Below are 72,089 nucleotides of genomic sequence, written 5' to 3' on the forward strand. Positions count from 1 at the left end.
TGAGACCCTGTCTCAAAAAAAAAAAAAAAAAAAAAAAAAAAAGGATTACAACTTGTGTTGTCAGTGAGCATACCCAGAGTTCGGGGAATTCGCTACAAGAAGATTAGGGTCTTCCACTCAAAACAGGCTTTACAGTACAGCAATAAAGACTTTTTAACCTAGTTCTTTAATATGACCAATAGAATTAATTTCAGTGGAATTATCAAGCTCCAGTTAAGAAACGTGCTACAAAATCTGAGGCAATTACACTGGGAGGAAGAGACCTGTGTTTCTAAAAAAAAATTTTTTTTTTTTTTTTTTTGAGACGGAGTCTCGCTCTGTCGCCCAGACTGGAGTGCAGTGGTGCAATCTCTGCTCACTGCAAGCTCCACCTCCCGGATTCACGCCATTCTCCTGCCTCAGCCTCCCCAATAGCTGGGACTACAGGTGACCGCCACCACGCCCGGCTAATTTTTTATGTTTTTAGTAGAAACAAGGTTTCACCATGTTCGCCAGGATGGTCTCGATCTCCTGACCTCATGATCCGCCTGCCTCAGCCTCCCAAAAGTGCTGGGATTACAGGCGTGAGCCACTGCGCCCAGCTGAAATTTCTTATTGAAGTCAGGTAAAAGTTCTATGTGCTGGGCCCAGTTATACGTTGGATCCTGAGCCTCACACAAGATTTCCTGATAATCTCAATTCCTTATTACATGTGATAAGCTACATTTCCTAGTACGTAGCTTAATTTTTAAGTTGGTAAATTGAGTAGTTATGAGTTCTACAAGACATTAAGTTTTCTCCAGCAACTCCACCCTGCACATCCTCCTTCTCAGGGATTTTTATTAAACCAAGAGCTAGAGAGACAAAGTTTATATTTATTCAAGAATGGAACAGGTGTCAGTCTGTCAATAACCTGCTGGTAAGCAGCAGCACTGTCAGAAACTATGCCAGTTATCAGTTTGAGTTATACATATATTGGAGGTAGCATTTCAACACTCTGGTTTTGTTTCCTTGGCTTTTTTTCCAAAAAATGTACTAGGAGATTTAAGACTTACTTCAGATTAAACTTGTTACATTAAGAAAACATTTAATGTTTTCTTACAGGCTCACGCCTGTAATCCCAGCACTTTGGGAGGCCGAGGCAGGGAGATCATGAGATCAGGAGTTAGAGACCAGCCTGGCCAACATGGTGAAACCCCGTCTCTACTAAAAATACAAAAATTAGCTGGGTGTGGTGGTGGGCGCCTGTAATCCCAGCTACTCGGGAGGCTGAGGCAGGCGAATCACTTGAACCTGGGAGGTGGAGGTTGCAGTGAGCCAAGATCATGCTATTGCCCTCCAGCCTGAGCGACAAGAGCAAGACTCTCTCTCTCTCAAAAAAAAGAAACTCCTCTGGACTACTTTTTTCTGTTGCACTGTATTACTTGCCTTTGTGGTTTTGTCGAGAATCAGTGTTTACATGATAGACCATAAATTACTGTGCCTTTTAATAAATTTGTACAATAATCTATGAAAGTTCTAGATGTTTAGCTCTGATGTCACTGCTTTTGTAGGAAAAATTTGACCTGTAAATCTGCTGAATCATTCTGATTAGGCAGTTGTAAAAATTAATACATATTTTAACTTGCAGATCCTATGCCAGGCTTCATTGAAAAGCTTCCAGGAACAGACCTTAGGTTCCCACCTTTTTGCATATAGTATCTGAAAGGAATGCTGAACCTATTAGCCTCAGGCAGTTAGTTTGTTCTCTCTTACACACACACACACACACCCTCCCCACTCGCACCCCCTGTTCACTTGCTATCTTCCACCCTGTATACCCCAAACAATGTGGTGTTGTAAGTAAGATATTTCATAACCACATAAACTAGCAAAGATCCCTAAGAGGAAAGAAGCAAAGATTTATGGTCATTTTTGTAAAAATAAGGTTTAATAAAACATCAGCAATCTGCATGAGAAGGTAAATTACAATGAGAAACTTAAAAAGCTTACGGTCTAAGTCAACCAATGTAGAAGGTAGTGGTTGAAGAAAACAAGCTTTGACTTTTAAAATGTCCTAACCAGGGGATTTATTTAAAAATTCTGGCATTCAAATGTACATGTAAAATCCAATTTAACAGATCAAAATTGTTACACTAAGTTTCACTTAGTATCTAAGTATCCAATCACAATTGTATCTAAGTTTCACTTTTGCTTAAGAAACATTATAAAGGTAATTAAAACTCTAGGTGTATACTTATATGGAACTAGTTTATTTCCTATTTAACTACTGTTCATTGCGTAAAGTATGTTGTCCCAATTTTCAGCTGTTTTAAGGAATTATAAAACATTAAGATCTACTAGGAAGAAGCAAAGCCTACTTCTAAGTGATGCCACTAGTACAATCAGGCTTGGATTAAGTCTCTTCTCAGGGGCAGCTTTGATTTAGCCATGGACTCACAAGGAAAACGAGAGGTGGAATTTGGTTAGGGAGCAACAGCAAATTCAGCCTGACCATATTCCTACTCTAAACACATTTTCAGCATAAAGATGTAAAAACAATTTTTTTTGGTTCAAAAGTTATGGTTGCCATGACAAAAAGAATATACCTGAATTTATAAACTGAGATATATTTCAGCTCCTTGGCTTAAAATAATACATCTTTATATTCTTAAGAGACGTATCTCAAGATGTTCCTTGCTTTGCCTTGAATAAAAATTTTTTTGAAAAGCGTATGTTTCTCGTGAACACACTCATACTTCAAATTTACCACCTATTTTAAGCTTTAAAATTCTTCTTGCCAGCATTTTTCAGCTAAAAAAAATCATTTCACAAATGTTTAGGTACTTTTTACAATGAAGGGATATGGCAGCATGGATACTGGGTAGCTGGCTAGGCTCTAAATACCTGATGACTCAACGCTTTGCACAAACCAGTCTTGCTGATTATTAAAATTTGTCCCTGGGCAAAATTAAAGCAACGCATGTTAAGGCTTCAAATGCAAAGGATTCACTGTAGTTGATTCTTTCAAGAATAGAAATCGACCATAACTTTGCTTTATAATCCATGTGATACACCACATTATAACAGATATCTACTGTGTTTTATGATTTCTGAATGTCATAACATTTGGATTAAATTGTATACAAAAAAATCACTAACCTGAAAAAAATCAGAGGAAAGAACAATATAAATTAGTGACACTGGAATTACAGAATAATTTTCTCCTAAGAAACAAAGTTTTATTTATTTCAAGTCGTGTTGCCAAGCAAATATTTGTAAAGAACACATTTTTATGACTGGAGGCTGTTTAAGTGGTTTTAAGAGTGCTTGAATAATTTTTAAACATGATAAATTTCCATCCTTTAAATTTAATGACCCATATTAATTAGCTTAAGTAGTGATTATTTTTCACATTTAGTCTTAAAAAAAAAAAAAAAAGGATTTTTATTAACCAATATACTTAGTCCTGACCTGGATGAATTTACAAAAGCCAGACAATGGGATACAGATTAATGTGGTTTAATACTGAGATTAATCAACATTGCCCTTTTTCCCTGCCAAAGGCTTATTTTCTAGACCTGCTTCACTATGACTACTAAAAGAGTACAACTAAAATTTTATTAGAAATCGCTCAGCTTACACACTCCAATCAGGAAGTTATTTAAATCACCTCAGATAAAAGCTTTGTGACCTAACCTAATACATCATATGCAGATCATGAATACTTTCAGAAAAGAATCATTTCAATATGTCAAGGACATAGTATCTATGTGAATAAAATGTGTGCTTAAATGTCTCACTGTAAGGAAAAAAAATCAGTCAGGCTTCATATCAATTAGACAACTTTTACTAAATGAGAAAACTACATTTAAAATGTGCTTTAAAACAAAACGGAATTAGAAAAAAAGACATATGCATTTTGAAGAACTTTTGCACTGTGCTGAAAAGGAAATATCTCTTGCAGTAAGTAATACAATGTGCCAATTCATAAAATGTAAGTTAACAGGTTTCTCAATTTAACATTTTCAAAGACGATATTAATGTCAAAAATGTCACATCTATGGTAGCACATATAGAAGGGCATTATAGATATGATGTCCATCCCTATGAAGCTTACAAATTTGACAATGCTCAATAAAAGCTTTTAGAATCACATCCAATAGTGTCACAGTCAAAGAATCACAAATCTGTGTCGTGTAAGTTCTCTCCTTCTAAAATCTTCATGTTAACTTTTCTACTCATTGCCATTTGTTAATACTAACCCTTAAAAAAAAAAGAAAGAATAGGAAAAGAAAGGCTGCAATAAACTCTTGATAAGATACAGAAATTATTGCTACTATAGTTCACTACAAAGCATGTCTATACAATATCATATGACCTTTGATTATGAAAAAATCAGAATAAAAATCTTCAGTGACATAAGCCTTACAATCGTATACAACATTCACATGGCAATATTAGACAGTTAAGCACCCAATACCCATAGTTGACAAAATGTCCCACTGACCAGCATTCATTTAAATACATCCTTCGTATAGAGGGAGGAAAAAGAGATAGTGTCAGCTTTCCAAGGCTTGTCAAAAAAGGATTCTCATGTACTGTGGATCTAAAAACAAACAACAACAACAACAACAACTCAAAAAAAAAAAGAAAAAGAAAAGAAAAAAAAAAAAAAGAAACAAGAAAAAGAAAACCAATGCAGGTGAAGGTGTTACCAGGAAGTTAAGCATGCCAAAAGGTGTTCCGTGCGAATGAAAACCTAAAGCCAAGGTACCACATAATCACATTACCAACTAGTTGGGTAATACTATATGAGCCTTATCTTAAAGTTAAATGAAATGCTACTGCACAATAGAGCATCAATAAGTTAAAAATTAGAGTGCACAAATCCAAATCAGTGTCAATTCCTGTATAAAGCAAAATATTCACTATCAGCTGTAAAGTTTGCCCAGTCAAACTGTATGATTAAAATCACTGGATTGGACAATGTGCGTATTTTTTTTTTTTAAAACAATCAATCTCTAAAATTCCTTTTTAATGTAATGAGCCGTAAGTTTTCTTAGTAGGATTAAACAGATATCTAAGTAGATAAACAAGGGAAAATAATAGTTGGTGAATGTCTGTAAAGCTCTTCCCATATTTCACTTTTAAAAATGTCTAGGGAAAAAAATTAGAAGTATTTGCCATTATTCTAGCGAAAACAAACAAAAACAAAACAAGCTCAAAATAATTAAACAACCAAGCAACACTAAAACCACATTACACAGATGGATCATCATGCTTTCATCTGGTTTAACTATCACATCTAGTTTAACTGGGATGCTTTTCAACTTTAAAAATTGTGATACATGAAGATGTAACTTTAATGGATAATTTTGAATTTGGATTTAACTTTGTTGACTATAACAGAGTATACTTATTACAATACAGTGTAGCACATCTTTCTATTAGAAAAAAATTTAAGATCCTTTACCCGTCTCCTTAAGTTAAAGGTGTGACATCATAAAGGGTGTCAAATGGCTGGATGGTTTTACAGTGCACACTTATATATTATGAAGTATGTCCTTAACAAATCTGATGGTTTCTTTACAGAATTCCTTTCTTCACCTTTTCTTCGGTGGATTAGCTGTTCGAGGTGGAGTGACAGGACGTCCAGAATTCAGTCCACCATACTGGTACTTAGCTTTCTTTTCAGATGGTTTCAATATCTTAAAGTAAATTATTAACAAATAATGTTATTCTTTCATGTACAATAAGTTAAGAAAATTGTTACAATTGTGATTTTCAATAAATGGCATAAACTGCAAAAATGCAATAAAAATGCAGAATAGCAAAGTTCCATAAACATTTCTTAAAGTGTGCAAATGTCTGAACGTTGTCATTCCACTCATATTTTAATAACAAAAGTACACTAACTCCATCAACTATCCAATCCTTAGATTTAAGTAAAAAACTTTTTAAACTTAGTGTATCTCTGTTGTGAGGAAAAGAACACTGGTTTAAGAGTCAGAAGATCTATGTTGTCATCATAATTCTGATATATTAACTTAGGAGGGTAACTAACCTACAAGTCACAAACCCTTCAGACCTTATTTATTTACGTATAAATATATCTTTTTACTTAAAAAACAGTTTTATCGATATAAATCTAATTTTAGAACATTTGTCACCCCAAAAAGAAAGCCTGTTCCCATCAGCAGTCACTCCCCATTCCTGCTCTCCACATCCTCTAACTCTAACCAACTACTAATCTACTATCTGTCTCTACAGAATTGCCTATTCTGAACATTTCATATAACTGGCATCATATAATATGTGGTCTTTTGTGACTGGCTTCTTTCACTCAGGTTTTTCAAAACCAGTTTTGAAGTATCAGTCCTTCATTCCTTTTTATTGCTGAGTTGTACATTGTACAGTCCATTGTATGGATGTGCCACAGTTTATTTATCTATTCAGTAGCTGATGGACATCTGAATTGTGTGAATTTTTCGCCTATAAGGAATAATGCACATTTATGTAACAGTTTTTGTGTGAACATGTTTTCATATATCTTCGGTATATACCTAGAGGTAAAACTGCTGCATCATATGAGAACTCTATTCCCACCATTAATGTATGAAGATTCTAATGCCTCCAAATCCTTGCCAAAACTTGATACAGTCTGGCTTTTTTTACTATACTCATTCTGGTGGATGTAAATAGAGCTTTAACCTACATTATACATAAAAAAGTCATGATTTTCCAAAAATAAAACAGTATAGAAAGACTTACAAAGTATTTTTTAAAAAGTATTTAGAACATAATAGTGCCTTAGTGAAGAGAATATATTAATCCAACACCACTACGACAACTGCTGGAAGGATAAGGTATGGTTACTATATTTAATTTGTAAATTAGCAATCAACCATTTACCATTCAATTGTACTAATTGATGGGAACAGTATATTATGATAAAGAGAAAGAGGAATGGGAAAGCCCCAATGCATTTTAAGAGAAATACAGTGTGTGTACATCAAAGATATGGAATAGCCTTTGGAAAAGCAAAGTACTGAAGCTGTTTTACTCAGTGAACAAGAATGATTTGTAGGAGCACACTAAAGCTAAAACTGGCCTCTTTTAAAAATGTAAATGTTGAAACCAAAAGTTGGTTCTTCAAAAGAATAAACAAGATGGACTGCTAGCTAGATTAAGAAAAGATCCAAATAAGCACAATCTGAAATGAGAAAGGTGACATTACAACCAACCCCACAGACATACAAAATATCTAGAGATTATAAACACCTGTGCACACAAACTAGAAAACCTAGAATAAATGAATAAATTCACAGAAACACACACGTGCTCCCAAGAAATGAATTCATAGAAACACACATGACCTCCTAAGAAATGAATAAATTCATAGAAACACACACAACCTCCCAAGAAATGAATAAATTCATGGAAACACACATAAACTCCCAAGACTGAACCAGGAGGAAATTAAAATCTTGAACAGAACAATAACAAGTTCCAAAATTGAATCAGTAATAAAAAAACCTATAAACCAAAAAAAGCCCTGGCCCAGAAAGATTCACAGCTGAATTACATCAGATGTACAAAGAGCTAGTACTAATCCTACTGAAACTATTCCAGACAATCCAGGAAGAGGACCTCCTCCCTAACTCAGTCTACAAAGCCAGCATCATTGTAATACCAAAACCTAGCAGAGGCACAATGAAAAAAGAAAACCTCAGGCCAATATCCCTGATGAACACAGATGCAAAATCGTCAACAAAATACTAAAACTGGATCCAGCAACACATCAAAAAGTTAACTCACCAGTCAAGAAGAGTTTATTCCTGGGGTGCAAGGTTTCAACATATGCAAATCAATAAATGTGATTCACCTCATAAAATTAAAAACAAACACCACATGATCATCTTAATAGATGCAGAAAAGGCTTTCAATACAATTCAACATCCTTTCATGTTAAAAACCCTCAACAAATTAGGCATCGAAAAATTAGGAACATACACAAAATAGTAAGAGCCATCTGACAAACCCACAGCCAACATCGTACTGAAAAGGGAAATGCTGGAAGCATTCCCCTTGAGAACTGGAACAAGAGACTAGGATGACCATTCTCACCACCCCTATTCAACAGAGTACTGAAAGTCCCTGCCAGAGTAATCAGGCAAGGTAAAGAAATAAAAGGCATCCAAATAAGAAGAGAAGAAGATAAACTATCTTTACTGACGATAATGATTCTATACATAGAAAACCCCACAGACTCTGCCAAAACGTGCCTGGAACTGATTAACAACTTTGTTAATCAGTTTCAGGATACAAAATCAATGTATAAAAACCAGTAGCATTTCTATACATCAAAAACATCCAAGCTGAGAGCCAAATCAAGAACTGCATTTACAATAGCCACAAAAAGAATACCAAGGAATACAGCTAACCAAGGATGTGAAAGATCTCTACAACTATAAAGCACTGCTGAAAGAAGTCAGAGATGATGCAAACAAATGGAAAAACATTCCATGCTCATGGATAGAAGAATCAATATTGTTAAAATGTCCATACTGCCCAAAGTAGTTTACAGATCCAATGCTCTTCCTATCAAACTACCAATGTCATTTTTCACAGCATTAGAAAAAAACTTTTCTAAAATTCGTATGAAATTGAAAAAGAGCCTGAATAGCCAAAGCATCCTAAGCAAAAAGAACAAAGCCAGAAGCATCACACTACCCAACTTCAAGGTACATTATAAGGGTACAGTAACCAAAACAGCATTGTACTGGTACCAAAACAGACATATAAACCAATGGAACAGGATGGAGGAGCCAGAAATAAAGCTGTACTCCTGCAACCACCTGATCTTGAACAAAGTCAACAATAACAAGCAACGGAGAAGAGACTGCCTATTTGATAAACGGTGCTAGGATAACTGGCTAGCCATATGCAGAAGACTGAAACTGGACCCCTTTCACCATATACAAAAATTAACTCAAGATGGATTAAAGATTTAAATATAAGACCTCACACTATAAAAACCCTAGAAGAAAACCTAGGAAATACCATTCTCGACACTGGCCTTGGGAAATAATTTATGACCAAGTCCCCAAAAGCAACTGCAACCAAAACAATGATTGACAAGTGGGACCAAAATAAACTAAAGAGCTTCTGCACAGCAAAATAAACTATCAACAGAAGAAACAGACAACCTATAGAATGAGAGAAAATACAAACTATGCATCCAACAAAGGTCTAATATCCAGACTCTATAAGGCACTTAATTCAACAAGCAAAAAACAACCCCATTAAAAATGGGCAAAGGACATGAACAGACACTTCTCAAAAGACAAACATGCAGCCAACAAATATATGAAAAAATGCTCATCATCACTAATTATTAATGTAAATCAAACCACAAGATACTGTCTCACACCAGTCAGAATGGCCATTAATAAAAAGTTAAAAGATAATAGATGTCAGCAAGGTTGTGGAGAAAAAGAATGTTCAAACATTGCTGGTGGGAGTGTAAATTAGTTCAGCCACTGTGGAAAGCAGTGTGTAGATTTCTCAAAGAACTTAAAACCACCACCATTCGACCCAGCAATCCTACTACTTGGGTATGTACAAAAAAAGACAAGCACTTGTATGTTAATCACAGCACTATTCACAATAGCAAAGACATGTAATCAACCTAGATGTCCATCAACAGTGAACTGGATAAAGAAAATGTGGTACATATAAACCATGGAATACTATGCGACCATAAAATTAAGGAAGGAAATCAGGTCCTTTGCAGCAACATGGATGCAGCTGGAGGCCTTTATCCTAAGCCAATTAACACAGGAAGAGAAAATCAAGTACCACATATTCTCACTCATAAGCAGGAGCTAAACACTGGGTAAGCATGGACATAAAGATGGCAACAATAGACACTGGGGACTACTAGAGTGGAAAGGGTGAGGGGGGATGTGAAATGAAAACCTCTATGCTCACTACCTGGGAGATAAGATCATTCATACACCAAACCTCAGCAATATGTAATTTACACATGGAACAAACCTGTACATGTACCCCCTGAACCTAGTACATACATAAATTATAATAACAAAAATATTATAATAAAAGTGAGCAAACAACCCCCCATACATGGTATACAATGTGCTTCCTCAAAATAAATAAATAAATAAATAAATGTTCCTATGACATAAATGGGTAGTTTAATATTACTTTGAAAGTTTTTTTCCTTAGGAAACTATTTTCTTTTTTTGAGGCCAAGTCTCGCTCTGTCACCCAGGCTAGAGTGCAGTGACGCAATCTCAGCTCACTGCAACCTCTGCCTCCCGGGTTCACGTCATTCTCCTGCCTCAGCCTCCCAAGTAGCTGGGACTACAGGTGCATGCCACCACGCCCGGCTAATTTTTTGGTATTTTTAGTACAGATGGGGTTTCACAGTGTTAGCCAGGACGCTCGATCTCCTGACCTCATGATCCGCCCACCTCGGCCTCCCAAAGTGCTGGGATTACAGGAGTGAGCCACCGTGCCCAGCCAGGGAACTATTTTACTTTATTTTCATCTGAGTTTGTAATTCTTTTCCCAGTGTCTGTTCCACCCATTTACTTTGCAAAAGAAAACAAAAGCCTAAACTATTCATTACATTCACATTCTTTTAGTAAGCCACTATTCAAAAGGTCATAGAGGAATTTTAACAATTTAAACATCTGAATCAAGACTGACTGACGTAACTTAGGTTCCCTAAAACGGTCATATTTGATATATACCACAAATGCTGGAAACTTTGTGACTGAAAATAGAAATATCTAATGAGTTTGAGTGGTAATCACTTCTGAATTAAATAGACTTTCAACACTTGCTCAAGGAAACTTCACAAATCTAAAACGAATTCTGATAATAGTTTTTATCAGATTTCTAGTTCTTATATATTTATGTTTACATCATACCTGAAATGAACACATCAAAGTTTCATCCACACTCATCATTCCACCAGCATTATCAAACTCGCCACAGTAATTTGGGGCTGAAAATAAGGTTACCAACTGTCGTTTAGCAAAAAATTCATATCCATCTTCCACCACCTGTCAAAGGAAATGTCAGAAGAAAAAACATTTATTGGTGGGTAATTCTGAACCATCTATACTAACTAAGGTTAAGGTGGCAAAGACTGTGCCCCACCTCACCCCCAAACCACCCTGTTTTGTTTTGGAAGTTGTGATTTTTATTCTTAAACTTTGCTTAGAGCATTAAAATTGGTGTGCCTTTTCTATAATGGCAACAATTTAGCTTAATTGGAATAATAAATTCATCACTTCTGAAAGCTTAAAAATCATGCCATTTGCAAGGCTCCCTTGAAACAAAATATACTAATAGGCATCATGACTACAGGAAGCTGGGACACTAAGTACTTTTTTTGTTTTTAAGTTTTAAATTTAATTTTATTTTAATTAATCTACATGTTTTTCAGAGGGACATCAATTATTACTTTGATGAGGGCATTATAATCCAACTACAGAATCCTTAATTAAATGAGCAACAACCAGACAATGAACCACTTTGCGAAGAGCTTACTTCTTGCTTTGCTTTTAAGATATCTATTATTATTATATGGCTACACACTGAAAACATTACTAAGTTGCGTTTAATTTACACGGATCATGCTCCTTAAATTAACTGCCAACAGACTGTATTTTTATTTTTAATTTTTTGAGATGGAATCTTGCTCTGTCAACCCAGGCTGGAGTGCAGTGGCATGATCTTGGCTCACTGCAACCTCTGCCTCCTAGATCAAGCCATTCTCCTACCTCAGCCTCCCAAATAGCTGGGATCACACGCACCCACCACCAAGCCCAATGAAGTTTTGTATTTTTTAGTAGAGATGAGGTTTCGTCATGTTGGCCAGGCTGGTCTCAAACTCCTGACCTCAGGTGATCTGCCTGCCTTGGCCTCCCAAAGTGCTGGGATTACAGGCATGAGCCACTGTGCCTGGCCTTGATGAGTTAACATTTCTAGAACCAGTTGTCAATTTCTGAGTAATTTAAACAATTTTTCTCTCAGTCTACAAATTTGAGGTACACAATAATACGTAAATATTTTATATTTATTTACGGCGGGCAAGATTACTTTTAAATTTATTTTAGATATCTTTTAATTAGCAAAATTATCCTACACCACTTGCTAATATAAAAAAGCAATTACAAAGGCATTTACTTATTAAAATAACTCCTACCTCAGTACTAGGAACATGCTTCTGTTGAAATTACCTTATGGTACAATTCAGATGAACCTTTTCTCCTAAGACCACAGCCACCTTATCTAATCCCTGTGACCCCTGCTCCACATAGCAAATGGCACTCATGTTTTTAGTTGTTTCTGTGTGTATGTGCTTGTGTGGAGACAGGGTCTCGCTCTGCTGCCTAGGCTGGAGTGTAGTGGTGCAATCTTGGCTTACTGCAGTCATGACTTCCTGGGGCTCAAGAGATCTTCCCACCTCAGCCTCTTGAGTAGCTGAGACCACAGGTGTGTGCCACCATGCCTGGCTAATTTTTTTGTATTTCTTTTCTTTTTTTTTTTTGGAAACAGAGTTTTGCTCTTGTTGCCCAGGCTGGAGTGCAACAGCACCATCTCGGCTCACGGCAACCTCTGCCTCCCAGGTTCAAGCGATTCTCCTGCCTCAGCCTCCCAAGTAGCTGGGATTACAGGCATGTGCCACCATGCCCGGCTAATTTTATATTTTTAGTAGAGACGGGGTTTCTCCATGTTTTTCAGGCTGGCCTCGAACTCCTGACCTCAGGTGATCCACCCGCCTCAGCCTCCCAAAATGCTGGGACTTCAGGCGTGAGCCACGGTGCCCAGCCAATTTTTTGTATTTTTTTGTAGAGACAGGGTTTCGTGTTTCACTGTGTTGCCCAGGCTGGTCATGGACTCCATGTTTCTAGTTCTTGGTTTTTTAGTTTGCTTACTTGTTCATTCTTTCAAATTTTCTTTTTTAAAGGGAATATTTCTAGAATTTTAGAGACAATATTTGAAAATAAGCACAATAGGAGGATTTTGGCAGTTTCTGGAAAACAAAAGACCATGCAAACTAGTGTAGTTCAGAAACTTGATTTTTAAAAATCATCATTTACTTTCGAAAAGACCAGTGAATGAAGATCTATGGCTAAAAAAACTGATTATCAGGGGTCATTTTAGTTAGGAAACTTAGCAATTCTGCCTTGTTATCTAATAGAAGGCATATTTATCAAAATCACAAACACAGTTTTACTGATTTAAAAAACTATTTGTCAGGCCGGGTGTGGTGGCTCATGCCTATAATCCCAGCACTTTGGGAGGCCGAGGTGGGCGGATCACGAGGTCAGGAGTTCGAGACCAGCCTGGACAACATAGTGAAACCCCATCTCTACTAAAAATACAAAAACTAGCCAGGCTAGTGGCGTAAACCTGTAGTCCCAGCTACTCCAGAGGCTGAGGCAGGAGAATAGCTTGAACCTGGGAGGCGGAGGTTGTAGCGAGCCGAGATGCCACCACTGCACACCAGCCCAGGCAACAGTGTGAGACTCTGTCTCACAAAAAAAAAAAAAAAAAAGAAAACTACTTTGCCAAAAGCAAAGGATGTGGGAACATGACCTCATTTCAATGGAACCACCAAGAAATCCTGCTAAATAAAAGTGGCACGTAATATACAATATGCAAAGAATGAAAAGCCAGTCATCACTTAGGATCAAAGAAAGAGGCAGCAGTAGTAAGTGTCATGGGGAGTAAAGCTCCAGAAAGAAAGGGAAGTACTGTGGGACAGCATATACTTAATTAAATATGCTTTTATTAATTTATTCAACACTATGTGTGCATGATACAATATGCTACAATGTCAGCAACTATACAAAGCAACAGAGATTCAAAAACAAGTCGTAATCCCTTCCTTAGAGTACACAATCTAGTGGTGGTGGACATAAAAGACAACCAAAAACCCTAAACTGTATAAATGTTCTTATAATGAAAAATTTCAAATATACACAAAAGTAGATCAAGACGACTTGAATTAACTCCCATTAACTCATCAGCCTAATTCAATACTTTTCATGATTTTGCTACATTTCTTTCATTTATCTTCCCCCTCTCCTTTTCTCTTTGCTGATATTATTTTAAAGCAAATCCCAGGCATGTCATTTTACCTCTACACACTCAAGTATGCATTCCTGGAAAAACACAGACATTATTCTTACATAACAATTAATGATTATGACACAGCTAAAATAATTGATACCGGCCAGGAGCAGTGGCTCACACCTGTAATCCCAGCACTTTGGGAGGCTGAGGTGGGCAGATCACCTGAGGTCAGGAGTTTGAGATCAGCCTGGTCAGTATAGCGAAACCCCGTCTCTACTAAAAATACAAAAATTAGCCAGGCGTGGTGGCAGGCGCCTGTAGTCCCAGCTACTCCGGAGGCTGAAGCAGGAGAATCACTTGAACCTGGGAGGCGGAAGTTGCAGTGAGCCGAGATCACGCCACTGCACTCCAGCCTAGGTGACAGAGTGAGACTGGGCCTCAAACAAAAACAAAAAATTAAAAGATTAAATAATTCATACCTATTACCAAGTCTACAATCAAATGTTCTTTTTTGAGACTGAGTTTCACACCCATTGCACAGGCTGGAGTGAAATGGTAGGACCTACAGTCACTGCAACCTCTGTCTCCCGAGCTCAAGCGATTCTCCTGCCACAGCCTCCCAAGTAAGCTGGGAATACAGGTGCACACCACCACACCTGGCTGTTTTGTATCTTCTGTGGAGACGGGGTTTTGTCATGTTGCCCAGACTGGTCTCCAACTCCTGGGGCTCAAAGGATCCGCCCGCCTCAGCCTCCCAAAGTGCTGGAATTACAGACATGAGCCACTGCACCGAGCCACAATCAAATTCTTCACTGGTCTCAAAAATACTTTTTTAAAGTGTGGTTTGTTCTTATCAAAATCGCCATTATGCATAAAGATCATACAAAAATGAGGCTGGGCCAGTGGTTCACGCTCATGCCTGTCATCTCAGCACTTTGGGAGGCCAAGGCGGGCAGATCGCTTCAGCTCAGGAGTTGAAGGGCAGCCTGGCCAACATGGTGAAACCCTGTCTCTACTAAAAATACAAAAATGAGCCAGGCGTGGTGGTGTGTGCCTGTAATCCCAGCTGCTCCCGAGGCTGAGGCAGGAGAATCGCTTCAGCCTGGGAGGCGGAGGTTACAGTGAGCAGAGATCGTGCCACTGGGTGACAGAGTGAGACTCCATCTCAAAAAAAAAAAAAAATCTAAATCATATCTACAAAGCTTCAAAGCAGCACTGAAAATTTTGTTAGGTTTGCTGTATACTACAAAAATATTCTTTTTTTTGAGACTGGGTCTGGCTCTTTCACAAGGGCTGGAGAGCAGTGACATAAACATGGCTCACTGCAGCCTTGATCTCCTAGGCTCAAGTGATCCTCCCATCTCAGCCTCCCACATAGCTGGGACCACAGGTACGCACCACCACACCCAGCTAAATTTTTGATTTTTTTGTAGAGATGGGATCTCATTTTGTTGCCCAGGCTGGTCTCAAACTCCTGTGCTTAAGCAATCCACCCACCTCAGCTTGCCAAAGTGCTGGGATTATATATGTGAGCCACCACGCCCAGCCCCAAAATATTTCTAAACATTTCCTCTTTTAGGGTGATAAAAGGTTAACAAATCATTAGATTGTTAAGTGTGAGATCCAGGAACTGGCTCTGCCACCTCTCCTACTGCTTTCCTTGTACAACTCATTTAGCTTTCTTGGATATGTTTCCTCAAAACGAGAGGGCTTATGTGAAGTTAACAAATAATAAATGTTTAAGAGTCCAGGTGTGGTGGCACAAGCCTACAGTCCCAGCTACTCAGGAGGCTGAGGCACGAGAACTGCTTGAACCCGGGAGGCACAGGTTGCAGTGAGCAGAGATTGCGCCATTGCACTCCAGCCTGGGTGACAGAACACGACTCTGTCTGCCCCTCCGTCTGCCCCCCAAAAAAAGAAAGAAAAAAGAAAAAGCTTAAGAGTTTTATATTTCATACCTGATGAGCTCGACAAATCAAATCTAAATCATGACGATTCAGAAATTTACTGACTACATCAGCTCCAAAAGTAAAGGAAACACCACGATCATTTTCTCCCCAGCCTTGCACATCCTTATCTGGATCAGACCATAGCAAATCACAGAGCAAACCTTTAAAGGACAGAAATACAGCAATTAAGAACAAAATTTACAGATTTATAGAATATAGCACATCTACATCAAATTTCAGTTCCTCTCTTGCCCTCTTACCTTTTACTAAACAATGACCATCACTTGCCTAAGTATTCCAGTCTATGTAACTTATACTTTTGTTAAAGCAACCATACAAACCATACAAATATAATCTTCCATGGCCTCTTAAGGTAGTACTTTCCAACCCTTTCCACATATAGGAAATATGTGTATGGCACTTACAGCACACAATACATGGAAAAGGCTGTTCATCTTTTGGGTAGTTTCTCCATATGAATAACCAAAGAACCCAGTGGTATTTCCTCAATAGTTCATCCTTTCCTTATGGTTCCACTGTTTCTGAGCACCACAGTCTATTCTGTTAGTCTATTTTATTTATCCCTGAGCCAATAACCGACTAGAGCTTTTTAATATGTCTTTATATTTGGTAGGGCTAGTATCCTCCATTTTTTTTTCAAGATTGTCTTGGTTACTTCTTGATCTTTTGTTCTTCCACATAAACATTAAAAACAATTGCCTAATTCCATAAAAAACTCAATTGTGATTTCACTGGAATTGTATTTGATCTACAGATCACTTGAGCGAAAAAAAACATTTTCTACTGAGACCCTGAGGATTTTTTTTTAAATGTGGAAGAACAAAATCAGATTAGATCCTTGACTTTGGTAATGTTTGGAGCCTTGGAAAAGAGGTCAGGGTTAAAAACATTTACCTGAGTATTGTCATCATATTAATGGTAGTGGAAATTTTAAGAGGGACTCAGACCACCTTGGGAATACAAAGTGAGAAGGCCAGCAAATGAATTCTGAGGAATTCAAACATTTAATAGGCAGGTAGATGAGGGAGAATGAGCATTAGGTATTGAGAAGGAATGATCAAGACAAAGGGCTTAGTACAGTAAACGTATCCTGAAAAGGGAAACCATCGTCCTAAAGTAGGAAATGTGCCATGAATAAGGGCAGCAGGACAAGACCAAAAATGTGCCACTTACAATTAAATCATCAGACCTCAATGCAAGTTTCTTGGTGATTGAGGGTAACAGAGTGGGTAAAAGTCCAACTGTAGTGATAATAAAAGAAGGGTGGATGTTGAGATGGTGATAGTGATTTTCTAAGAATTGTAATGGCTAAGAGAAGATATATGTATATTTTTTTGAGACGGAGTCTCGCTCTGTTGCCCAGGCTGGGGTGCAATCTCGGCTCACTGCAAACTCTGCCTCCCGGGTTCACGCCATTCTCCTGCCTCAGCCTCCCGAGTAGCTGGGACTACAGGCGCCCGCCACCATGCCTGGCTAATTTTTTGTATTTTTAGTAGAGATGGGGTTTCACTGTGTTAGCCAGGATGGTCTCGATCTCCTAACCTCGTGATCCGCCCGCCTCGGCCTCCCACAGTGCTGGGATTACAGGTGTGAGCCACCGTGCCCAGCCAAGAAGATATTTTTTAAAGAGTTAAGTCAGTTTTAAGAATTTTAAATAATCCATAAACATCATAGTATGGTTTAGGAGGAAAGGGCATCTTCATTTTCAGTTACAGTACATCATATCTTGATAGAGGCATTATAAAATCATTTGTAGAATTAGTGGCAATGTATTCAATTTCTATCGTTGATATATCCCAAGCTCCCTGTATGATGTTTTAAGAAATTCACTAGCACACAAAATCCACTGAATAGTCAGTCTCAATTCTTAAGCCCTTTCTGGTTGAAGCTGACTCTTCGAAAATATACACCCATCCAGTGCTTAATAATGCTTTCATACTTTCCAGCCTCTTTCCAGTAGAAAGCAAAGGTATTAAGAATCTATAATTTCCTTTTTTTGGAGACGGAGTCTCGCTCTGTTACCCAGGCTGTAGTGCAGTGGCGTGATCTCGGCTCACCACAAGCTCCTCCCGGGTTCATGCCATTCTCCTGCCTCAGCCTCCCGAGTAGCTGGGACTACAGGCGCCCGCCACCACACTCGGCTAATTATTTGTATTTTTAGTAGAGACGGGGTTTCACCATGTTAGCCAGGATGGTCTCAATTTCAAGAATCTATAATTTCAGTGAGACAATAAAACTGTATAAAATTAGAATACAGTTTGAGGTTTAGGAAACATGACACTCTGGATGCATTAAAAAAATCAAATAATGGTATTAACAACAATCTGGAATTCTTTAACCTTAACAGGGTCAAGATAAGAATTTCAGGCCAAGCACGGTGGCTCACGCCTCTAATCCCAGCACTTTGGGAGGCCAAGGTGGGCGGATCACCAGAGGTCAGGAGTTCGAGACCAGCCTGGCCAACATGGTGAAACCCCGTCTCTATTAAACATACAAAAATTAGCTGGGCACAGTGGCAGGCACCTGTTATTCCAGCTACTTGGGAGGCTGAGGCAAGAGAACTGCTTGAACCCAGGTGGTGGAGGTTGCAGTGAGCCGAGATCAAGCCATTGCACTCCAGCCTGGGCGACAAGAGTGAAATTCTGTCTCAAAAAGAATTTCAGAGTCAAGATTCATTGTTTAATGAGCTAGCATCACAATCAACTAGGCTGTTTCAAATAATGTATTAATTTATAAATTAAATTTCTGAATGTTGCAGACACTATCAAAGATCAAAATAACTGTTTTCAGCATCTCAAAAACTTCTCATTAAAATATGCTAAAATAAATAAAATATGCGAAAAATAGAAGTCTAGCATATCACACTTGAAATTTACATCTGTACTATAAACAGATATTCTGAAGAATGACTAGTAATACATATTTATATTATACCTTATTTTAAAAATAGCACCTTGGGTGTTTTTTGAAAGAGAGGGTCTCACTGTGTCACCCAGGCTAGAGTGCAGGAGCACAATCACAGGTCACTGCAGCCTCAACTTCCCAGGCTCAAGTGATCCTCCTGCCTCAGCCTCCTGAGTAGCCAGGGCGCCATGACATGTGGCTAATTAAAAAAAAAATTTTTTTTTTTTTCTCTGTAGAGATGGGTGTTACGTTGCCCAGACTGGTCTTGACTCCTCGCCTCAAGTAATCTTCCTGCCTTGGTCTCCCAAAGTGCTGGAATTACAAGCATGAACTAGTCCACCAGGCCTAAAAACGGCATTTTAAATAAAATACTATTTAAATACTAGTTTCTATTAGGTTTAATCAAATGTATTCTACAATTACAATAAAAAACTGTGATAAAATGCATACTTTAAAAAATAATCAACACAACAAGTCGTGTTATGTAAAAAAGCTCATAACGCAGGCCGGGTGTGGTGGCTCACGCCTGTAATCCCAGCACTTTGGGAGGCCAAGGTGGGTGGATCACGAGATCAAGAGATCGAGACCATCCTGGCCAACACGGTGAAACTCCATCTCTACTAAAAATACAAAAAATTGGCAGGGTGTGGTGGCAGGCGCCTGTAGTCCCAGCTACTCAGGAGGCTGAGGCAGAAGAATCACTTGAACCCGGGAGGCAGAGCTTGCAGTAAGCCGAGATTGCACCACTGCCCCCCAGCCTGGTGACAGAGCAAGACTCCGTCTCAAAAAAAAAAAAGCTCCTAACACAATTTATTACAACATACAGTGTATTACATGGCTACTGACATCAGAGGATCTATACCATTCATAATGGTTGATGTGTAGTTCTGAGCAGCATTTTTTGTGGTGATTGTTGTTTCTTTTCTTTTCTTTTTTTTTTTTTTTGAGACAGTTTCACTCTGTCACCCAGGCTGGAGTGCAGTGGTGTGATCTCGGCTCACTGCAACCTCTGTCTCCCAGGTTCAAGCGATTCTCGTGCCTCAGCCTCTTGAGTAGCTAGGATTACAGGAACGCACCACCATGCCCAGCTAATTTTTGTTATTTTTAGTAGAGATGGGGTTTCATCACGTTGGCCAGGCTGGTCTGGAACTCCTGACCTCAAGTGATCCTGCCCACCTCAGCCTCCCAAAGAGCTGGGACTATGGGAGTGAGTGCCACTGCTCCCAGCCTTCCCACAGATTTCCAATGTAATTTTCACAAAACTGACCACAGGTCTCTAGAACCTTAAGAGCTCTAAAAATTTAAGCCAGGTATGGCACATGCTTGGAGTCCTAGCTACTCAGAAGCTGAGGCAGGAGGATTGCTTGAGCCTAGGAATTCGAGGCCAGCCTGGGCAACAGATTGAAATCCCTCCCACACCCCCTTGAAAAAAAGCTCTAAAAATTTGAAATAGAGGCCATAGAAAATAACAAAAAACTACTAGACATTTGAAAAGAAGGTAGTTGTATCCTTGCCTAAGAAGCAAAGGATAGATTAATTAAAAAACTTTTGGCTAATTTAACAAATTTTTGAAGAACCAATGCCAGTATGAATGACGGAATTTAGAAAAATAGGTATGAGGACTCAATAGCAAAATCTTTTTTGTGATCAAATAAGTGTGATAGAACTACATTATGACTATAAATAAAAAGGTTCCGCATTTTGAGGATCAGTGAAAAGTGAAAAATTGTGTATTACTGCAAATAAAGTAATCTGTAGCTGGCTTATTGACTATGAAAAAAGCTCTTTTATTTATTACATAAGCCAATCCTACTTCCACTAAATGTAATCAGGTTCAAATATGACAACACTTCACACAAAACAATTAAACTTCTCTCTATACTTACCTGTATCAGGGACATCAGTAGGTCTCATAATTCTCCGAATCTGCTCCATAGATTGCAGGTCTGGTGACAATCCTATAAATAAAAAGATGAGACATAGTACTAATAGCTAAAAATTTTAATATTTTAATAGTCACTGAATAAAAAGCATTTAATCAAAATAGATTCACTATGTGAAATTAAAGATACTGAAAAGTGTTCCTTTTAATGTCTTTTTTTTTTTTCCTTTTTGAGACAGAATCTTACTCTGTCACCCAGGCTGGAGTGCAGTAGCGCGATCTCAGCTCACTGCAACCTCCGCCTCCCGGGTTCAAGTGATTCTCCTGCCTCAGCCTCCCGAGTAGCTGGGACTACAGACACGCACCATATCAGCTAAATTTTTGTATTTTTAGTAGAGACGGGGTTTCACCATGTTGGCCAGGCTGGTCTCGATCTCTTGACCTCATGATCCAACCATCTTGGCCTCCCAAAGTGCTGGCATTACAGGCGTGAGCCACCGCGCCCGGCCCCTTTTAATGTCTTAAAGGGCAACACAGAGTTATTAGGAATTCCACTTTGATATAATAGAGCATTATAATTGTTTTTTTTCCATTTTTCCCTACCAGGGAAATGAAATTCCTTTATATTTCAAAAGACTTCCCAAGGAAAAAAAAAACTACCATTTTTTTTCCGAATCATTCCCTGGCCTTCATAGAAACATAATCAACTGCAACCCTTCCTACCACTTTTGCCAGTTCTTACCACTAATCTTAAACATTTTAACTTCTAAGTGAAAGTGCCTCACTTGGTTCCCTAAGACCTTCTTTCCACATCCCACTCCAACATGTTTATTATCTTCATGAAGTCATAAACTATTGATCAGAGGATTAACAGGAAAAGCTCACAAAAATACTTTGCAATCTTTGAAGTGGTATATAAGCTATTATTTCTCTCTGGTAGGCAATCCAAGTATCATTACAAGGAATGATGCTAAACGTTCATATCCATACTGCTACACTTCTATCCTTAGCTAAACTAATGTACAAGAACTACAATTCATTACGTGTTTAATATCTACTGGAAAACACATTTCAATTAATATAGTGAATTATGTTCTGCCAGAGAATAAACCATTTATTACCTCAGGCCTAGGCAAGTGCATCTATCTTTTCAGCGTTTTTCCACTTTAATTCTTCCTGTATATTGATGAAAAACTAATTTTCTTACACTATTCCCATTAAATTACTTCCCTGTACAAAAACCCAATATGGTTATTAAATCATTCAACAAACTCCGTTGCTCAATATTCAAATCTCCATAATCTGATCCCATCATTTCCCAGCATGTACTTGACCTTCTAGTCAGGCCAGTTCTTACACATTCCCTAAACTAGACAACAAAGAGTGTCTCAAGTCCTTTTAACTTCTCCAAAGTCTATTTATCCTCTAAAACCCATGTCTCCATACACACATGTACCCAGTCTTTCCTCCTCCTGACTTCTCATAGTGTCTTATTAAGTTCTGACATATTTAATACCTTTTATTACTCAATTATCTGTTTCATAAATATATCTTAGCAACAGGTTTTTAACTCTTCAAGATGGTCAGATCATACACTATCTACTAGCTAGGTGTTAGACATATACATTAATTTTTCAAATAAACTTTCAAAATAAACTTCAAGCTCATTTCATAAGCCATACAGAGTAACTTAACAATCTACCAAAGATTATTTTATTATTTTATTGTTAATACTAAAGCAAATATATTATATGAAGCCTAGAATTCTTGATATATGTGAATATGAAACTCAATTTTATTTGGATTCTGATGAAAGATTTCAATATAGGCAGGAAGATAACGATCCTCTCATTTTTACTAATAAATAGCAGGGGCGTCTTTCTGTTAAAACTTCAGGCAAAGGAGACCTTCTCAAACAACTCTAGTTACCCTCTTTATATGTGAAACTATTTAAAGCAGCATTACATTTTCATTTATAAATAAATTTCTAATTATTAAAAGAGGTTTAGCCATGTTTAAAACAGTTTTAATCACTTGAGTTTTCATACAAGCACTGCTTTGTTTTCCCATAGCCTCTTATTATAGGTATTTTCCGAATAATAGAAGAATAAAAAATTCTGTAAGGCAAATTTACTAGTCTACCTCCATGACAACAGAAGATCTTCTCATCCACAATGGCTGCTATAGGCAGACAGTTAAAACAATCAGTGAAGGTCTTCCACAATTTAATATTAAATCTTCGTTTGCCTATAAAAAGAACAGATAGAATAAATTAAAAAATCTAAAACTGTTCTCATCAGTTATCTCAAAGCCAAGGGATTATGAATGATTTCAATTTTCTTCATTTCTTCTTTATGTTTATCTATAAAGAAGAACTTTTTCTATAATGCATAGATGTTATTTACATACTTTCAAAAAGGCAATAACTACAATAAACATTCAATACCTCCAGTAAAGTTACCAAGACTTCAAAGATTGTGCTGGGGGTAGGGGTGGGATAGGAAGATTTTAGTCAAAGAATACAAAGTATCAGTTGGGTAGTAGGAATAAATACAGAAGATTGATTGTATAACATAGTGACTACAGTTAACACTATATTGTATCTTTATAAAATGCTAAGAGTAAATTTTAAGTGTTGTTTTCTCCCAAAATGCTAACTTTTTGAGGTAATGCATATGTTTAATCAGCTGGATTTAACCATTCTGCAATGTATATACACTTCAAAACATCATGTTGTACATCATAAATACATACAATTTCTGACAAATAAAATAAACCTAATCAAATTTAACACTTAAAAAATCCCAAAGACTGTGCTAGGTGTTTTATGAAATACATCAAACAATTTTTGTCTTTTAAGATCACTATAATATAGCAATTTTTAAACAGTCTAATAGGCTCTTAGTTCATTTTTTTCCCTTCAATATGTGGACTAGTTAAATACCTAGCCAAACAAGCAAGCAGAAGTGAAAAGGTGCCTCTGGAAACTGTCCATTTTAACACTAATGCATTGATTAACACACTATAAACTTATTGCCAAGGAAGGAAAATTTCCAAGTGTTTAATTGGTATTCTCTTTTGTGTGAATTACAACTTGGCACTATAGCAAGTATAAATAGAGGCACAAAGACTATAATTTTCCTGTAGCCTAGCATAAAAAGCTACGACAAAGACAACCTCAAGTGTATGTTCACCTTTTTAGAGTTACTCGATTTTCCTGAATTTGGTAATAAGGTACAACTACTAAGCTAGGGAAGGGATGAAAGACACAAGTACTAACTTCCTGTGCTTTTATGCCGCAACCTGCCCCTTAATGAGTAAGTACATAACTCAAAGCACTGTTTATGAGTTGCTCTCCCATGCATTATTTCATTTGATGTCATTTCTATCCCCAAGGACATTCTTGCCCATCTTTTATCCTTTAAAAATATACCTCCATTTCTGATGTAGCTTTAGGAAGAATGTTGTAGTCTGATGTACTCCAACTCACTTCCTCTCTGCTAGTCTGATTTAAATAATTCAAACCACACACTACATCTCAGAAATAAAAATACAATACAAAATCAAATACAGAATCATTTCTATTAGAATGTAAGCTCATGGCTGGGCGCAGTGGCTCACGCCTGTAATCCCAGCACTCTGGGAGGCCAAGGCAGGTAAACCACCTGAAGGTTGGGAGTTCAAGACCAGCCTGATCAACACAGAGAAACCCCATCTCTACTAAAAATACAGAATTAGCCAGGCAAGGTGGTGCATGCCTGTAATTCCAGCTACTCGGGAGGCTGAGGCAGGAGAATCGCTTGAACCCGGGAGGCGGAGGTTGCAGTGAGCTGAGATCATGCCATTGCACTCCAGCCTGGGCAAGAAGAGCGATACTCCGTCTCAAAAAAAAAAAAAAAAAAAAAAAAAAAAAAAAAAGAAAAAAGAAAAAGGAAAAGCTAACTAGCTAACTTCATTAAGCACTGGAAGCCTGATACAGCCTTTTTTCACTACAAGGACATACAGTCCCAGCTAGGCCGATGACCTGCTATTTGGCTGGACAGGGAAGGCCAATCAATGCTGGAGAAACACTTGGAAAAAAAATGTAAGCTCCATGAGAACAGAGATCATCTGTATTGTGTATTGCTTCATGCACTATGTTCACAATAGTGCCTGCACATATAACATACCCTCAAACTTGGTCAAATCATTATATAAATCAAGCAGATATGAGTTTGAATAGGTCTCTAACATAATTAAGGATTGAAAAAAAGCAAAAGTAGATTCTAACAGGGAAGACAGCAATAAAAAATTCAATTTGAAGATTATAATTGATTCTAAGTAGTAATTAACCAAATAAATACTTACTCCCGTATTCTAATAAAACCAAAAGACCAAATTTGAACCTAGTAGGGTATTTTAATAATAACACTTGGAAACACACAATACCAAATCGGTGATTTACCTACTAATGAAGAAGAGAGTAAAATAAGGATACCCCAGAGCATTCAGTATCTTTGTCTTTCAAGGTTTATAGACACAGATTTAAATTCTAATAATATAAAACTTTGACTTTTAAATAGTTTCACAGAACTTCTCAATAATTCTTGTGACACAGGACTAATAAAAGCTGTCATACCACAAGAATGCTGAGAGCTAAAACCTTAATGGACACTAGAAAACCAGGGGCCACTGCCTACGGTGACTTCTGTTTCACCTGGATAGTTTACTAGATAAACTAATTTTAAAAGAGCCTCTTCAGCCAAGTAAGCTGCAGTCAATCTGAAATATGACCAAGGAGATCTCAAGGAACCAATTTAATTAGTAACACGTTTCCCAGTTTCTGGTTCTTCTTCCTGGCCTATGCCTGATAGATCTTATTTTGAAAAAACTCTGAATCAAAGGAACTCTTCTGAACCAGAAAATTATTAGACAATGTTTCCATGAATTACTTTTCTAAGTCTTTATTTTCACTTACATTCATCATAGAATCCATAAATGCGATTGATGCTAGCACACTCATGGTTTCCTCTTAAGAGAAAGAAGTTCTCTGGATATTTGATTTTATAAGCCAATAGCAAACAAATGGTTTCCAAAGACTGCTTTCCTCTGTCCACATAATCTCCTAAGAAAAGATAGTTGGCTTCTGGTGGGAAACCTCCATATTCAAATAATCTCAGTAAATCTGTATACTGTCCATGAATATCTCCTAAAAAGAGAAAAAGTCAGTTTTAGAAAAATTGGTTACTGTTATAAGCAGCTTCTATGAAATGATTCCCAATGTTCACATCCTGTGAAATCCTCCCCTACCCTTGAGTATGGGCTATATTTGGTAACTTACTTCTAACAAGCAAAAGTGAGATGGGCTGTCACTTCCAAGATTAAGTTACAAAAGACTGTGACTTTCATCTTGCTTGCACTCTCTCACCTTCTTCCATGCTTGCTGATGAAACCAGCTGTCTAATGAAGCATCCCACGTAGCAAAGAACTGAGGGAGGCCTCTGACCAACAGCTCATTTGGAACTGAGGCTCTTAGTCCATTAGTCTATAAGGAACTGAATCCTTTCACAGTTCAACCTTCAGATGACTGCAGCCCGAGATCACGCCTTAATTGGAGCCTTGTGAGAGACCCAGAGCCAGAGGACCCACTAAGCTGTTCCTGAATTCCTGACCCACAGAAATTGTGAGATGGTAAATTAATGTTGCTGTAAGCCACAAAGTTTTGGAATGATTTATTATACAACAATAGATAACTAAAACAATTTTATTATCTGGTAGTTTAACTTACGTCACTTTTTAACGCCAAATATGGAGACAAATAGTAAACCTTTAGAAATATGTAGTATAAATAACTTCCATTACCTTCAAGTTATTTCTATATTATATTTTAAAGAACACCTTCAAAGAATACTTTAATTCTAATCATTTTAGGATCACCTCTAAGTAACTACATTTGCTTCATTTAAGTTTATACAGGGGATTGATTAGTTCCCCCAAATTCTGAACTACTACCTCTTACTTGAAGGAGTGATATTCTAAGTTAATTGATCCATTCAACAAACATTTACTGGCCAGCTGTGGTGGCTCATGCCTATAATCCCAGCATTTTGGGAGGCCAAGGCGGGTGGATCACCTGAGGTCAGGAATTCGAGACTAGCCTGGCCAACATGGAGAAACCCTGTCTCTACTAAAAATACAAAAAATCAGCTGGATGTGGTGGCACACGCCTATAACCCCAGCTACTCAGGAGTATGAGGCAGGAGAACCACTTGAACCCGGGAGGTGGAGGTTGCAGTGAGCCAAGATTGTGCCATTGTACTCCAGCCTGGGCAACAAAAGTGAAACTCTGTCTCAAAGAAAAACCAACCAAACAAACAAAAAAGAAACATTTACTTAGCTAGTATCTCTTATTTGCTGGGCAATGTATAAAGGATTGTAAAAAAGCCACTGTAAAACTTAAAAGAATACAAGGTATAAAGTAGTATCATCTTCAAAACAAATTTAAATAACATCAAAGTTAGAAGACCACAGATATTGCCATATTGACCCTCTAAATTATACACCTATTTTTTTCTAACCAGTGTACTATGATGCCCTTTTCTTGACATCCTTGACAACGCTAAACATCAATCTTTGGTATTTTTTTATAATCTGACTAGAGTTGGAGACTTGCTTTAAATTGCACATCACTGATTACTAAAAAAAGAGGCTGAGGTCCTTATGTTTACTGGCCATTTGAATTTCTTCTAAGACCTTCCTCTTCCTATGTTATTTTTATATTGTATCGTCTTTCTCTTATTTATAAGAACTCTTTATATATTATAAATAGAACTCCTTTTATCTGTTGATATACAGCAAGTACTTTCATCTTGTCTGTAACTTGTCATTTTTATAAGTTTCAATTTTTATACACTTTTATTTAGTAAAGCCTACTGATCTGTTTTATACAAAATTTTCAAAAAATGTTTTCTCTAGATCTTAAACATGGGAGGAAAAACATGATTCAAAAGAGTTGTTTCCAACTTTACCCATTTACATACCACAAATTTTCAGCGGTGCTTCCAATTCCAAAAGAATAGGCTGGCTGAGAAAGATCTCCCGAGACTTGATACATAAGCCTCGAACTTCTGCTTCAGTCATCTGCACAATCTTTCCTGGACGACATCCTCGTACTGATAAACAATAAATAAAACAGTGAGTTTTCTAAAATTTACTCATAATAATCTTTCAAAAAGAGTCATGCCCATATTTTAAAAATCAGAAAAGTCACACAGGCAGCAAATTACCCTATTTGGTCCCATGGTTTAAAATAATGTTATTCTATGATCTTTGACTTCTATTTTCATTGTTACTGGTTCCTGATGATGCTCCTCAAGTCTGCTGTTGATCAAATGCAGTCCTGTTTTTTGCTGTCCTGTGACCAACCTGGGGCCTAGTAGCCAAAGAGACCTAAAAGATTTCAGGGCTGGGCGCAGTGGCTCATGGCTATAATCCCAGCACCTTGGGAGGCTGAGGTGGGCGGATCACCTGAGGTCGGGAGTTCAAGACCAGCCTGATCAACATGGAGAAACCCCATCTCTCCAAAAATACAAAATTAGCCAGGAGTGGTGGTGCATGCCTGTAATCCCAGCTAATTGGGAGGCTGAGTCAGGAGAATCGCTTGAACCCGGGGGGCGGAGGTTGCAGTGAGCTGAGATCGCCCCATTGCACTCCAGCCTGGGCAACAAGAGCGAGACTCCATCTCAAAAAAAAAAAAAAAAAAAAAAGATTTCAGAGCCCGCACCCTTTAAGGTCTGGCCTGCTTATCTCACATCTAGTAGGATATCAAAACAGCATCATTAAGAACAATGTGCTATGAACAAAGGGAGATTAAATAGTAATTGTCAGTAGGTGATTTAGCTTCACACACTTTCTTGGAATGTCACCAGCAGTCTCCAAAATTTTAGCAACCCCTATCTCTACTTTCTGATCAAAACAAATACAAAAAAGATATCAGCTATGTATTAAAAATTAACTTACCGTTACATTCCCAATAGAGCATTATATTAAACCTCTAAAGGCTATTTGGATGGAGTGAGGCATTTTTGCATTACTGAGCCATAAGATAATATGGTTTCCAGTAACTTGTGGGATGAAGGGGAGTAGAATGGTGCATGGAGAGAGAAAAGAGTTCCTTATTTGCCCCACTGAACTCAACTTGTAATCATTTCCTCTCATCACCATCTCCCCTGACTCCCTTTAACCTTAAATTTACTGCTGAGCTCTCATTTAATCTTAAGTGAAAGAGCATTTAAGAAAAGAAAATAGGCTGGGAGCAGTAGCTTGCCCCTGTAATCCCAGCACTTTGAGGGGTCAAAGCAGGAGGACTGCTTGAAGCCAGGAGTTCGAGACCAGCCTGGGCAGCAAAGCAAGGCCCTGTGTCAACAAAAGATTTTTTTAAAAAACAGAATTAGCCTAGCATAGTAGAGAATTGCTTGAGGCCAAGAGGTTGAGCCTGCAGTGAGCTATGATGGCACTAGGGCATTTCAGTCTTGGTGACAGAGCAAGACCCTGTCTCTGCAAAATAAAAATAAAGGCCGGGCACAGTGGCTCACACCTGTAATCCCAGCACATTGGGAGGCCAAGGTGGGTGGATCACTTGAGCTCAGGAGTGCAAGATCGCCCTGGGCAACATGATGAAACCCCATCTCTACCAAAAATACAAAAAATTAGCTGGGCATGATGGTGCATGCTTGTGGTCCCAGCTACTCAAGGCAGAGGTTGAGGTGGAAGGTTCACTTGACCCCAGAAGGCGGAGGCTACAGTGAGCTGAGATCGTGCCACTGTACTCCAGCCTGGGTGAGAGTGAGACCCCATCTCCAAAGTAAAATAAAATAAAATAAAATTCCACATATTTCTTGCTAAAAATTGCTGATTCCTTTGTCAGGTCAATAAGAGGCTTTAAAAAAAAAGGCCTCCACATGCAAAAGCTATATATTCCATTAATATATTAATATAAAAGTCAAAAGGAGGCAATAAACAGGAGACACAGACAACATCCAATGTGCTTTAGCAAATATGCTAGTTTATAAGACTATCCCTGAAATTCAAAACAATGATCAGCAGAACTGCTTTTATTATGGGAACTGATATAGCTTCATTAGTGCTTGTTCTCAAACATCAATTACCTACTTCTGATGCATATTTGGGTTTTTCTAACACCAAAAAGACATCTCAGCTTTAGTGTTAAATGTGGAAGATTTTAGTTTAAGGAAAAAAAAATGTGGCCAGCTGCAGTGGCTCATGCCTGTAATCCCAGCACTTTGGGAGGCCAAGGTGGGTGGATCACCTGAAGTCAGGAGTTTGAGACCAGCCTAGCCAACATGGTGAAACCCTGTCTTTACTAAAAATACAAGAATTAGCTGTGAGTGGTGGCGGGTGCCTGTAATCTCAGCTACTTGGGAGGCTGAGGCAGGAGAACTGCTTGAACCCAGGAGGTGGAGGTTGCAGTGAGCCGAGATCGCACCATTGCACTCCAGCCTGGGAGACAAGAGCGAAAATCTGTCTCAAAAAAAAAGTATTCGCTTTGGAAGAATTAAAGGTCTCAAACTGCTTTCAGACAACAAACACACAGCTAAAAGTACTTACAAACTGTATTAACTCTTCAACAAATGTTTGAGAGTCTACTGTGTATTAGTTGTTTATAGAGATAACAATGAACAAAAACAACAGTACATTATCAAAACTTAGTTGTAACTTGACTACTAAGTCAAAAGACTAATGTGGGTCACTTCAGTATGTCAATTTAAAATATTCAAATGACAGTGGTGAATATTTTACCTAGTATTTATTTTATTCCCTCTGTATAATTTTGACTTCTCAAGTAATTGTGTAACTAACATTTTTACAGAGCTATGAAGTGCTTCAACTTGTAAGTCAAGCAAATCCACAGAAACTAAAAATTTACCAAAACAAAAACACACTGCACAGAAACTTTTTACATTTCACTGACTGTAGGATGCACATTTCTTCCTTAACTAATGTCTCTGAAGTTGTGAGACTCTTGCAATTAAAAGCTTCTTACAATTGTAATTGGCAGCCCCCCCACCAACTTAGTGGCACATAAAAGTGCATTTAATAATCAGTCACATCTTAAGAGTTGATGAATGCAGTTAGAGAAGCTAAAGGTTTTCCCAATGTTTAAAACTCTGACAAGAGTTTTAGAAATTAGAAATAAATTAGCCAAAGGTTGGACAGAATAAGGCAGATGTCCCAGGGCAATTCCAGCTGTCTTCCAATTCAAAAGTCCTGCTCCTTTATGTACTCTCAAGACTTCTGAAAAAAGGAAGAAATCATCCGGGCAACCTGTTACACAGGGCAACTAGACTGCTATCACAGCATCCATGAGGGATTCCAGTGTTTGGATATCCGAACCCTGCTGGATTATAAAGATATTATAAATCAGCATACTTCATTAGGTGCAAAGCACCTTCACATCAATCATTTCATTTAATCCTTTTCACACCCCAGGAATTGAAAAGGGAAGCTATTATTTCCACTGTACAATGACAGATTAAATAACTCACATAAGATCACAGTGCCCAGGTTTTGTAAGACGGATGGGAGTGAGAAGCAGCAGAGAGGGATTCAGAATCAGTCTTCTAACTTAAAGCCCAGTACTTTTTCCACTTCACCACATAAAATTTTTGGATCAAAAATTTCCTAGAAATTTTCAGCACGTAGTAATTTCAGACCAGATAAAATCCCATGATAGCAAATATCTACAATACTTACTACTGTTTAGAAAATATTTTAACACATACATGTAGTATACTAACTTTATGGGTGTAACGCAATGAATTTTAAACTATCTATATACCTGAGTAACCACCATCCAGATCAAGATACAGAATGCTTCCTGCAACCCTGAAGATTCCCTTGTGCCCTAACCAATGACAGTAATGCCTGAGGTTACTATCCTTATTGCTATCAGTATATATTGATTTGATGTATTTATGAATTAGACTTTTAGATAAAAAGAAACATGAGAATGCTCTTTTGCTCATTATTGCATCTGTGAGATACATCCATATAATTGTGTTTAACCGTCATTTGAAATACAGGCTGAGTATCCCTAATCTGAAATCCAAAATGCTCCAAAACCCAAACCTTTTTTAGTGCTAATATGATGCTCAAAGAAAATGCTCATTGGAGCATTTCAGATTTCAGATTATCGGATTAGGGATGCTTAACTGGTAAGTATAATACAAATATTCAAAAATCTGAAAAAAATCCAAAATCCAAACACTTGGGGTCCCAAGCATTTTGGATAAAAAAATATTCAACCTGTATTCCATTGTATGAACATATGACAGTATCTTTACTACTCTATTTGGATTATTTCCAGTTTGGGGCTATTACAAATGCTATGAATATCCATAGACATATTTATCTTAGGTATGTATAGAACAAAGCAGTAGAACTGCTCGGGTCACAGAGATGGTTTATTTCATTAAGTAGTAGATACCATCAGTTTCCCAAAGTGGCTATACCAATTCATAATCCTCCTAACACTGTTGCTCCACATCTTTACTGATACTGCAAATTATCAGTATTTTTAATTTTAGTCATTTTGTTGGGTATATGGTGGTATTTGTTGGATTTAATTTGATCTCCCTGAGGACCAAGGTTGTCAAGTACCCTTTTTTATCTTTTTGTGATGGAGTCTCACTCTGTCACCCAGGCTGGAGTGTAGTGGCATGATCATGGCTCACTGCAACCTCCACCTCCCAGGTTCAAGGATTCTCCTGCCTCCTGAGCAGCTGGGATTACAGGTGCACACCACCATGCCCAGCTAATTTTTGTAGAGACAGGGTTTCACCATGTTGCTCAGGCTGATCTCGAACTCCTGACCTCAATCTCCCCACCTTGGCCTCCCAAAGTGCTGGGATTACAGGTATGAGCCACTGCACCTGGCCATTGAGTATCTTTTTCATGTGCCTAATAGACCATTAAGGTTATCTTTTTTTTTTGGACAAGTTCGTTTTAAGTCTTTTGTTCATTCTTTAAAACTGGACTTTTTCCATCTCTTAATGCTATCTTTTGATGAACAGAAGTTCTTTAATGAATTTAAATCTTAAAAAATCTTAGTCAATCTTTTTTTGGTTAAGCCTTTTTGCATCTTATTCAAGAGATTCTTGCCTTCTCTAAACATATTTCCTTAAGTTTCCTTCCAGATATTTTGTTTTAGCCCACTTCATTCTATAACCCATCTCAAATTAATTTTGTGTATGGTTTGATGTAAAGGTCAAGGTTTTTATCCAAGCAGATACCCAGTTGATTCAGCACCATTTATCATAAAGATCATCCTTTTCCCCACTGAACCGCAATGGCAGCTTTGTAGAAAAATCAGGTGACCATACAGGAACAGGTCTGTTTTTAGCCACTATATAGCTCATTACCCCATTTGTCTATTTTTGCATCAATACCACAATGTCTTAATTCCTATGGCTTTTTATAAAGTCTCGGTATCTAGTAATATAAACATCCCAGTTTTGTTCTTTAGATTTTCCTTTTGAACTTTCAAATATGTTTTAAAATTGGCTTGTGTCTATCCCCTCCACCCCCAAACTTGTGAGGTTTTAAACTGGGAATAAGGCCGAGTACGGTGGCTCATGCCTGTAACCCCCAGCACTTTGGGAGGCCGAGGCGGGTGGATTACCTGAGGTCAGGAAGAGACCAGCCTGGCCAACATGGTGAAATCCCGCCTCTACTAAAAATACAAAAATTATCCAGGCGTGATGGCGGGTGCCTGTAATCCCAGCTACCCAGGAGGCTGAGGCAGGAGAATCGCTTGAACCCAAGAGGCGGAGGTTGCAGTGAGCCAAGATCGCGCCATTGCACTGCAGCCTGGGCAACAAGAGTGAAACACTGCCTCAAAAAAAAAAAAGGGTGGGGGGAATAAGTAGGTAAGTCTAGAGAGAATTGATATCTTCACAATTTCAAGTCTTCCAATCCACAAATACGGTATCTCTCCTTTTATTTATTTCTCTCAGCAATGTTGTATACTCTAGTATGGCAGGCTTTCACGTTTTTCATTAAATGGATTTTGGCTGACATCTGTGATGTCATTTCTTTCAAATGTACTGAGGGGTGCTTTATGGTATAGCATATGGTATATTTTAGTAAATGTTTCATACATATTTGAAAAGCATATATATCCTGAAATTATTGAGTGAAGTGTTCTATGTCCGCCAAGGTGGTCAGGGTGGCTGTGTTGTTCAAATCTTTATCCTCACTGATTTTTTCCTGTTTGTTCTACTAGTTACTGAAAGAGGGGCACTGATCTATGGTTGTGGTTTTCTATTTTAACTTTTTATAATAGTTGTCAAACTTTCCTTTTAGTTTTAGACCTATACTATCACATATATAAAAATTTTAGATATTTTTCCATTAAATTTATCCTTTTAGCATTATATAATGCCCTTCTTTACCTCTAGTGTTATTTCTGGTTTTAGAGCTTTTTCCAACATAAATATAGCCAAGTCAGCTTTCATTTGATTAATGTGTGCATGATATTGTCTCCCCCCGCCCCCTCCCCCTTTTTTTTTCACTTCCTCATTTGTGCCCTTAGATTTAAAATATATCCCTTGTAAACAGTATCTATAATAGTTAGGTCTTCTGAGCTTTGCATTAACTTCAATGTTTGCTCCTTTTCTTTTTCAGATGGAGTCTCACTCTGTCACCCAGGCTGGAGTGCAGCGGCATGATCTCAGCTCACTGAAACCTTTGCCTCTCAGATTCAAGCGATTCTCCTGCCTCAGCCTCCTGAGCAGCTGGGATTACAGGCACCCACGCCCAGCCAATTTTTGTATTTTTAGTAGAGACAGGGTTTCACCATGTTGGCCAGGCTGGTCTTGAACTCCTGACCTCAAGTGACCACCCGCCTCGGCCTCCCAAAGTGCTGGGATTACAGGTGTGAGCCACCGTGCCCAGCCTGTTTGCTCCTTTTACATTTAATATAATCATCGACGAAGTTGGGTTTAAGTCTACCATTCTGTCATCTGTTCTGTTTGTCCCATCTGTTCTTCATTGCTTTCTCTTTCCCTGCATTTCTTTGGAGTAATCAATTATTTTTTTACTATTCAATTTTCTCCTCTATTAGCTTTTCGTTATATATTTTTTCATTTAGAGGTTGCTCTAGAGATTACAAATACACTTTTGACTAATAACCACCCCCCTCCAGCCTTTTGTTCTACAGTTGTCGTATTTTTGTTTCCACATATTTTAAATCCCACAAGCCACAACTATTAGTCAGAATTTGTATTTACTCACATTTATCCTTACCATTGTTGATTTCTTTCTGCAGTTCTTTGCTTTTATCTGTTATTTTCTTTCAACACAAAGAACTTACTTTAATATTCTCTAGTGCCAGCATATCAGCAAAATATTTTCTCAGCTTTAGTTTGTCTTCATTTTACTTTACTATTGAAGGATATTCTAGATTTAGAATTCTAGACCAGCCTGACCAAGATAGAGAAACCCCGCCTCTACTAAAAACACAAAATTAGCCAGGCATGGTGGCACATGCCTGTAATCCCAGCTACTCGGGAGGCTGAGGCAGGAGAATCGCTTGAACCCGGGAGGCAGAGGTTGCAGTGAGCCAAGATCATGCCATTGCACTCCAAGCCTCGGCCACAAGAGCAAAACTCCATCTCAAAATAAATAAAGAATTCTAGGTTGTCATTTTTTTTCTTTCAGTGCTTTAAAGAGAACACCATTCTATTGTCTTCTGTCTTCCACTGTTTCAGGTGATAGATCACCCATCATTCGTATTATTGTTCCCTGAAGATAATGAATTTTTTCTTCTGACAGCATTTAACATTTTGTCTTTCTCTTGGATTTTTAGCAGCTATGTTCAATATGGTTTTCTTTCTATTTACCCTGCTTGGAATCACACAGCTTCTTTAATCTGTACTTTGATATCTCTGTTTTGGAAAATTATTAGTCAATATTTCCATCCCATTGTATGTCTATCTCCTCTCCTTCTGGGATTCCTATTATACATGATAGACCTTTCCACTGTCTATCAGCAATACATTAATCTCTCATGCTTTCTTCTGTACATTTTTTTTTTTCTGTCAGCACTAGATAATTTCTATTGGTTTTTGGTCAATTCAGTTTCATCAGCTTGTCCAAAACAGCATATCCTATTTTGGTGAATGAAATATTGAATTATGGATACAAAAATGTAGAAGTTTTAGATAATACCTTTCTCCAACGAAGGTTGTTTCCTTTTAGCAGCAGCACAGCAATAACTCATTTTCCTGAGGGCTGGTCTGTTTTAGTTTTGCCTTCAATCGTAGGGAGTGGTCATGATGGGGCCACAGTGGAAAACTCACGGTGTAATAAGGCCCCTCTAACTTGGCAGGATTTGAACTTCCATTTTTGCCTCTCTGGCATTAGATAGATACTGAAACGTCTGCTCAGATCTTTAGCTTTTCAGATACTGTTTTCTGCTGGGTTTCTTCTCTTGCTTATGTGTACCTCTGAAGTCAGTCAATGACTTTAGAGGAATCTGACTGCAGATTGAGGTTAGATTTTATGTGGTTCTCTCCTCTCCTGGACTTAAGCTTCAACTGCTTTAGTGGCCCCAAACTTCCACCTTTCTTCCTTAGCCCAGTGAGACCATCACTTTTTATTTGGGATCTATTTCCCCTACGGCACAAACTAGGAAATGTCTCCAGGGAAAAAAGCCAGGGTGACTGGTGAGTTCACACTATATGCTTCCCTTGTCAAAGATCAAAACCCCTCAACAATTTTCTGTGTTGGTTGCCTCTTCAACAATGGAATGGCTGCTGAGAGGCACACAAAATGTGATTATGCATACACTAGAAATTCAGGTGATTACATTAAAAAAATTGAGGAATGACTTGTCAAGGACTAGACACCATGGCTCCTAACCCCAATTTATTTCACCTGACTTAATCAGTCACACAACTTTGGTGGGAGCACCAAGGTTCCCTGACTTCCAGTAAGGTAATCTTTCTACAATCATGTTTACATTAGGAAAGGCAGAAAAACTATACCAGTATTCAGCAAACTAAGGCCAAGGGGTCAAATCTAGCCCAACGCCAGTGTTTGCATGGCTTGGGGCCTAAGAATAATTTTTTACATTTTTTAAATGATTGCAAAGAAGCGAAACAAAAGAATCCTTTGTGACATATAAAAATTATATGAAACTCAAATTTTGGTGGCCATAAAGTTTAATGAAGTATAGCCACTTATTTATCACTGGACACATTCATGCTACAATGGCAGAGCTGAGCAGCTGTGATGGACCACATATGGTACTCTCATCACTTCACACTGCTTTTCGGTGCATCACAAATTATAGAGATGCAGTTACAACCTGGCAGCGTCATGGGTGTCACGATTATTGCTGTACTGCAACATTTTATTTACTTTTACTACCAGTGCATACTCATCATATCAAAGCAAGAAAAGTGAACTTTGAATGTTGTGTTTTTAAGACACAATAAAGTGAGGATTATGTTATTTAACTGGGTGCTAAGGCATTGTAGTCATTATGTAGCTGTGCTAAAAAAAACACAACATATACTGATGTTACCAGATGGAGCACTCACCACAGCATTACCAATTCATAGTAAAGCAATGGTGAGGGAACTTTTTAAAAAATTAAAACGAAATCTCATCACAGCAGAATTTCTTCACAAAAATAAAAATGTGTCTGCAACTCAAGTTTCCAAGTGGCCCATTTGTTAGCCAAGTTAAGTCATTTATCAATGGTGGGTTAATTAAATTGTATCTGATTGGAAAAACTGAAGAACTATGTATGTCTTGAGACAATAAACTTTTTTTTTTTTTTGAGATGGAGTCTTGCTCTGTTGCCCAGGCTGGACTGCAGTGGCACGATCTCGGCTCACTGCAAGCTCTGCCTCCCGGGTTCACGCCATTCTCCTGCCTCAGCCTCCCGACTAGCTGGGACTACAGGCGCCCGCCACCATGCCTGGCTAATTTTTTGTATTTTTAGTAGAGATGGGGTTTCACTGTGTTAGCCAGGATGGTCTCGACCTCCTGACCTTGTGATCCGCCCGCCTCGGCCTCCCAAAGTGCTGGGATTACAGGCGTGAGCCACCTCCCCAGCCAAGACAATAAACTTTTAAAGGCCATTAGCCTTTCTGTAAAAATGGTGCTTGAAGAGTTGAGGACACTGGGAGCAAAATTAGTAAACAATTAAAAAACAAGCCAAATGGTTCTGAGTGGTGTTCCTTGGCTCTTGATGACAGGTGTTACCAATACTTGTTATTTCGGGAGCCAATCCTGATTCGAAGTGACTGAAAAGTTACCCTCTATAAATAATCTATGTGGAACAACTAGAGGCAAGAATATTCTCAAAGCAGCTGAGAAAAACTATTTTAGTACAACCTGAAGTGGAATCTGCTAAGATATGTCACAACTGATGATGGCAAAGTAGAAAAATACTTAGTTGGACTGTTTTACAAAATCTGAGAAAATGTAGGATGTTTGAAGTCTGGTGCAGTTTTTTTGTGGAAAAATATCTTAATCAGGTATTACTGAACCAGAGGCATCAACGGTCAACTTCATTTGCTCTAATGAACTTAACCACCGTCAGTTTCATGAGTATTTGTTAGTAATAAAAACTGAATATCCTCATTTGGCCAGCCACTCAGGATTTTGATGGCTTAGCAGTGACAGCTTTATTGTAATTTATTTGTATTCAGGGCTGATACTGAATTTTTTCTAAACAAGAAGAACCACCCTCAATCACTATTATCAAACACAGAAGAGTTTTAGAAATTAAATTCTGTGGCAGATCTAGTAATTTTTCCCCTTTTAATTCGAGGTAGTCTCCATTCTACAAAATAGAATGAAAGCTGCCCTGAATGTTTTCTAATAAATTCAGCCTAAAATTATAAGGCAAAAAAATATGAGAAACTTCTATTGTGGTAAGTCATTCTGACAACTAATACTGTCTGAATTAAAGCAAGTTGCTTTATTTTTTAATTTTTTACTTTTTGAGATGGGGTCTTGCTTTATTGCCCAGGCCAGAGTGCAGTGGTGTAATCAGGCTCACTGCAGCCTACTGGCTCAAGACATTCTCCTGCCTCAGCCTCCCAAGTAGCTGGGACTATAGGCACATGCCACCACACCTGGCAAATTTAATTTTCTGTAAAGACAAGATCTCACTATGTTGCCCAGGCAGGTCTCAAACTGCTGAACTCAAGTGATCCTCCTGCCTCCTCCTCCCAAAGTGCTGGGATTAAAGGCGCGAGCCACTGTACCCAGTCAGCAAACTGCTTTATACATAACCCGTGCTGCCAAGTAAGACAAGTGAGATCTTCATTCCCACACAATTTTGCAGCAGATATATTTTTTTCAAACTCAAACTAGCATTCTTCAAACCTTGACTCAAGTGCAAAAAAAATTTCCATATATCAAAATCCATTTAACTGTGCAGCTGAGGAACTTCCACCTAACCCTCTATTGGAAGTGATTAATCTGCAATGTAATGACATGCTAAAAGGCAAGTATCAGGAGAATTCTATAAATGCTTTCCAAGTGATGAATATGCAGTATGTCCCTGTGTAAAATGACATCTTCTAAGATGAAATACATAGAATCTCACTACAGATTAGCATCAAGAGATGACCACTTGCAATCAATTTTGATGACAGAGAACATTAACTCTGAATCTCAATTAAGCAAAATGTTTATCCTCTCCCAAAAGAATTCTGTCCTTTACTCAACCATTATATTTCACATTTTATATCAGTGTAAAAATTTTTCCATTGCAGGTTTGTCTTTCCAACGCACATATCCAAGGGTATGTGATATATACGTGTCTGTGTGTTGTGTGTATACTAAATTTTATTTTTCACTAACCTTCTGCTACTTTCCCCAACAAGTTCTTACTTATCATTACCTCTCTAAAACAGAAAGGATGGCAAGAAAAAAGCACTAATTCCAACACCTATGCATGGTGTCTCATAAATTTTTATTTTTTATTTTTTTTGAGACAGGGTCTCTCTGTCGCCCAGGCTGGAGTATAATGGCATGATCTTGGCTCACCGAAACCTCCACCTCCTGGCTTCAGGTGAATCTGCTACCTCAACCTACTGGGTAGGTGGGATTACAGGTGTGTGCCACCATGCCCAGCTAATTTTTTGTATTTTTAGTAGAGACGGGGTTTCGCCCTGTGCCCAGGCTCGAACTCCTGACCTCAAGTGATCCACCCGCCTTGGCCTCATAAAATCTTAGTAATCTTCACTGACCACTGGTATTCTAATTCTCACTTAATCCCCACCCCCAAGATTACATACTAATTAATGGCAGTTAAATCTAGACATCCTAATTTTTTCCTAGCATTTTCTCCATATTTAGCACAAAAGCCTGCTGTTAAGCAACAAAAAGGCAGAAAAATAAAAATTCTACAATTGGCTAAAATGTGGAGACTCTTTTTTCTTTTTTTTTTTTTTTTTGAGACAGAGTCTCGCTCTGTTGCCTAGGCTCGAGTGCAGTGGCACAATCTCAGCTCACTGCAAGCTCTGCCTCCCAGGTTCACGCCACTCTCCTGCCTCAGCCTCCCGACTAGCTGGGACTATAGATGGGTGCTACTATGCCCAGCTAACTTTTTGTATTTTAAGTAGAGATGGGATTTCAGCATGTTAGCCAGGATGGTCTCGATCTCCTGACCTCGTGATCCGCCTGCCTCGGCCTCCCAAAGTGCTGGGATTACAGGCGTGAGCCACCACGCCCAGCCCCCTTTGCTTTTTCATTCTTTCTCTCTTGCTTTTCTTCTCCCTCTCCCTCTCCCACTCTGTCTTCCTTTCCTCCCCATCTTTCTCTATGCACACAACACACACACGGTTTTAAGTGAAAAAAAATTAGGCAGCTGCTGTACTTCCCTCTCATTTTAGGACTGCCTGTTAACAATAATTAATGTGGGCCGGACGCGGTGGCTCATGCCTGTAATCCCAGCATTCTGAGAGGCTGAGGTGGGCGGATCACGAGGTCAGTTCAAGACCAGCCTGACCAACATGCTGAAACCCCGTCTCTACTAAAAATACGAAAATAAGCCAGGTGTGGTGGTGGGCATCTGTAATCCCAGATTACTCGGGAGGCTGAGGCAGGAGAATCGCTTGAACCCAGGAGGCAGAGGTTGCAGTGAGCTGAGATGGTGCCACTGCACTCCAGCCTGGGTGACAGAGTGAGACTCCGTCTCAAAACAAAAGAATAATGTGCATTCAGAGACCAAAATGGCCTTTAGTGGCTCTGTATAATACCACAAATTGTCTGTAATATTGTGTATATATAAAAATATTTTTCTGAGAAGGCCTATGGCTTTCATGAATTCACAAAGCATAAGTAAAAAGTCATTTCAGGTACATTGGTAAACAAATAGCAAGTATAATGAGAAAAGAGTGAAGAAGAAAAGTGACAGATACAGGTGAGGGCTAGACATTTCAGGAATAAAGGACTTTTTTTTTTTTTCACTGCACTGACATCTGCTTTGATAATACAAAAGCAAGGATGGGTGAAACTGTTAGTGTCTCAATACATACCAAGTCAGTGGCACCAAACCCCACTGGTAGTCAGTCACTGTGTTGTTCATTGCAACACACATGCAGTGAAACACAAAAAAGGCAGCTTCATGTATGCCCTTTGGTAAAGCAGTAGAAATGATCAATTTTATTAAACTTCAATCTTTGAATACATCTCTTTAATAATCTACATGATAAAATGGAAATGCCCACAAAGCACTCCTGCTCCATCCCAGAGTACAATGGTTGTCGCAAAGGAAAGCACTCCTGTGACTGTTTTAGTTCCAAGCGGACCTAGACACTTTTTTTCACTAAACACTTTTACTGGAAAGTATAACTGACAAACTATGGTTATTCAAACTTAGATATTCAACAGATACACGTGAACATGAACAAAGTGACCCTGTCATTTCAAGGAAAACAACTGACAGTACTTGTTGCCAATGATAAAATTCAAGCTTTCAAGTTACAAACTAAAATTCTAGAAACCTTGTAATCAGCACCATAAATCTGACAGCTTCTCCATAATTAAGGACTCTTCTGATGAGATCCTGTAACATTAACAAATGTCATTTCTGGATACTGTATTACATAATAAGCTGTTTCAACATCTGGACATCTGCATAACTCAGCTGAATCAATATTACCCAAATGAACAATGCGTATTATAAAGTCATGTGTAAGATCCATTTAAAGTACAAGAAAGATCAATGGATTTTAATGTAAGAGAACATAAAAATTCATGGATATAATTTCAGATTCCACATCTCTTTTAAAATTCACCTTTAAAAAACCACCACTTGCTGATTTTTGGTAATAACATCAGAGAATACCCACAATTATCTAGAACAGCTATTAAACTACTACTCCTTTTTCTAACTACGTATCTGTAGGACTACAGACTTTCTTCATATTCAACTAAAACAAGGTATCAAAAGACTGAAACAAAACAGATGTGAATTCAGCTGTCTTCTGTTAAAAAGACATTAGATTTGCATAAAATGATGGCACTCTTCTCACATTTTTGCTTTAGAAAAGTTATCTTCATAAAAAACATTTATGCTAAAATGTAATACATTGCTACTTAAAGAACAGATATTTATTTATTTATTTAGAGAGAGAGTCTCGCTCTGTCGCCCAGGCTGGAGTGCAGTGGCGCAATCTCAGCTCACTGCAATCCCTGCCTCCCGGCTTCAAGCAATTCTTGTGCCTCAGCCTCCCAAGTAGCTGGGAATATAGGCATGTGACACCACGCCCAGCTAACTTTTTTGTATTTTTAGAAGAGATGCGGTTTCACCATGTTGCCCAGGCTGGTCTTGAACTCCTGGCCTCAAGCAATTCCACCCGCCTCGGCCTCCCAAAGTGCTGGGATTACACGTGTAAGCTACCATGCCCGGCCGAGAACAGAAATTTTTAAATTCTCAGTTTTAACTTCTAATGCAATATTGTTAAATACCTCACATAAATAAAAGCTCGTTTTCAATTCTTTACATTGAAAATTCTATATGGAGAATTTGAGTGTAAGAGGGTCTCAAGACTCAAAGTTTAAGATACACTGCCCTATAGTTCCTGGCCAAAAGCAAGCATACAACAGCGCTGAATCACTTTTCACCATTTTATCCTACCTAGAAATACCTTTCCCTCTCAGCACCAACACTGATATGTCAAACCAGATTATAAACGCTGAATAATGGGAATAGTAAAGAAACTGTTATACATACTTACATACAAGAATGGTGGTTATATGCAATAAACAGAAAGTGGAGGAAACTGTAACTGTCACATACTTACAAGAAAGCCTTCTCAAAATTAGTATGGGGAAGTTCCAGGACTCAGTGGCATAAAGAGCTCTCTGTTAGTATTTCCTAGCTCAGATTTGTACCAAGCAATAATGACGGCTAACATTTTCTGACCTTTAATGTGTCAAGAATTGTTTGAAGGCACTATCATATATGCAGAAGAAACTGGGGCAGGGCTGAAATACACCCAGAATCTGTGTCCTTAACCATTATATAAGATGGCATCCCAATGTATCAATACTTACTAATATTTGAGTAAACACTTAACTGAGTAAACATCTGGTTATCATTCAGGATTCACATAATTCTAGTAGCTGGGGGTCTGAAATTCACAAAAGCTATTCCTTTCTGTCATCTAAAATCAGACCTCACTCTTTCTCACTGACAGGTTTGCAAGTTTCTCCCCCTCAGAAGTCTGGTCTTGGCCGGGTGCGGTGGCTCACACCAGTAATCCCAGCACTTTGGGAGGCCAAGGTGGGCGAATCACGAGGTCAGGAGTTCGAGACCAGCCTGGCCAACATAGTGAAATCCCATCTCTACTAAAAATACAGAAAATTAGCTGGGCATGGTGGCGGGCGCCTGTAATCCCAACTACTCAGGAGGCTGAGGCAGGAGAATCGCTAGGGCACAGGCTGCAGTGAGCCGAGACTGCACCACTGCACTCCAGCCTAGACAATAGTGTGAGACTCCGTCTCGGAAAAAAGAAAAAGTCTGGTCTTTTTGTCTCGCTAGTTTGGCTCAAGTATTTGATAGTAATTCAAATAACAGGCTCAATTCAAACCACATTGAGGAAACATACAAGTACCTATAAAGATTCCTTCTTAATTTACTATTTAAAGTTTTAAAATACGTGATTACAACTGCTAGATATGACATTAGTGGAAGCTATGTAACATCCGATATACCTAACCTTTTATTATGAAAACTTAGATTTTGATTTCTCCAAATCTTGAGAATGAGAGGTAGGACTAGGGGGAAGGTTAAAATGGTGTCAGATAATACAGTTATGCATCATTTACCAAAGGGAAACTTCCTGAGAGATGCACAGTGAGGTGATTTTGTTGTTGTGCAAACATAAAGTGGACTTACACAAACCTAGATGGTATAGTCTATTGCTCTTAGGCTACAAAGCATGATGCACAGTATGTTACTGTACTGAATACTGTAACACAATGAGTGCTTGTGTATCTAAACATATCTAAACACAGAAAAGGCACAACGTATATACAGTCATAAAGATAAAAATATTTTTCTTTCTTCAAGAATAAATTAACCTTTGCTTAACATTTTTTACTTTAGAAACTTAAAAAAATTTTTAAACGTTTTGAATTTTCTAGTAATGATTAGCTTAAAACAAAAGCATATCACACAGCTGTAAAATATTTTCTTTATATCCTTATCCTATTAAGCCTTTTCCTATTTTTAAAAATATTTTTTACTTTTTAAACTTTTGTTAAAAACTAAGACATATACACACACATTAGCCTAGGCCTACAGAGTCAGGATCATCAATAACACTATATTCCACCTCCACATCTTCACTGGAAGGTCTTCAGGGGGGCAGTAACATGCATGGAGCCATCACCTCCCAGGATAACGAAGCTTTTTTTCCTGGAATGCCACCTGAAGGACATGCCTGAGTCGGTTTTAAGTTAACTAGTTTTTTAAAATAAGAATATATTCCAGGGCCCTGCGTAGTGACTCAAGCCTGTAATCCCAACACTTTGGGAGGCTCAGGCAGACGGATCACCTGAGGTCGGGAGATCAATACCATCCTGGCTAACACGGTGAAACCCCGTCTCTCTAAAAATACAAAAAATTAGCCAGGTGTGGTGGTGCACGCCTATAATCCCAGCTACTCAGGAGGCTGAGGCAGGAGAATCGCTTGAACCTGAGAGGCAGAGGTTGTGGTGAGCTGAGATTGCATCACTGCACTCCAGCCTGGGCAACAAGAGCGAAACTCTGTCTCAAAAAAAAAAAGAAAAAAAAAGGTAAATATATAACATAGCTGTTTATTACCATTATCAAGTATTATGTACTCTATATAATTGTGTTATACTTTTTTTTTTTTTTTTTTGGAGATGCAGTCTCACTCTTTTGCCCAGGCTGGAGAGCTGTGGTGCAATCTTTGCTCACTGCAACCTCCACCTCCCAGGTTCAAGTGATTCTCCTGCCTCAGCCTCCTGAGTAACTGGGATTACAGGCATACACATGCCACCAAGCCCAGCTAATTTTTGTATTTTTAGTAGAGATGGGGTTTCACCATGTTGGCCAGGCTGGTCTCGAACTCCTGACCTCAAGTGGTCCACCTGCCTTGGCCTCCCAAAGTGCTGGGACTACAGGCATGAGCCACCATGCGTGGCCCGTGTTGTACTTTTACACAACTGGCAGTGCAATAGGTTTACACCAGCACTACCACAAACATGAGTAATGCATTGCACTATGACATTATGCCTATGATGTCACTAAGTGACAGGAATTTTTCAGTTCCATTCTAATCTTACAGGACCACTAACTATCTTACATGAAGTCCACTGTTGACCAAAACATCATTTGATGGAGCATATGACTATACTCAAACCAAGAAAGTGTTTTGGTCACCTTGTAACTGACCAGATGGGAACTTCTGTTACTTAGGGATATTCTGATTAACATTATTAGAATAAAATTCCTTTATGGTGAAATATGCTATGTTAAAACCTCCCAATTATGCAAGTGTGGGCATGCAGCAAAAACCAAACGCTATTCCCTCTGGGATATGCACATATCATCAATATCTCCACTTGTCTTTGCACAGATGGAGGTAAGTTTGGCAAGAGAGGGTTCTGAGGCCAGTGATGTTCATGAAGGTTATACATACTCTAATAAATCACTGTGCTCTACATGTGAATAGTGCAGAGGCAGAATAAACGACAACTGCCCCCGCCCTTTTTCCTACTGTATGACAAGTACCCATCTAGACCAAGGACTGACTTCCTCTATCAAACCAGGAAAAAACTGGCTACTGGTTATTTATACTTGAATAAGCCTTGAAATGGCTATTTAAAGCTGCTAGAAGCAGTGGCTGCTGCCTAAGCGTATAAATTTGTATCCAATCACAAATCCTAGAAGACTCGACTGGGAATCCCCATCTACCACACCACTGCTAAACCTACTGACATTTACAAACTATTTCTTCCCCTTGCCTCCCTATATGCCACCAAGATTCCAGAATAACCTTTCAGAAATACATAACAGAATTTTAGTCAGTATTTCTAAATATCTTAACATTCCTTCATACCTGTATTATTTTACCTGTTAGAAATGTTTGAAAATGGGGCTGGGTGCCTGTAATCCCAGAACTTTGAGACTAGCCTGGGCAACAAAGTAAGATTCTGTGTCTACCAATTTTTTTTAATTAGTGGTGCATGCCTGTGGTCCCAGCTACTTGTGAGGCTGAGGTAGAAGGATCACTTGAGCCCAGAAGGTTGAGGCTGCAGTGAGCCATGTTCATGCCACTGCACTCCAACCAGGTGACAGAACCAGACCCTGCCTCCAAAAAAAATAAATTAATTTAAAAAAAGTTAAAAATGCATGGCATTGGAATGTATACTCTTTTAAAAGTAATAAACGTGGACAATAAGGAAGAAAAAGACCTACTAGATGCAACTATCTTTCCCACGAATCCTGACTCTTAATATGGCTTTGTCTCTAGACTCAATTTAAATAATGTATTAAATCCCAATGAATCTTCATCTTGGATTTAGATATTTACCAGAAAAGCTCCAGGTCTGCATTCAGATAGCAAAATAAAAACACCTCTGGGCAACTTCTTCAAACTGTCAGTTTCCCTTACTTGCTGAACTAATTCAGAGAAAACAAACACCTAATCTCTGAATCAGTTAAAACATATGCCACGACCTTATGTCTCCTCTAGTATCTCATCCAGAAGAATCAAGGAGATAAAATATTCCTCGGGTGATCTCCCCCATTCCCCAACATGCTCTTTTTTCTAACAAGTCTAGCTGCGGATCCACACAAAACACTTTCCCTACAGAAGTGGAGGTTGTCAGGAACAACTTGACACTTCTTTCCAACTGCCTAACCTTTAGATTGCTGGGTCAGTATTAAAACAATTTAATCGGTAAAGAGGCCTTAAACAACCTGGCAGTTCATCAAAAAGTTAAACATACGGTCACCATATGACCTAGAAATCTCACTCCCAGCTACATACCCAAGGGAATTGAAAGTATACGCCCACAAAAAAAACTTGTACACAAATGTTGACAGCAGCACTACAAGTATTCACAATAGCCAAAAGAAAACAAAATGTCCATCAACTGATGAATGAATTAAAAATATGGTGTATACATACAATGGAATATTATTCAGCCATAAAAGGAATAAAGTACTGATACATATTACAACAAAGATGAATGTTAAAAACATTAAAAGAAACCAGTCACAAAAGACAACATACTGTATGATTTCATTGGTATGAAACGTCCAGAATAGGTAAATCTAAGAGACAAAAAAAAGTAGATTAGTGGGGGCCAGGAAGGAATGGAGAGAAATGGGGTGTCTGCTACCGGGAACAGGGTTTTTTGGGGGGTATGTGTGTATGAAAATGTTATACAGTTCACTGTGGTGATGGCTGCACAACTCTATAGTATACTAAAAATCGTATACTCTAAATAGGCAAACTGTATGGTATGTGAATTATATCTGGATAAAGCTGTCATTTTAAAATGGAGGGCTTTAATATGCTTTCATTAATCGATTTCACTTTTCAAATCCATTCATTTATTTTTTTAACCTTCAAAAGGACACTATAGGCTGGGCGCAGCACCTCGCACCTGTAATCCCAACACTTTGGGAAGCCAAGGCTGGAGGATTGCTTGAGCACAGGGGTTCAAGACCAGACTGGGCAACCAACATAGGGAGACACCGTCTCTACCAAAATAAAAAAATTAGCTAGCCAAGGTGTCATGTGCCTGTGGTCCCATCCACTAGGGAGGTTGAGGCAGAAGGATTGATTGAGACCAGGAAGTCGAGGCTGCAGTAAGCCATGATCAAGCCACTGCATTCCAGCCTGTCTTGAAAAGGAAAAGTTAAAAGTGTAGTCTGTCAGCCTAACTAAATCTTAAGAGTACTATACCTGTTTCACAAGAAAGAAAAGGGAGATACACACTAAAAGATCACAAGCAGTGTCACAAATTCAGACATCTGACAGGTCAAAGTTAAATGAAAAATGAATTTAAAAAACAAAACAGGTACAAACACATCCCAAGATTTTCATAAAACTGTAAGTGGGCCAAAAATGTAACACAATCACATTTTGCTATGGAACTTTAGACAGTGCTAATATTCTATAACTCATATTGTAATAGTCAAGTTCAGCTTCGTGGTAATATGTTAAAAAAATACTTTAAGAAAAACTTTTCTATCACACAGCAAATCGCTTTTGGGTATTTTTGAAGACATTTCAATGACAAGGGAAAATATTCATGATGTAATACTACATGAAAAATTAACTCATAAAGCTATGTAAAGAATATTCTAATGATGTAAAGCATGTGAATTTTACAAAGTATGTGAAGTATCTTTGAACAAAAATATATCAAAATTTCAACAACAGTTATCTCTGGATTGTGGAATTACAGGGGACTTCTTGAAAGAATGCTGCCCTTTCATAATCAGGAAAGAGCAAATTCTTAACAGTTTCATATTATCACATATATGATACATAATAGACATACTATATCAACTGGCACATCTGTTTTTAAATACCTGGATCAAGACTGTGGTTGGGAACAGAGCTGGCACTCTTATTCACCCAGCAGCAGTTTTCCATACTAACCTCCTCCCAAATGCATTAGATTCTACTCATTCCACTTCACTTCCTCCAAAATAGACTTAGCACTTATAGTATGAATGAAGTTCCCCAGATGATTCTGCTATACTCCCATTTCCCACCCCTCTTTGAGAACCACTCATTTAAGAAAAGCTTTTTACCGGATTTTCCAGAATACTCATACAAACTAGCTTCAATTTAAATGATCAAAACACTATGGTAAGCCACAAGAATGTGGCCAATAGGGTCACTACAGGGGATAAAGTAGAAGTCTTTGGTTTTTAGTTCTAAGCAAAAGTTAATCCAAGAAAACATACCGAAAGAATATGCACCATCCAAATAATAAAATCAATATTTCTGTTTTACACTAAATGGCATGTATGTATTAAAATGACCTAAAGGACTCTTTGAAAATATCATATCAAGGTCGGGCGGGGTGGCACATGCCTGTAATCTCAGCACTCTGGGAGGCTGAGGCGGGCGGATCACTTGAGGACGGAAAGTTCAAGACCAGCCAGGCCAACATGGTGAAACTACTAAAAATACAAAATTAGATGGGGCGTGGTGGCACACGACTGTAGTCTCAGCTACTTGGGAGGCTGAGGCAGAATAATCGCTTGGACCTGCGGGGGCAGAGGTTGCAGTGAGCCAAGATCACCCCACAGCACTCCAGCCTGGGTGACAAGCGCAAAACTCCGTCTCAAAAAAACAACTTAAAAAAAAAAACAAAAAAAAAACTTATCAATAATACGCCCACCTAAAAAAGAAAAACAAAAAGCAACTCATAAAATATAGTCACCAGAAGTGTGTATAGCTGATCGGCGATTTAATACAGTAAAAAAGAAAAAACAATCAGGAATATGTTGTGGGGCTACAATCAGCATTTTAAAATGAGATCAGGTCCTGCTGAATGTTTTCCCCTAATGCAGATAAATTCTTGCCAAATTTTTACTTACACGTTCATTTGACACTAAAAACACTAACCATAGTTATTCTTGCTAGGCAGCTTTACAAAATATCATTAACTAGCATCTAATATCATTGAAAATCCAGGTGGACAAAATTTTCTTTGAAGATTAAAAATAATTATTTATTAGAAAATTCAAGTCTGCTCTGGACAAGTCTTTCAACAGGTCTAGATCTGGGAAGGAGCTGAAAAATCTAGAATACTTAAGAATCCCTTGGAGGCACTGTCAAACTAAATATGCTTCTGTAGGATGAAGAAGTACTGAAACCTACTGATAGAATGTGTGCTGAACATAGGACAGAGAGGAGGCTGAAAAAGCCTGAAAGACACTTGTTTAGACTGGGAGCTCCTTGAGTGAAGAGACTGTGTCTTATCTTAGGATTGCTGGTGCCTGGCAAGGAGGAGGTCAACTTGTTAACGCTCGCTAAATTAAGAGAGAAATGTGTCTGGACTACAATTCTTACCCACCCCCCCCCCCAAAAAAAAGGAAAACAGATTGTACAAAACCAAATATTTAATTTGAATTCACAAAAACAAACGGAATCACTTAGACTATTTTTCCCCCAGTGTCTTTTCCAGTAACCTTGCACAACCCACTCGTGAAGTTAAAGTACCTGTAATCATATAAAGGTGCGTCTAATTTAAAAGGATACAAACATTTTAAAACAGAAATCTGTTTTATGCCTACAAAATATATGGAAAATGAAATAAAATATAAATAAGTTGAGATACAAACATATTTTTAAAATATTTAAATTTACAAGCAAAGTTTAAAATATATAAAAATATGCCGGGCGCGATGGCTCACGCCTGTAATCCCAGCACTTTGGGAGGCTGAAGCGGGTGGATCACGAGGTCAGGAGCTCAAGACCAGCCAGGCTAAGATGGTGAAACCTCCGTCTCTACAAAAATACAAAAAAAATCAGCCGGGCATGATGGCAGGGTGCCTGTAATCCCAGCTACTCAGGAGGCTGAGGCGGAAGAATCGCTCGAACCCGGGAGGCGGAGGTTGCAGTGAGCTGAGACCGTGCCATTGCACTCCAGCCTGGGTGACAGAGTGAGATTCCGTCTCAAAAAAAAAAAAAAAGGACTAGGCCTCTACTTTCCCAAATGTAAACAAGACATACACATACACATTTTTAAATTAACTGTATTTCCCTCATAAAACAGTTACAAAATACAATTATTTTCAAAGCAAATTTCTCAAAGACCCAGCAAGATGTTCACATCTGAAACAGTCTTAGGTAGTGAACACTGACTGCAGGCACCAGGGGGCCTCCCAGGAATAACTTAATAATAAAGGAAAAGGTAAATAAGAGTTCCTGGTAAAACTTTTGCTTCCTATTCAGTCTTAAGACTGCTGGATGGCTTTCACATCTGGAGCAAATATACAGTATTTAGTTACAGAACAGGTACTCACAGAACTTGGGTTTGAGATACCGACACATTCGTTGAAAAAGGAATTACCCCTCCCCCATTACAATATTCTTTGATGATTTTCGAAATATAAGTACATATTGCTTCACTCTAGCAATTATCTTAAAGTAATTTGAAAGCAAACAGTACATATGCAATCGTTGGACGGCGGCTAACAAAGAGGCCTCTAAATTGTTTAAAAAGGATTAAAGGCTTTTCTACACACTCACAAAACAATTATTGATGACGAAAACTTTACGGTAGACGGACTGTTTGGCAGAAAACTGCATTTAACTTTGAATAATATCCTGCAATGAATCAATACATTTAACTCCCGGCTAGTCCACCTCTTCGTTTTCCCCCCTTGCCTTCCCACCAACATAAAACTATTCAATAAGGACACCTGGGCCCGGAAAGTTCAAATGCTGTGTAGACTTGCAAATACCTTTCGAATACAAGACAGGCTTTAAAAATAGATTTTCACTAAGTTTGTGCAGAAATTAAGCTCTGCTCAAATCAAACGCAAAAGCCAATCCCTTCAGCAAACCCATCTACATACATCACATTTCTTACGTGCATCTTCAACCTGATCAAATATTTTGTCTTACAATTTTTTTAGGCCAAGTAACAAACGGTAGATTAATTCCCGCTAATTTTATCCTCTCTTTAAGACGAATCCATTCTATAGCATTGTGTAAAAATGCAGAGCAGACGAAGCAGTCCTATTAAGGACAGGTTTTTATATATATACGTAAAATTCACTCCCGGAACGACAATCGGAGGCAGCCAAGGGCAACGCACAAAGAGAACAGAGAAGAAACAGTAATTCCACGGACACACAAAGCCCGGTGGCAGGCATCCTCTCCCCCTCCTCGGAGGGGTCACCGGAGGCGAGCACGACGGCGCGCGGAGCCCGGCGGCCTTTCCGAAAGGCTGTCTCCCGCAGACCCGCTCCGCACAGCCTTCGGCCGGCGGGCCTGGCCCCCGAGGGTCCGCGGGAACGGCCCCCTCTCCCGCGATCTCCCCTGACCGCGCTCCCAGAGGCCGCTCCCCCGCGCCCAGAGCCTCCTCGCCCCTCCTCGGTTCGTCGGCCGCGCCGCGCTCCCAGAGACTCGTCTCGGGGCGAGAAAGGGGTCCCCTCGCGGTCCGGCGGCAGAGACGGACGCAGGGGTCGGCGGCGGTGCCTGACCTCCCTCCGTCCCGCGGCCAGGCGCGCACTCACCCTCCAGCAGCCGGGTGATGAGGCTGTCCACGTTCAGCTCCCCGTCCGCCATCTTGTCGGCACAGACTCTCCTTCCCAGCAGCGGGAACAAGGGCTTCTCGGCGGCGGAGGCTGCGGCGACGGCTCGGCGTTCTCTCACCTACAAGTCACGCGGCGTTTCGACCCCGGCTCCAACTCCCCCTTTTCCCGGGCCCTCCCCCCACCCCCTCCCCGCTGGGTAGCGAGAGCGCGCGCACACTCGGAGGCACCCACGGAAAATAAATAAATAAACAAGAGAGGCCCCCTCGAACAGGGCCGCGTCAGACCCAGGCCGCCACCTCCTCCTCCTCGGCACCGCCCAGCTCCGCAAAGCTCACCAGCGCCGCCGACGGCCCCACCCGCAGCGCCACTCACTCCGCACGTCCCTTGCGCGCCGCCGCATCACGCAGCTCTCCGCGCAGGCGCGCGGCGCGCTCCCCGCCGAGGCTCCCCTCGACGCTTGGGCCGCCGCGCAACCGCACTGGAGCGGCTTCGCCCGCTGCCGTCTTCGCGCAGGTGCGTCGCCCTCTCTCCACGTCCACGGCGCCGAGTCTCGCCGCGGTGGCGCAGGCGCCAGGGAGGTTCCCCGGCTTTGCCGCGCGGAGGAAGTCCCGGTTACGCAGAGCGCGCTGGGGCAGGGCTGACCTTCCCCTTTCTCTACTTAACTGGCCTCTTCCAGACGTGGTGGTTGCGCCCTTTCGGCCTAGCTTTCCGTTTCTTGGCTTCATCCCCTAGATGTGCAAACAGCTCCTCGTGTTTTTTCCGTTAGCCGGGAAACGCGAACTGCAGCGTTTGGAACCTGGGTTTGCGCGTGTGGAAAGCAAGAAGGGGTTACTCTGCTGGAATTCGACATTGCAAATAAAGGTCTTTATCCCCGGCGGTTCTACAAAATTAGTTCCGCAGGGATTCTGGTTGAAAGAAGCGTTAAAGTGGGCCCTGTAGGAGTCAGCAATAATACAATTTTACATGGGTGCAGATGGCTGCCTGTGTCTAGCGCTTTCACACATCTCATATCTCCATCCACGCCGTGGGTATCTTTTTTCCCGGTGTGTTTCTGTTGCTGCCTCCAGTATATTGCTTAATCATCCTACCTGGTAATTATTTATGCATTTTTCTCCTACTCTCGACTCAGCTCCTAGGGGATAAAAACACACTAACTTATCTTTGTGCCCACAGCACCCACCAAGTATTTCCATCACGTAATACTGCCTCTAGAAAGGAAAGAGGAGAAGCAGTCAGGCTAAGGATCTAGGCAAGCCAGATCTTTTGTCCTGTTTCAGGAGGTGGCCAGCCCGTACTTATTCCACAAGTGTTTTTCCAGAAACTCAGACTTGATATTGCCTCAAGTCCAAGGCAGTGTGCTTCCCCCACTCACATATCACTAATAGTAGCTAACATTTGTTCAGATCTCTGTATGTACTCTGCCACTGTTTTAAATGTTACATCCGCGTTACCTCATTTAATCCTTGCAACTGCCCTGTGGGGTAGGTACTATTATTATCTCTACTTTGTAGATGGGATTCACCGAGGCACAGACGGTTAAAAAACCTAGCCCAAATCACACAAATAAGCAGCAGAGTTGGGATTCAAACACAGGCATGTAGTGCTAGAGCCTGCATTCTTAACAATTGCTATATTCTCCCTCTCCGTGAATGTGGGCTGAGATGCTGAAACAGGCATGTGCTGTGGGGGAGAAAAAGCTTTGTCCAGCCAAGTGCTTTCTGATGTCCAGATGACATAGAACTAGGATTTCCTAATGCCTTTTTTCCCGTTTTTCTCTCCATTTCAGGATTGAGTTTGTGCATCGATTGTGAACACAACAGGCAGCAAGCTATAATGGTGGTCCTGGCTGGAGTCGTTTTCACAGACTCTGCAGTAATCTGTGGAGATGAATTGGCAGTTCTCTGTAGTTTTCACAGATCACTGCCAGTTCGTTTTGAGGCCTTCAGGAGTGAAGACCTGGCTCATCATCACTCTTTGTTGTTTTGTTAAATTTATTTACACCCTACTTTATTCCAGAGGAAAGGATTTAACGTAGTTTACATAAATGTGTACAGCAGGGTAAATTTAAAATAAGTACAGAGAAAAATAGGACAAAAGAAAACCGTGAGTGTGAAAGATAAGATTAAGCCAGCAGTTTTGTATGCAAAATGCATGGTGTAAGGTCCTATTGGTTTGCTGGAGGTAGGCCACACATATGACTCTCAGTTTTCTAGCAACCAAGAAAAAGATCAGTTGCAAGTGGAGTAGGTGTTTTGGCTAAGCTGGAACTAGGACTTGAATATAGCAGCTTGTAGAGTTACGCCACTTGCCCACATCTCTTCCATGAGCCTCTTTTAAGTGTAACAGAATGCCTGGGAGCACGTAAACGCTCCTACTTAGGTGCCTACTTAGCTTCTAATTTTCATGGGGCCCATGAATCCCATGAAAAATAACTTCGAACCCTGTCCACAATTAGAGTTCAAGTATGTGCAGACATGTTTAAAGGACAAGGGACACCCAAAGGAAAGATTGCGCAGAGAGAAAGTGAGCATCCGAGAGAAAATCACCACAAGTGAGGCAGAGGGAGGCCGGTCTCAGCAGAGTTTTGGAGGTCGTGAGAAGAAGAGGTAGGAGATAGGAGAGTGGTTCTGAGTACTTGCCTGCGGATGTTACCTTATCCACCGCCACCAGGTTTTCCAGTGCCTGGAGTCTTGGGCAGGAATGGGCCACTGTAAGAAAGAGCTTTATCACTAGGGGCCCAGCCAACTTTTTTGTGGGATATCCCTCCAAAATAATTAAGAGTTCAGAATGCTTCAGATTTTGAAGTGAAACTGGTACAAATATTGTTACTTAATAACCCGATAGTTTCTAGGGCAGCTCACCATAATCCCAAGTATTAGCCATCACCCTCAGCCCCTTCAGAGTACAATGTGTTTACTGAAGGAAGTTGGGAAAATGAAGAAAAAAATATAAAAATCACCTATAATCTTATCAGTCAGATGGCAGTTTTCCTGTCTTATTTCTGAATAATGGTTGTTAAACATTTGCCAGCACACCATAAGGCTTAGGGAGGCATCTGGGTCATGCATGTTAATATCCTTGGGTAATTCCAGAAATGTCTATGAAGGGAAACTCCTGTTATTTATCTAGACTTCCTGATTGCAGGGGGTTTGGGCATCATGATTTAGGGGTCTTAATAAAATTATTATTTTATTTTTACTAATAGGTAATGTCTGTGCCTATCAGATAAAGGCAAACCAGTGCTCAGAGGAACCCAACCATCTCTGTGTTGAGACCAGAGAGCTGTCTCTATGGATTGTCCTTAGAGAAGGCATTTTGGAACACAGTAAACAGCAGCCTGGTGACTCCGGTTAGTAAACACAGCAAAGACTTTCATAGGGATGTTTTTCTTATATGCCTCTCAGTATTAGCCAGTAACCAATCTGGTGTGAAAGTGAGTAAGTTTAGGTAGCAAAATGTGGAGGGGGTGATATATAGTTTTTTGCTGCCCTGGCTTAATCCAAGATGACTTTTAAATGAATCAATCAACATTCATTGGGCTGTCCTTCCATGAATATGATTCTTCTCAATCAAGTGTTTAATAAGTCTCAAGTAGCGGTAAGTTTAAATTTTACTAGTTGTATCTGGAGGGCAGCCATTCTTTATATCGCATGCGTTAAGCTTTTATAGTCAGCTCAATTCAAGAAAATTGAAAAACCAGACAAAGACATATATGCGTCATTAGGAGGCCACCCCTCTCAATACAGAGCCAGGCCTAGGTGGTACAGCCAGGCAGGGCCAAGATTTGTTCTTAAGATTTAGTTTTGGTTTCATTTCATTATACATATGAAAATAGCCAAAATTATAGCTAAGCCATAAGGCATGTCCTCAGCCAATTTAGCCCCCCAGAATTATAAGGCAAATATAAATAAATGCCTCCTTCCCTGCCCTTGGTCAGTAACCTCCCCTGTGGCCCCAACCAACTCTCTCTTCTCTCTCTCTCAGTTTGTCTTAAGCTATCTCCATAGTATATCCATGTCTTTCAAGATAAAGTGATTGAAAAATAAATGTCTCGTAATTGAAGGAGTTAACTGGCTATTTAGAACTGTTAACTATAAGGCAATTAAAGCTAGGTGAACAGCTACCAAAAGTAATGACTAATTGTTGAATAGTTTATCTGTGACCTTTTTTTCTTGTAATTAGATTACAGGGCCAGTTGCCTTTGTTACAATAAAAGCAAGTCATCTACACAGGTAAGAATGTTGCTCTTTTATTGCTTCCCCCCGCCCCCATCCTGCTCACAGAAACGGATACCAGGAAATAACTCTTTGGTGAGGGAAGGTGTACAATATGTGAATATTTGTTTCAAATGAAACAGTGTACTGTAAATGTTTTGTTTCTTGTTGCTCTGTGTCTCCGGTAGTATATCCAAATCACATATAATTCACCTTTTCAGTTGGAGGTTTACCGCTAAATAGCTTAATTTTTTCTCTTTTTTTTGAGACAGAACCTCACTCAGGCTGGAATACAGTGGCTCATTCACAGCTAACTGCAGCTTTGACGTTTCAGGCTCAAGCAATCCTTCTGCCTCAGCCTCCCTAGTGGCTGAGACCATAGGCATGTGCCATCATGCCTGGCTATTTTTTTTATTTTTAGTAGACACAGGGTCTCGCTGTGTCAGGCTAGTCTCGAACTCCTGGGCTCAAGCAATCCTCCCACCTCGGCCTCCCAAAGTGCTGGGATTACAGGCATGAGCCACCGCACCTGGCCCTAACTGGTTTTTATGTCTCTGTTTCAATTGGGTTTTGGTAGATAAGACAAGGAAAGCATTACTTTTTCTATGTAGTTATACAATGAGTAGCTTCTCATAATATATAAGACCGCATTAAAATTAATAGCATATGTCTGTTAAAACTAAAGCCAAACTATTTGTGAGCTGTGAAATATATTCATCAGAGTTACATCCAACACCAATAGGTCTTTTATATAGGAAACACTGATTAAATAGAATATTTATTAATTATTATTTAAATCTTGATTTAAACCAAATCCGGTCTATCATAATAAGTTCTTAATTGAAATGCTCTATGGTACTTGTTATTTAAGAAAACCTTACAGTGAATGGACTTCTGAAGCAAAAAGAATAATGAACCAATTAAGTATTTATGAAACACTTAGTGAGTTTGAGTCTGTGTTGAAGAAGGCATGACTTCCCAACTTTCAAGTTGTTTAATGACTATGTGGGAAAATGACCACAAAATGACTTGGATAGTGGGAAAAGCATTGGCTTGGAGGTGGGAGAACAAAGCAGCTGAATAACCTTAGACAATTCTACCTTTCTGAACCTTGGATTCATTACCTACAAAATGTGCCCATTAATAAATGATCTCCAAAGCTTCTTCCAGCTCAAACAAGTCTCTGATTCTAAGACATACAAATAAAGCCCAAAATGTAACATGATATTGTACATGCCGTCCCCAGCTCAGGAACTGGACCAACTCCAAAGGGTCAATTGTTTGGAACATGGAATATATTTTCCCACAGAGACTGTGGTACAAATGGTGGTTAAACTCTCAGATCAGTCTGCAAAATCAATTTAGTCCTTAATGTAACTATAGAAGAGTGTCCATGGCAATATGGACTCTAGCCACCAATTATAACAGAGTTTATGGGGAATATCTATTGAGGATTCCTATTTGGCATGGCAGAAAACATCTCTCAGTGTTTTCTACTACCCTGAGCAATAGGCGTGAAGACAATTCTAGTTCCAATTTACAGACAGACCTGGACCCTATATGGGAGACAAAGGCTGGGCTGGCAGCATGGAGGGCAAGGGATGCTCTGATACCTTTGAATCCTTTGGGGGCGGGGGGGAGTGGGGGCAGAGCATGGTGGGCTGAGCATAGTTCATGACATCTTGGGGTTTGGTTGCCAGGAAGGAGCTGGCTCCCAAACCAAAGGATAGGGAATGTGAAGGCAGAAGGAAGAAAGGGAGTGAATATATTGTGCTGGGAACTTTTTTTAAAAAAAGATACAATTACTTTTAATCTCACTTTGCGATTGAGGAAGTTGTGATCTAGAAAGGTTAAATTATGGCTGGGCTTGGTGACTCATGCCTGTAATCCCAGCACTTTGGGAAGCCGAGGCAGAAGACTTGCGTGAGCCCAGGAGTTCGAGACCAGTCTGGGCAACATAGCAAGACTTCATCTCTACTAAAAAAATTCAAACTTGGCCAGTCCCTGTGGTGTGCACCTGTAGTCCTAGCTACTCTGGAGACTGAGGCAGAAGGATCCCTTGAGCATATGAGGTTGAGGATCTGTTGAGCTATGATCATGCCACTGTACTCCAGCCTGGGTGACAGAGCAATACCTGTCTCTAGAAAACAAAAACAAAGTTAAATTGCATTGATTTACTAGCAAAACTAGGACTTGAATCTCAATCTCTCCATATCCTTCAGATTTTTACTCGAAAGCCTTCATACTGTGCAAGAGCCTACTCTTTTTGTCCCCTCTCCTTCCTGCACAAGAGCACCCTAGAACCCAGGGTCCCCATGCCCACCCTTATTCCTATTTTTCATTCTCTGCTTTTCAGGGCAACCTGCTCAGCAATGAGCACAGCATTTTTCTGTTTTGCCCCTGTGTGTTTTAACAGTGCAGTCAGCTCAAAGAATAACTTTATTGTTGCTAAAAAGAGGTTGCTCTCGCCCCTCATAGTCCAGTCCAGGTTTTAACAAACCACCCAGAGACTGTGATTGAGTGATCCCAAGCTCTAGGAACATTTAGGTACTTCTAGTAGTGACATTCCTATTAAGACAGAGCCCAACCTGGCTGGGAGATCCTATGTCCCCATGCCCAGGTGACAGGCATTGCTCCTTTGTCAGAAAGGTTCCTGGCTGGAGGTTCATAAGTGTATCATGTGCTGGGAATTTTTACTGACATGATCACAATTAATCCCTCAGAAAATCCTGTGAAGTAAGTAGTTTCCCTTTTATAGATGTGGGAATGAATCAGGACTCAGAGGCTTTGACTTGTCTTTAGGCACTAGGTCAGTCCAATTCTAAAGCCCTGGCTGGAATACCCAGGCAGTATGATTTAGAGATGCTGGGCTAGTTAGGTGGACTAGCTCTGGGACTCCGTTGTGAGAAAAAGTGAGTGGCGGTGGGGTGGGGCAGCGGATGTAACTTGATGGCAAGGATTGTTAACTTACAGCAGGAAAATGGGTGAGGAGGAGCAGAATAAGGGTGGTTCTGGCAGCGGGACAGTCTTCAGGAATGAGAAGGAGAGGTCATCCCCAGCTACCTCCAGGAGAAAGGTAGGGAGTGCCTTCCCTGCACATCTGAGGGGCTTCTTGGCCAGACAGACATTCACAATAAGCAACTCCCTTTTGTCCACATTCCTTTTTTTAAAATTTTTATTTTCGGTTTGGTGGTACATGTGAAGGTTTGTTACATAGATAAACACATGTCACCAGGGTTTGTTGTACAAAAATTACTAGCATTCCTATACACCAACAGCAATCAAACTGAAAGGCAAATCAGAAAGGTAATCCCGTTCACAATTGCCGCACAAAAAATAAAATACCCAGAATACCAGGGAGGTGAAAGATCTCTACAATGAGAATTACAAAACACTGCTCAAAGAAATCAGAGAAGACACAAACAAGTGGAAAAACATCCCATGCTCATGGATAGGAAGAACCAATATCATTGAAATGGCTATACTGCCCAAAGCAATGTACAGATTCAATGCTATTTCTATCAAACTACCAACAATGTTCTTCACAGGACTAGAAAAAATTATTTTAAAATTTATATGGAACCTAAAAAGAATAGCTAAGGCAATCCTAAGCAAAAAACAAAGCTGGAGAAATTTTGTCCACATTTCTATGCCAGACCTGTATGACCAGTGCTAAGAGGTGTGGTTCAGATCCTAAGCTTTTTAGAATCCCAAAGAGGGGGAGGCAATGAGGTCAGGCAAAGCCTTAATAGCAGTGATGCCACTAAAGGATTTGAACTGGGTTGTGAAATATTATGGGATTTGGATTGGTGGCTTTCTTGATACATAATACTTGTATATTTATGGGGTATGTGTGATATTTTGATACATGAATACAATGTGTGATGATCAAGCCAGGGTGTTTAGGATATATATCACCTGAAACCTTATCATTTCTTTGTGTTGGGAACATTTCAAATCTTCTCCTCTAGCTATTTCAAAGTGTATAGTGTATTGTTGTTAACTATAGTCATTTACTGTGCTATTGAACACTACAACTTATTCCTTCTAACTGTGCATTTGTACCCATTAACCAACTTCTCTTCACCACCGTTCCCCCAACCCTTTCTAGCCTCTAGCTACCATAATTGTACTCTCTGCCTCCCTGAGATCAACTTTTTTAGCTCCCATGTATGAGTGAGAACATTCAATATTTGTCTTTCTGTCTTCTGACTTAGTTCACTTAACATAATGACCTATAGTTTCATCCATGTTTCTGCAAATGACCATATTTCATTCTTTTTTATGGCTGAATAGTATTCCTTTGCAGAATATATACCACATTTTCTTTATCCATTCGTCCATTGATGGACTAGATAAGTGATTTTTGCTTGAAGTAGCTGCATGTTTGTTGTCAGAATCACCTAGGGAACTTTTTCAAAATATCGAAGTTTAATTTCTCCTCCTTCCCCAAGAACATCATAACTATTTCTCAGCATTGGGAGTGGAGGAGGATATATTTTGTAACAATATTCAAGGGAATTCTGATAGGGACCCATTCATCCCTCAGGCCTTTTCACTGATAAAGATTTCAAAAAATAAAAGATGTGAAAGAGACTGATTTAGCTAGAAGAGATAGGGGAGGGTTCTTCATGTGAAGGGATTGTGAAAGAGAGGAGACTGGGGTCCCTGGAGCAGAGGGTGCATCAGAGGAAATGGTAGGAAATAGGGTGGGGTAATTAAGATGGGGAAGTCAAGAAGAAATTGGAATGCTAGGTCAGAGAGTTTAATCCAGATGTTGTTTGAAATAAGAAATTATTCATGCATTCATTTGTTCAATAAATATTTATGAGCAGCTACTCTGTGCCAGGTACTGTGTCATGTGCTGGGGAGACAGTGGAGAATGAAATAAAGCTCTTTCCCTCATAAAACTTATATTCTGGTAGGAGGGGAGAAGTGGCCAAACCATCCCAGTTTGCCTGGGACATTCCTGCTTTTAGCACTTAAATTCTGCCCAGGAACCCCCTGGATAAACCAGAATGGTTGGTTCTCTAGGAGATAAGACTGTGTGCGTGTGTGTGTGTGTGTGTGTGTAGTGCTAAAGGCTAGGAAGAAAAATGGAGCAGGGTAAGAGGTTGGGATAAAGAAGAATGCTGCTTTAGACAGGGTTGTCACGGAAGATCTCTCTGAGGAAGTGACACATGAGCAGCAATCTGGCTGGGCACAGTGGCTCACACCTGTAATCCCAGCACTTTGGGAGGCAAGGCAGGTGGATCACTTGAGGTCAGGAGTTCAAACCAGCCTGGCCAACATGGTGAAACCCTTTCTCTACTAAAAATACAAAAATTGGTGGGGTGAGGTGGTGGACACCTTTAGTCCCAGCTACTCAGGAGGCGGAGGCAGGAGAATCATTGGAACCTGGGAAGTGGAGGTCGCAGTGAGCCAGATCACGCCATGGCACTCCAGCCTGGGCAGCAGAGCAAGACTCCATCTGAAAATAAATAAATAAGTAAATAAATAAGCAGCAATCTGCAAAAAAATGAGAATGTGGGCCATGTAAATATCTGAGAGTGGGTTCGGGAGGGGGTGATTATTTCCAGCAAAAATAACTACCTTGTAAAGGTCCCCAGCTGGAAACATGCTTGGCATAGATGAAGATCAGCAATTAGGTAGAAAGGTTGGAGGAATAGAAGAAGAGGTCTGAAGTAGAGAAGGGCCAGATGGAGCGAGCTGTGTCAAGGACACTGGATTACATTCGGAGTGTGCTGGGAGCCACAAGAAGGTTGAGAGCAGAAGATGATGGAAACAAGTGGAAGCAGCAAGACCGCTTAGGAAGCCATTGCCTTAGAAAATCCTAAAGAATCCTTTCTCAGAACGCTTCATCAGAGAAACAGCAGAATGAGCGAAGAACAGTACATTCTTCGCCTGGTATCTGACCAGGTTAGGCAGGAATGGGCTGACCCAGGCTACTCCACAGTGATGGGAATGGAGAAGAGGAAGCATCTAGAGTTGCCTTTGAGCTGGGATTGCCAGAAGTTGGTGGCCCAGGATTCACAGGGGGACAAAGGAGAATCATGAGTCAAAGATGATTCCAAGATATCTTTCCTTGTTGGTTTTTCAAGTTTGAGATTCTCCTTCAATTTTCACAATCCAAACTTCATGGAATAAATGAATGTGGTCTGCTCTTTCCCACTAAAATGGAGAAGGCTCCAGACCAGGCATGGCGGCTCACACCTGTAATCCCAGCACTTTGGGAGGCTGACGTGGGTAGATCACCTGAGGTCAGGAGTTCGAGACCAGCCCGGCCAACATAGTGAAACCTCATCTCTACTAAAAATACCAAAATTAGCTGGGCATGGTGGCAGGCACCTGTAATCCCAGCTACTGGGGAGGCTGAGGCAGGAGAATCGTTTGAATCCAGAAGGTGGAGGTTACAGTGAGCCAAAGTCACGCCACTGCACTCCAGCCTGGGCAACAGAGTGAGACTCCATCTCAAAAAAAAAAACCACCAACAACAAAGAACAAAAACAAAACAACCCCTGCAAAACCCCCAGATTGACAAGTTGACTCTTAAATGTATATAGAACTGCAAAAGATCTAAAATAGACAAGACCATCTTGAAGAGAAAGAAAAAAGTAGGTGGATTATACTATCAGATTTTAAAATTTAATATGAAATTACAGTAATTAAGACAGTGTGATATTAGTACAAGAACAGACAAATCAATAGAAGAGAGTGTAGAGTTCAGAAACAGACTCACATATATATAGTGGGGAAAAGATGGTCTTTTCAATAAATGATTCTGGAGTAATTGGATAGTCTTATTAAAAAATAATGAGCTTTGGCCTTTTTTCATACCACATGTGAAAAATTAACTTGAGATGGATCGTAGACCTAAATGGCAAAACAATAAAGCTTCTGAAGAATACATGGAAGAATATCTTCATGACTTTACGGCAGTCAAAGATTTCTTTTTTCTTTTTTTTTTGAGATGGAGTCTCTATTGCCCAGGATGGAGTGTAGTGGTGTGATCTCGGCTCACTGCAACCTCCGCCTCCCAGGTTCAAGCAATTCTCCTGCCTCAGCCTCCTGGGCAGTTGGGATTACAGGCGCCTGCCACCACACCCGGCTAATTTTTGTATTTTTAGTAGAGACGGGGTTTCACCATGTTGGCCAGGCTGGTTTTGAACTCCTGACCTCGAATGATCTGCCTGCCTCGACCTCCCAAAGTGCTAGGATTACAGGCATGAGCCACCACACCCAGCCAGATTTCTTAAACAAGATACAAAAAAAAAATAATAAAAATAAAAGGAAAGATTGATAATTGGATTCATTAAAATTAAGAAGTTTTGTGAAAGGGCAAGTCACAGACTGAGAGTAGGTATTTGCAATCCACCTCTCTTTCTCCAGTGAAGAATTCAAATTCTATAAACCAATAAGGAAAAGACAGACAACCCAATTATAAAATGGGCAAAACACTTGAACAAGCATTTCACAGAAGAGGATGTCCAAATATCTAGTAAGTATGTGAAAAAGGTACTTAAGACATCATTAGTCACCAGGCAAATGCAAATGCAAATCACAATGAGATACCAACTCACACTCTCCAGAATGGCTAAAATTAAAAAGACTGATGATATCAAGTGTTGGTGAGGATATAGAGCAATTAGAACTTCCATACATTGCTGGTGGGACTGTAAAATGGTGCAACCACTTTGGAAAACTGGCACATCTATGAAAGCTAGATCTAAGCCTTCTCTATGGTTTAGCACTTCCACTCCTAGGTATATACCCCCCCAAAATGAATGCATATGACCATTAAAAGATGTGGACAAAATGTTCATGACAGTTTTATTTTTAATAACCAAAATTTGGAAATAAGCCAAATAACTCTCAGTGGAGAACTAATAAATTATAGTGTATTCATGTGGTAGAATTTTACACAGTAAAAACAGACAAGAAACCATCTATTACTACATGTAACAACATGGATAAACCCCACAGACATTATGAGTGAACAAAGACAGACTTAAAAAGTATATATGGGCTGGAAACAGTGGCTTGCATCTGTAATCCTTTACTTTGGGAGGCCAAGGTGGGAGGTTTGCTTAAGCCCAGGAGTTCAAGACGAGCCTGGATAACATTGTGAGACCCCATCTATACAAAAAATAAAATAAAAAATTTAGCCAGGCATGTTGGCATGTACCTATGGTCTCAGCTACCCAAACCAGGGAGGTTGAAGCTGCAGTGAGCTGTGATCATGCCACTGCATTCCAGCCTGGACAATAGAGTGAGACCCTTTTCCAAAAAAAGTACATATGATTTCATTTTTATGAAATTCAAAATAGGTAAAACTAATCAAAAGTGATATAAGTCAGAATAGGGTTTATCTCTGGGTCATAGGGATATTGGCTGGGAAGGGACGAATGAGAACTTTTTGGAGTGCTGGAATGTCCTGTTTTTCTTTTTGTCTTTTTGTTTGTTTGTTTTGTTTTAAGATATGATCTTGCTCTGTCACCCAGGCTGAAGGGTAGTGGCGTGAACATGGCTCACTGCAACCTCCACCTCCCGGACTTAAGTGATCTTCCCACCTCAGCCTCCTAAGTAGCTGGGACCATAGGTGTGTGCCACCATGCCCGGCTAATTTTTAAATTTTTTGTAGAGATGGTGTCCCACTATGTGGAGTCTTCTACATATTGATCGAAGTGGCAGTTAAACAAGAATATACTTACATAAAGGTGTACCAAAATGTATATTTAAGATTGGTGCACATTGCTGTATATATTATACCTTGATAAAGAGTATTACAGAAAATTTTAATTTTCTTCTTTTTGCTGTTTTCTAAATGGTCACACCTTTTTCTCGGCTATATTTCCAAAAGTCTAAACTGAAGACATAAATTATAATCAGAAAAAAAAAATAAAGGTTATTATTTTTAAAACACTAGAGCTGAATCTCAGCTACCTATCTAGATCTCTTGGCCTGAGCCCTGGACCCAGCTAAAAATAGTTCAGAGCCTTGCCAGCTGGGAGCTGGGCTATGTTTAGCAGAAACTGGCACACGAGTGAAATGGGGTGGAGCCCAGTAGACACTTTGGATCCGGTAGGCATAGCTCTCCCACAGGAGACTGTTTAGGCCATGCCTGGCATCAGTAACTCAGGCTGTTTCCCACACTACAGGCCAGCACCGTGGGCTCTCAGTTTATAGGGAAATGGAAATAAGAGGGAAGGACAAAAGTCCACTGGGAAGCAGACTGGACAGAAAGGAACTCTGAGCAGCTAAACTCTGACTAATCCCAGGGTATACCTGCATTTTCTCTTCACCAGGTTAGACTTTTAATTTTTGATTTGGTAAATTTGGATTCCTTTTTCAACAATTCATGTAAAAATGTTATGTTTATGTTTGGGGAGGCTGGGTGCGGTGGTTCATGCTTGTAATCTCAGCACTTTGGGAGGCCAAGACGGGTGGATTGTTTGAGGTCAGGAGTTCAAGGCCAACCTGGCCAACATGGCGAAACACTGTCTCTACTAAAAATACAAAAATTAGCTGGCTGTGGTGGCACACGCCTGTAATTCCAGCTACTCAGGAAGCTGAGGCAGGAGAATCTGTTGGACCTGGGAAGCGGAGGTTGCAGTGAGCATAGATCCTGCCACTGCACTCCAGCCTGGGCAACAGAGCAAGACTGTAAAAAAAAAAAAAAAAAAAAAAAAAAACAAGTTATATTTATGTTTGGGGAAAGCAGGTGCAGAATTATTTAGATTGCAACCGTAAAAAGTTCCCTGGGTGGTTTTGCTGCCAAATCAGCTTAACCTCGGGAATTCACTTCAGGTAACCTCCTCCTCCTTTCTTGTGGTCATCCAAAAGGCAGGGATGGCTAGTATAATTATCCACGTCACAGGGATGCTTAGAGGCTTAACTAATGTTCATAACCCACTTTGAAGTATCTAGATGAAGAGACAGTTGACAGAAATGGTGGTGGTCTAAGTTCTACTTACAAACTCTGGCAAGTTACAAAGCAAATTTTGAAGTTGTTTTTTGGTACTCTACTTCCAAATATACTAGCATGGCAACTCCAAGATCCCCCCGATTTAGTTAGAATCACTGCCACTCAGACAATTTAGAGGACTCTATTTCTACATTTTGTTCACTTTAATTCTTTAAAATTAAAAAAAATTTTTTTTTAATATTTTATTTTTTTTGAGATGGAGTCTTGCTCTGTTGCCCACGCTGGAGTGCAGTAGTGCAATCTCAGCTTACTACAACCTCTGCCTCCCGGGTTCAAGTGATTCTCCCACCTCAGCTTCCCGAGTAGCCAGGATTACAGGCATGCGCCACCATGCCCAGCTAATTTCTTTTTATGTTTAGTAGAGACGGGGTTTCGCCATGTTGCCCAGGCTAGTCTCAAACTCCTGACCTCAGGTGATTCGCCCGCCTTGGCCTCCCAAAGTGCTGGGATTATAGGTGTAAACCACTGCACCCAGCCATTTTGTTCATTTTTAAAAGGAAGGTATAAATATGAGGTGATTTATAACAAGTGGCATTTGGAGGAATGACACTAAACAAGTTGGTATGTTGCTATTGTCAGCAAATAGAGAACTTTTAGCCCACAACTAAGATGCAAAACAACTTTCAAGATAGGGAAAAAATGTGCCAAACTCTGAGATCACATGTAAGCCTTAAGCCAAACACTATGAATAACATTAGAAACTTTTTTTTCTTTAGAGACAGGGTCTCGCTTTGTTGCCCAGGCTGGAGTACAGTGGTGTGATCATAGCTCACTCCAGGCTTGAATTCCTGGGCTCAGGCGATCCTCTCACCTCAACCTCTCAAGTAGTTAGGACTATAGGCACATGCACCACACCTGACTTTTAAAAATATTTTGGACACATGAGGTCTTGCTCTGTTGCCCAGGCTGGTCTCAAACCTCTGGCCTTAAGTGGTCCTCCTGCCTCAGCCTTCCAAAGCGCTGGGATTACAAGTATGAACCACAATGTCTGGACTGGAAACCTTTCTAAAATAAATCCATCCTGCTTCATAATTCACAGATGGCTTAGGATACTATCTTTTCCATTCTTGAGAAGGAGAAACCCTGAAATATTGTCAATAAAAACCAATCTGGGAGATGGCACTAAGACTCTGTCAAGGGTGTAGTCTCCCTTTATGTAGTAACCAATGCATTAGGTTTTGCCTGATTAAAAAAAAATCAAGTCTGTGAGCAAACAAAAATGTGGTGGGCTGAATAATGAAAATGAAAATGATGGGCCAGGCATGGTGGCTAAAGCCTGTAATCCCAGCACCTTGGGAGGCCGAGGCCGGGGAGTCACCTGAGGCCAGAAGTTTGAGACTAGCCTGGCCAACGTGATGAAACCCCATCTCTAATAAAAATACAAAAACTAGCCAGGTATGGTGGCACGTGCCTCTAGTTCCAGCTACTTGGGAGGCTGAGGCAGGAGAATCGCTTGAACCGGGAAGGCAGAGATTGCAGTGAGCTGAGATGGCGCCACTGCACTCCAGCTTGGGCAACAGAACGAGACTTCATCTCAAAAAAAAAAAAAAAAAAAGATGATGATGGTGAAAATACTAATAGCCATCATGTATTGAGGGCTTACTAGGTGGTAGACACTGTTCTAAGAGCTTTATACGTCTTGACTCATCTGATCCCACCAATAACCCTAGAAGATAGAACCTACTATTATCCTTATTTTATGGACAAAGAAACTGAGACTTAGAGAAGTTAAGTAACTAACTTGCTTACGGTTATACAGCTTACCAGCTAGCAGTGGTTTTCAAAACACTAGTGTGCATTACACTTCTCCAGAAAGCTAGTTAAAATTCATATCTTGGCTCAAGACCAGACATTCTGATTAGAAGTGTGAGATGGGGTCTAGAAAAGTGCATTTTGGCTGGGCGCAGTGGCTCATGCCTGTAATCCCAGCACTTTGGGAGGCCGAGGCAGGCAAATCACGAGGTCAGGAGATTGAGATCATCCTGACCAACACGGTGAAACCCCATCTCTACAAAAATACAAAAATTAGCTGGGTGTGGTGGCACGTGCCTGTAGTCCCAGCTACTCAGGAGGCTGAGGCAGCAGAATCCCTTGAACCAGGGAGTTGGAGGTTGCAGTGACCCAAGATCGTGCCACTGGACTCCAGCCTGGTGACACAGCGAGACTCTGTCTCAAAAAAAAAAAAAAAAAGAAAAAGAAAAATGCATGCATTTTTAATAAATCCCTGGCAGCCTGGTCAACATAGGGAAACTGTGTCTCTACAAAAAGTTAAAAAATTAGCTGAGCATGGTGGCACATGCCTGTAGTCTCCGCTACTCAGGAGGCTGAGGCAGGAGGGTCACTTGAGCCTGGGAGGCTGAGGCTGCAGTGAGCTGTGATCATGCCCTTGCACTCCAGCCTGGGAGACAGAGTGAGATCCTGTCTCCAAAAATAAAAAATAAAAATAAATCCCTGGAACCAGGTGTGGTGGCTCACGCCTATAATCCCAGAACTTTGGGAGGCTGAGGTAGGAGGATCACTTGAGGCCAGGAATTTGAGACCAGCCTGGGCAAAGTGGTGAGACCTTGTGTCTACAAAAAGTTTAAAAATTAGCCGGATACAGTGGCACGTGCCTGTAGTCCCAGTTCCTTGGGAGGCTGAAGTGGGAGGATTGCTTGAGCCCACGAGTTTGAGGTGGCAGTGAGCTATGATTGTACCACTGCACTCCAGTCTGGGTGATAAAACAAGACCCATTCTTTAAGAAAAAATAATAAACAAAAATAAAAATAAAATAAATCCCCAAGGCAAATCAACTGTAGGAGGCCATTAGACTACTCTTTGGGAAGTAGTGGCCTAGACCTAGGAAAAGGAGAGGCTGGGAGTTGAAATTTTCTAGTGTTTCTCCAGCATTGATTGGCCTTCCCTGTCCAGCCACATAGCAGGTCATCGGCCTAGCTGGGACTGTATGTCCTTGTAGTGAAAAAAGGCTGTATCAGGCCTCCAATACTTAATGAAAATAGCCTTTCTTTTTTTTTTCCTTTTCTTTTTTTTTTGAGATGGAGTTTCACTCTTGTTGCCCAGGCTGGAGTACAATGGTATGATCTCGGCTCACTGCAACCTCTACCTCCCAGGTTCAAATGATTCTCCTGCCTCTGCCTCCCTAGTAGCTGGGATTACAGGCACCCGCCACCATGCCCAGCTAATTTTTTGTATTTTTAGTAGAGACGGGGTTTCACTATGTTGACCAGGCTGGTCTGGAACTCCTGACCTCAGATGATCCACCCACCTCAGCCTCCCAAAGTGCTGGGATTACAGGCGTGAGCCGCTGCGCCTGGCTGAAAATAGCCTTTCGAAACATCCAACTTGATTTGTTCAGCTTCCATATATAACATTTAACCTTCTGATTTTAATATGGTTTCTTAAATAGATTTTTCCTACCAGGAAGAGCATGTGCTGACCAACAGACATGAATTTCAGCCTGGTAGTTATAACATTCACAGGTAATGAATAAATGACATTGTATTTTATTAATCAGTCTATTGTAACTCTGATTAATATAAATCAATTCCTCAGAGCCAGCTCTCTTTTAAATAAATGGAGAAAAATGAGTTTTATGAATTTGCAATCTTTGGGCCCAGCACACATTTTGAGGCCTCATTTATGCTTTCCTTAGTATACCCACATCACTAAGCTGGGAGGCACATTTTGAGACCCAGAATCCTGACACCTCCATGCCTTCAAAAGGGTAAGTTTATCAAGTTTAATAACAATTCATAAAACATCACTCACCTGGGTCGTCCTCCTCTACCTGTGACTTTCAAACGCCTGTGACCTCTGGGATATTGAGGGGCATGATGATTCATTTTTAACATCTTTGCGCTTTTGCTCTTTTCAAATGACACTTGTGGCTGAGCGTAGTGGCTCACATCTGTAATCCCAGCACTTTGGGAGGCCAAGGCAGGGAGGTAACATGAGGCCAGGAGTTCAAAACTAGCCTGGCCAACATGGCGAAACCCCATCTCTACTAAAAATACAAAAGTTAGCTGGGTGTGGTGGCACATGCCTGCAATCCATGCTACTTGGGTGGCTGAGGCAGGAGAATCACTTGAACCCAGAAGGCAGAGTTTGCAGTGAGCTGAGATCACACCATTACACTCCATCCTAGGCGACAGAGTAAGACCCTGCCTAAAAAAAAAAAAAAAAAAAAAAAAAAAAAAAAGCTACTAATCTGATTTGGTATGAGGTATAACCTAGAAAATCTGGAAAAGACACACAAATGAACTTTGCCAGAAACAAAGCTGTGGAGACTAAACCAATCCATATTACACACCTAACTTTCCTCATTATATATTTTTTTGCAAGGGCAAAAAAAAAAAAAAAATGAGGCAGGGTAAAGCAATGACAATTTCCACGGTCTCTGTAAATGAGGAAATTGTCAAAGGTATTTGCCACTGCTGATACACTCCACATCCTGTGCTTTTTTTTTTTTTTGAGACAGGAGTCTTCCTTCATTGCCCAGATTAGAGTGCAGTGGCATGATCACAGTTCACTGCAGCCTTGACTGCCTGGGCTCAAGTGATCCTCTTGTCTCCTAAGTAGCTGGGACCACAGGTGCGTCCCAGGCTAATTAAAAAAATTTTTTTTGTAGATACCGAGGTCTCCCTGTATTGCCCAGGCTGGTCTCAAACCCCTGGCCTCCAGCGATCCTTCCACCTCAGCCTCCGAAAGTACTGGAATTATAGGTTTGAGCCACTGTGCCCAGTTTCTTCTGTGTTCTTGATGGAAAACTTATTATTACTGCTACTCTCCTCCTTGCCCATCAGCCATACTCTGGCTGCATTACCTTTCTTTCTATTCCCAGCACTCCCCAGGCCTGTTCTTCCTTTTGGGTCTTTGGGGCCTTGCTCTAGCTGTAATGTTCTTTACCCTTAGATTCCCATGATTGGCTCCTTCTTGTCCCTAAGTCTCATCTAAAATGTTATGCTGCAGAAAGGCCTTCACTGATGATCCCATCTGAAGTAATCACTCTGTTACACCATTCAGTTTTATTCTCTGCATAGCATTTACCCATTGCTGATATTTTTCTTATTTATTTATTTATTTTAAATAATCTATCTCCTGTCAACTAGAATGTAAGCCCTGATAGGGCAGGACTCTTTTATTACACTGTATTTTCATTATTACATCTACAGTGCCAAAAACTATCCCTAACACAGGGGAGATGCTCTATACATGTTTGGGGAGGAGGGAGGAAGGAAGGGAGGGAGGGAGAGAG

The 72,089-nt window shown here is 39.9% G+C and overlaps 1 protein-coding gene and 1 long non-coding RNA gene across 6 annotated transcripts in view; one reads left to right on the top strand and one right to left on the bottom strand.

The window, feature by feature from the left end:
• Positions 1–3,178: 3,178 nt before the first annotated feature.
• On the bottom strand, positions 3,179–53,264 carry PPP1CB (protein phosphatase 1 catalytic subunit beta). Of its 5 annotated transcripts, none has more exons than XM_009237418.4 (9): positions 52,972–53,264; positions 52,616–52,754; positions 27,855–27,986; positions 25,793–26,023; positions 22,978–23,082; positions 20,840–20,911; positions 16,038–16,189; positions 10,920–11,054; positions 3,793–5,669 (listed from the first exon to the last, which is right to left on the bottom strand). In XM_009237418.4, exons 2-9 carry the CDS (start codon positions 52,665–52,667, stop codon positions 5,565–5,567), a joined length of 984 nt encoding a protein of 327 aa, XP_009235693.1. In that variant the 5' UTR covers positions 52,668–52,754; positions 52,972–53,264; the 3' UTR covers positions 3,793–5,564.
• A 13,701-nt stretch (positions 53,265–66,965) lies between these two features.
• The window catches only part of LOC112132045 (uncharacterized), a 25,505-nt gene continuing 20,381 nt past the window's right edge, over positions 66,966–72,089 (top strand). The window contains exon 1 of the long non-coding RNA XR_010136316.1: positions 66,966–70,559. This is a non-coding gene — a long non-coding RNA (uncharacterized LOC112132045). The remainder of the gene's footprint in view (positions 70,560–72,089) is intronic.

Source organism: Pongo abelii, chromosome 12 (genome assembly GCF_028885655.2).
Source record: "Pongo abelii isolate AG06213 chromosome 12, NHGRI_mPonAbe1-v2.0_pri, whole genome shotgun sequence".
Lineage (NCBI taxonomy): Eukaryota > Metazoa > Chordata > Mammalia > Primates > Hominidae > Pongo > Pongo abelii.

Bases quoted from the DNA above. Each gene is read 5' to 3' on its own strand.
- PPP1CB (XM_009237418.4), bottom strand. From the start codon at position 52,667: ATGGCGGACGGGGAGCTGAACGTGGACAGCCTCATCACCCGGCTGCTG. The intron at 20,912-22,977 runs GTAGACTAGTAA...TTTTATTTATAG, and splicing joins GATCTTCTGTTGTCATGGAG to GATTGTCACCAGACCTGCAA. The intron at 16,190-20,839 runs GTAAGTATAGAG...TGTCCTTTAAAG, and splicing joins TACTGATGTCCCTGATACAG to GTTTGCTCTGTGATTTGCTA.